The sequence below is a fragment of the Pelmatolapia mariae genome, linkage group LG16_19 (assembly GCF_036321145.2).
Source record: "Pelmatolapia mariae isolate MD_Pm_ZW linkage group LG16_19, Pm_UMD_F_2, whole genome shotgun sequence".
Taxonomy (NCBI): domain Eukaryota; kingdom Metazoa; phylum Chordata; class Actinopteri; order Cichliformes; family Cichlidae; genus Pelmatolapia; species Pelmatolapia mariae.
This window is the reverse complement of record NC_086241.1, coordinates 2,064,783-2,136,871: the sequence shown is the minus strand read 5'-3', so window position 1 is coordinate 2,136,871 and position 72,089 is coordinate 2,064,783. Positions and strand designations below refer to the sequence as shown.

The 72,089-nt window shown below is 40.8% G+C and overlaps 2 protein-coding genes across 2 annotated transcripts in view; both read right to left on the bottom strand.

Annotated features, from left to right (window-relative positions):
* Positions 1 to 25,319: 25,319 nt before the first annotated feature.
* Positions 25,320 to 48,958, bottom strand: wnt10a (wingless-type MMTV integration site family, member 10a). The gene is made up of 4 exons (XM_063497830.1): positions 48,547 to 48,958; positions 46,669 to 46,934; positions 41,366 to 41,739; positions 25,320 to 27,320 (listed from the first exon to the last, which is right to left on the bottom strand). The coding sequence occupies exons 1-4, from the start codon at positions 48,606 to 48,608 to the stop codon at positions 26,811 to 26,813; spliced, it is 1,212 nt and encodes a 403-aa protein (XP_063353900.1). The 5' UTR covers positions 48,609 to 48,958; the 3' UTR covers positions 25,320 to 26,810.
* A 13,063-nt stretch (positions 48,959 to 62,021) lies between these two features.
* Positions 62,022 to 72,089, bottom strand: part of wnt6b (wingless-type MMTV integration site family, member 6b) — a 22,003-nt gene continuing 11,935 nt past the window's right edge. The window contains exons 3-4 of the mRNA XM_063498750.1: positions 63,650 to 63,945; positions 62,022 to 62,483 (exon numbers count right to left, since the gene is read on the bottom strand). Of these exons, the coding sequence (XP_063354820.1) occupies positions 62,022 to 62,483; positions 63,650 to 63,945 (758 nt within the window). The remainder of the gene's footprint in view (positions 62,484 to 63,649; positions 63,946 to 72,089) is intronic.

The window sequence follows — 72,089 nt, the reverse complement described above, 5'->3', positions numbered from 1 at the left end:
GAGGAAAATGTCCATATTCATACAGTGGAAGAGAAAGATATTCATAGGAAGATTGATAGTGATAGTGGTGTACCATTGGGGGTTAGCAGGCCAGCTGTTCCTAGTGTATGGAGCAAATATTCCCAGGCCGTCGTGCAGACATGCGCACCCATGCACTTACACACCGACACAGGAGGTTCCCAGACACTCCTAATGAGCGTGTGCAGCTTCATGTCCCCCTCACCATGTGTTGAAGTAGCGCGTAGTTAACCACATCAGGGTCTTTTGCCCTACCCTGCTCACCCACAGCATCAACACATGCGCAAACACAGTCGCTCACGCACAAAGACTCGCCTCAGTGTAATATAAATGAACACAAATATGCAAGAACAACATACACTGACACCACTTTTATCTACGAGTTTCCTGTGTAAACGTGCACAGACCACACACTCACGCACGCTCGACCTGACCATAGACATATGGAACCATGCAGGGGTTCAAACCAGTAATGTGTTTTTTCCAACTAAGACATTTCTCTGGCTGAATCTGGTTGATATTACTGTGGTTTTGGTTGGTTTTGGAAATCTTTGGAAATCTAAAAAAATATGCTGTGGGAAAGTAATGCAGCAAGAATTTGAACTATATCTGCCATTTTTTAAATGTTTAATGGATGTTTTGTGCTTTCTGCAGTGTTTGGCGCTACTTTCACTTCTAAGTTAATAATTCACTAAACAAAGCATTATGTTCCTGAATATTTCAATATGATGTTCTTATAATGTCACTGTTTATTGGGCTAGTGACTTAAAGAGTGAAAAAATGTGATTTTATTCTTAAGAGATTGGTCTTCAGTTACTAATATGTGCATATTACTCTCTTATTACAGTAAGATTTATGAAATGCGCAGACAGCTGATTTTGTTTGTTTACCTCCAGGTGAAGCCTGTCGTTGCATATGGCTGATCCTCCCTGAGTCTGATTCACCGGGAGGTTTCTTCCTGTTAAAAGGAAGGTTTTCCTTCCCACTTTTGCCAAGTGCTTGCTCCTAGTGCGTCATCCGGCTGATGGACCAAGTTGAGCACAAGGAAGAGTATATTCGCATATTTTTGGCACTTCTCTCATCTAATAACAGTTGCTCTCTGCAGGTAGACTGGCAGTCCAAGGCTGCCCACGGACTGTCTGCATGCTGCCACCACTGAACCATAATTTCCCCAAAAGGCAAGAAAGGAGGAAAAGGTCTGACTGAAGAAACGGAACCATTGCGACCAAAGGGGAAGCCAGAAAAAGCACATCTTTCCAAAGTGTTTCCACTTGAGTGACGACAGTTAAAAAAAAAATAAAAAAGTGAGACTGTTGGTGAAATAACAGTTTCCCCTTTTCCACACTCACCGTGGCTCAAGTAAAAAAAAAAATAAATGTTTGCAGTCAAAGTTGACATAAAAAGAAAAAGATGAGAACCTCAGTGAACAACAATGAGAAGAAAACTCCAGATTGTCCTGCATCCGTGGGGTAGCACTAAGAATCAGAATGTAAGGGATGACAAGATACAATCCATTTTTAATGAAGGTTAACAAAAGTATGCTGGATGTTCACATTAAAAGGTTACACCATACTTTATTTTCTTTACATGCAATTCATTTTGTATTTGCTTTTGAACATTTTCTGGTCTTTTGGAAAGCTTTTATTTGACAGCATTGCAGAAATATGCTTCTTGTGTTAGTGTTACTGCTTCTAGCAATGATGTGTACTTGTATGCATTTGTTTAATGGGCTGCAGCTAATTTTTTGATTGCAAAACTATAATCCCGTGTATATTAGAGCACAGTTTCTGGCACCGTTGTATTTTTCACTCTGTTGTATATAGCATTTGTATTCTATTTTTATCCTATTGTATATTTTATTCTATTTTATTCTACTGTATATAGTATTCTATTTTTATTCTATTCTGTACAGTTGTGTACTGTATTTATTCTTATTTTATTTTATTCTAATTGTCCTTCATAACCTTTGCACTGTCCACTTCCTGCTGTGACAAAACAAATTTCCCACGTGTGGGACTAATAAAGGTTATCTTATCTTATCTTAGTTTCTTTTCCTAACATGTACATTCACATTCTTGGAGGGAGTTCAAGTGATTTTTCTGTTGCTTTTCTCCATGTAATTTTTCTAAATATGCTCACATAGAAAAGTATACTCCGACAGTCTCACCAACATGTAGCCACACATCTGAAAGCATATTGATTTTCTCTCCTGATATTTAGACTGTAGTATTTTAACCTTTGCTTGTAAGTACCTCAAATTCAAAAGTCAAACCAGTGCAGATTCCCAGGTCTGAACCTCTTTGAGTGATGGTGAGCCTCTTTGACCCTGCGGAGGACCTGCCGGGGTCATACCTATTAGAATGGTTTTGAGTGCTTTCTGTTATTTGCTCTGTCTGTAATTAAAGCTATAAATTACCTGGTAATGGTGGCAGGGTGTTAACAGTGGCTTTACAGGCTCTGTAACATACAGGTGCTGCCTTTAGGCGCGCAATATCATCAGACATTTGTTTACAAAATCTCAAATAAATAAATATCAGGGGTTTTTTCCCATTATTTAAAATTGTAATCATAATTTTCATTGTGGGAGAAAATGTTAATTGTGGTCCTTCTGCAGTCAACACTAATGTAGAGTGGCATCGAAATTTATAAACTATAAAAAGTCAAAAAAAACTCCGCAGATAAAGATGAATTTAAACTGTAACAGTTAAAGTGATAAAGATATTGACTAATGTTTGCAATACTTCTGCAGTGTGTAGCATGTTTGTGCTGCATGCAGTGTGGGCTCTTTAGATCCTGATGTGAGGTGTTTCTGTCTGTTAGCTGGCAGCACTCCAGGAACAAAGCCACGCTACACTGATGGCAGCAAAATGTAAGGCCAGTGTGAAGAGAAGGAACGGCTGACTTCATGGAAATGTTGACCATGTTGTCAACGTCTCACCCCACAGTCTGGACTTGTAGTTCACTCGATAAAAACCTTCCCATGATACCATGTGTGCACACATGCACACAAAACCATGATCGCATTTTCATCAGCGTCTGTGTCTTGCATGGTTACTATGGCTATGAATAGCCTCGATTTCAACCGTAACCAACCATACCAGAGATCCAAGATCCAAAAAAACATCATGATAACCAGTGACTGTATATTTTAGAGACTCGGCTTTGTTCTTTCCTCCAGTGCTGTGATTTAAAGTTCAAAATAACACATGAAAATGAGAAAAGATGGAAATTACACTAGATGGTTGGCTCACGGCTGGTATGTTTTACTCCAAGTCAGCGCAAAATGTTTGTGAGAGAAGGCCTAACTGAGACGTACGGTTGTTTGAGTGTCGCTGATTGGAATTACGTTGAGGGAACTGGCTCCAAATCTGAAACAGAAACTGGTAGGTTTGTTCTTTATTCATGGAAGGATTACAGGTCTACATTATGGATTAGATGGGCCACACTCAGTTTTCTTTGTTGTGTTTAAAGATTGCATTTTGGACACCAGAACAGCTTTGGTTTAAACTGATATTACAAACAGACCGTTTAGGGCTAGGTTCTGCTATTACCTAAAAGCATAAAAACCTTCATGTTATGAAACATATTGTAACTGAGTATAAATTAAGGTCTAAAACTGCAACGCTATTGTAATGGTCCTCGCTGGATACTCAGATGTAGTAGCACTACTTTATTGTGTTTGGTCGGTGGATAATGAAAGCACCACCTCATAATCACTGTTATCTCAATCAGAGGCTTTAACTCCATTTGTCAGGCCTCTGTGTGTGTTTGGGTGAGACAGAGCAAGTAAACATGTTCCTGTGAGAGAAGACTTTAAAGAGATCCTCCCCTCCATCACAATCATCTGGATACAATTGTGTCATTATAGCGTACTCCTGTGTGCGAATGAGAGGACGTTAAACACGATAAGGCTTCTAAATGAAGCCTTTGCTTTCAGTCACTGCCCTGCTTGGCTCTCGGGAGCCACACAAGAGGCTGCAGGAAATAAGGCTGTGCCAAGCAGAACCTGATTTGACCTTTGACCCCACTTTGCGACTGGTTTCAGAACGATGACTCAACTCACACACAAAAACACTTACTGTGACTCAAGACTAGTTCCCGTAAGATTTTACAGCACACAAATGTTCAGAGACATTTCTTGAAACCATTCGCCTTTTTTTCTCACAGCAGTGACCAGAAATCACAAATTTATCACAGGAGCTCCCACCGCGTACTGAAAACACTGTGTGAGTGTGCTGATCATACATACAGCCAATAAAAACAACACTACTGACCATTATTACACACTGCATCAACAAATGGAAAAACACAGTGTTCAGCTGCTTGTAGGTCATATATTTCCATCCCCAAATATACATGTGGTGAAAAAAATGTCACCCTACACTCCTCTCACAGTCTGATTAGTGGGATTGTTTAGCAATTTATCACCAAAAAAGCTAAAGTAGAAAGACTGACAGAGTGGGAGAAGCAGAAAAAAATGACCTGAGAATTTCCTTTTCAACCTGCCGGTGATTTCACAGTTAATGCACTCATATTTTTTTTTTTTTTATCACGAAATTGTAGGAAAATCTGTCTTTTTTCAAACAAAAAATTTCCCCAAATTTACGGATGAACACTTTTTGATCTGAAGCAATTTGAATGAGCGGAGTGCCGTCTAACTGCTCAGTAAACTCGCATAATAATTTGATCACAGTTTTCTGGAGAGAAGCAGAAACAACCTCTTTTTCCCATTCGTGTGATCACATTTTTAACACAAAGAACACAAAATGGAGACATTTTGTCCGTTAATCAGTCACACGGAATGCTATTACCATGGTAACTGCTCCTCAGTGGTCACAGGTGAAAGAAAATTATTCTTTATCAGGAAGTCAGAGACCAAGTCCAGTCATAGCAACAATCCCACCTCAGACAGTACATAGTTAATATTACACGGTATTATTGACAGACTCATGTACTGCAACTATTTCAGATGCACAGATGTGACAAATAAACATGTCCAAAGCTTTGTGTGTATTATTTGTACCCTATTTGTCTGTATTTTTGTCATGTAACATGAAATGAGATTGGAAATGAGATTTTTAATCTCAATGAGATTTTTTACCTGGATAAATAAAGGACTAATAATAATAATAAGAAGAATTAAGTATGAATTACCAGAAAATAAAATTGTACGATACAAATGTGAGAGGGGAAACTTTCTGGAGTACATCAGTGACAAACGTGAAAGTCTCTTATCTTATCTAATCCACGAACTCTGAATACGATAAACTTTGTGAACATTTCAGAAACTACTGTGAGACTGCGTTGCATCTTTCCTAGAGAGTAGTCCTATAATACGTCGTGCATCTTAAAGGAGAAAAAACAGTTTACAGAAACCAGCCTCTATAAACACCTGTAATTTTCTCCTTACTGAAAGAGCGTGGGTGTTATCTATTCCTACCAAACTAGTAATCTCCACAGGAAAAATGACTCAGTTAACATAACTATAGAGATTTCTCTAGTTTTCCTTCAGCTTGCTATGACTGCGGATGTAATTGTGGATTTTATGTAAATGTATATGCCTGGGGCGTGAATGTGACTGTAATATACCTTCATGTATGTGACCCACACTCGTGGGTCATTTAACAAATAAATTCCCCTGATCCTCAAAAGTGACAACCACTCATTCACCTGATCTGGGAGTTAACTTCACCCTTTAATTTAGGTACAGCAACAGGCTGGTCCCCTCATCACAGGCCAGTACCTCTTCATTTAATGGCTCTCTCATTTTTCGGGCTCGTCAATCTTTGTCCCATATGTAGAGCAATTTGTCACCGGAGATGTCTCCATCGCCAGATGCTGGATAAACATGCAGTGGTTGATTTTACTCAGGAGAGCAGTAGTGATCAACAGGGTCAAGATTTGTTTGTTAAATGGTTGCTTAAAATCTTATTTATTTATGTAAAGTGTATTGAACAAATTTTAGATACAATTACTAATTAAAATCTATTTGTTCTTTTTATTCAGCAAATTTTGGATTATGGATCAGTTACAGTTTAATTTGATCTTGTTAGAATTAGAGAATTTTTATATTCAAATCTGAATATTTGCTTACATTCTTACAGCTAATACAGGACTTCAAAGATAAAGGTAAAAGCAACTGAACAGCCTTGGTAACCAAAGCAAACACTGAACTTTGGACACACTTGATCTGTTTGAGCAAAGTTACAAAATATATCTGCTGAATAGTTTTGTAGCAAAGTTTCTCATCCTCTAATATTTATTCTACTCTACTATTTTATTTAACGCTGCCCTTAAGTACCCAAGTAAAAGAGGATTCAATTAAGCAGCCACTTAAACATCCCATGAACAGAACATAGCTCCACTTTACCTCTACTTTACCCTCCCCTGCAGCTCTCTGCTGCTGATTAACAACATCCTGAATCCTGTGTGTGTGTGATCAGTTCTGGTGTGGGGTGACATGATGGCTGCTTTGATCTCACCATCACCTCCTATGAACAGACGCAGCTGGCTAGGTGTGGGTGTGTGCACGCTGCACGTGTGTTGTTTTTAAAGTATAATAGAAATGTGTGATTTTGAATTTAAATTATTTTTACGAGGATGTAAACCTTCCGTTATTATAGATATTTCCACCCTGAAAGAGTGAGCAACTTTACTTTTCACCGCGTCTGCTATAGTTGGTTCTTCAAGTGGAACCAGTCCACCACCAAAAGCACCTGCAGGGGGTATATGAGCACTATGCCTGGGCCATCCAGCAATGGAAGAAGGTGGCCTAGTCTACTGGCATTTTTTTGCAAGCTGTGAAGGATGGTGTGCTGTACTAGACTTCTTCTTATTGAAGAATTATATCATAATCCTGACAAATAGCTAAAGTTGATGATTTAGCCTTCAAAATTCCCAAATCTGAATTTGATTGAGGATTTGTGGGATGTGCTAGAAAAAACAAGTCATGGAATTTCCGCCTTGCAAGTCACAAGACTTGAAAGGATCTGTCACTAACTGCCTCGGTGCTTAATACCACAAGACACATTCCTGTAACTAATAATTTATGTACTGTAAATAACCATCAGTTCTCCCACGTTGGTCATAATGAGAATTTATGCCTCTGTTATACAGATGTTGCTGATAGTTCTAGCCGATGGCAATATGAAACAATATTATCCTGCTCTCTATATAAACCTAAGCCTGACTATACTTGCTCAGAGCTTTCCACATCACCCGGACAAGCAGGTGAAGGGAGAGAACTGCATAAGAAAAGAGCGAGGCAATTAAGAAACTACAAACATGTCAAAGTTGTTGAAGCTGTTGTTGAAGACGGCAGCTGGGAAGATAACCGAAGGAGAGATCAGAGAAGGGAAGAGAGGTAGATGTAGGGAGACTGGATCTAAGGTCTGGAGAGGAGGAAACCACAGAGAAAACCTCTGTGGTCAAAGCATCCATCATCCTCATATTACTGCGATGGGAAGAGATTGTTGACCTCACCAGCAGATGTGCAGTCTGCTGGGATGGGCTTGCCAGGGTTGGGCATGCAGGGAATAGTTATATTCTTGAGTTAATACAAATATTCCCATTTAAGTTCCCGAATAGTCGATTTGCTTGAAGGCTTATTGCACTTATGAATTAAAGATCATTTAGACATTTGCACTACCGCATGACTGAGTGCTAAATAGTTTCTTCATTAAGTTAGCAGAAGATCACTAATGTGCAGGATGTGGTAAAAGCAAAGTTAGCTGAAGCTAAGAAACTTTAGAAAAGACAGAAAAATCCAGAAGGTCTTGGTTTAGATCAGAGAAGGAAGGGGAAGACTAAAGGGGCACTGCCTTTTGAATTTGGGATGTGTAATCCAGGACGATCCTTTCATAGTAAGACCCACCTAAGAAAACTTTTACCTTTGACTATCATTCCTGGTACGTTCAGCCAGTTGATACATAGTTGAGTAATGCCACCATTCTTTCCTTCTCAGTGCTTCTGAATTTTCCCCCAACTTTTAATCTTTTTCTGTTTTTTCTTACACAACCATACCTTCTCATCTTCTGCTCTTCCCACTCACCTCTCTTCTGGAAAGTCCCCTGAGTTTGGAAGTAGTACCAGGAGCTGCAGCAGCACTGTTTGCGTCTGGTGAGGGGAAGGCACGCCACTGGCAGCTGGCCTACCACATTAGAGGACTTTGGTGTATGTATGTGTGTATATGCATGTGTATGTGTTCTTGCATGTGTGTGAGTGCATGCATGTCTGTACAATAATAAGAGCCCTGCAGTCTGTCAGCCACAAGGCAGCAGCTGCTCAGGCCCACAGATTAGAGACTTGCACTGCACTGGATGCCCTTAGTGAGTGGTTAGATGGATGGATGAATGAACGGATAAATGGACGGATGGATGGTGGTGAGATGTTGGGAATTGAATCCCTTCCTCTCTTAGAAACAATTTCTACACCTGCCAAGCTACACAGCAAAAAAATACACTCATTTATTTTTTCAATTAAGTGCCTTTGTCTCTGTTTCTCCTCAAACCATTTATCCTGCCACTGGTGTCAGAACAGCAGAGGTTTCTACCTAGAGTGGTGTTCATTCAAAAGCTATTGTTACATGTAACTTATTCTTAATGAAGTACAAAAAATGATACAGACGTGATGCTGTAATTCTTTGTTTTATCTCATGGTGCCAGTATTGTCTCATTTTCACGTTACCTAAAACCAGACACAGATAAAGAAGTGTTTCTTCCAGGTGTGCAGTGTGACATGATGGCTCTGAGGCTGAGTTAGAGGTTTGGCACAGAGTAGCACTTTATTAATGTTATTTATATTTTATCAAAAATCTCAACCAAAGAAGTCTTTTGCTTGTTTTAATTGTTCAGCTTTTCTCAAGTAAAGTCAGTTAAACTCTAAATATAGTTTTTATTGTTTTGTTTACTTGCACTTACATGGTTTCCCCTAGTTTCACTTCTGGGCTAACTGACTACAAAAGTTATGTCTCTGAGACCCGAGGAGCACCGAGCAGACTCATGAACAAGGGAGGTATAAACAGGAAACGCATCCATGGATGATGAATCTGGAGCTTTGGCAAGTATAGAGACTCTGATATGTATCCAAACAGACTCACATCTACAAATGAACTCTCCAAAATAAATTAATAAATTAACCATTGAAATGTACATCAAGATACATTATAAGGAAGGGAAAAGAGGAAAAAACAAGCAAACCATACAAAACATGTGAGACTGACCACATGAACTTTTTTCTTTTAAATTTGTGCTACAATTTACTACACATTCATTTCACAGTGTGACACAACTGAAAATGATTTTTCCAAGAAAAATCCACATTTTTCTTTTAAACCATAATGACAGAACAAAGAAAAAGCAAGAAGAAAACTACCATCACAAAAAGAAAGCAAACAACAATTGTCTCCTCGTATTTAACAAAGGTAAAAGTGCAAACACAAAACAACTGGAGAAAGAAAATATGCATAATAAGAAAGGGCTAAAAAAAAGATATTTTTTGGACTTCTGGAAAAAAATTAATAGAATTTTAAAAATCAGTCTTTCCCATATTAGGGTACATGAGATGAGTGGTCATCACACATAAACTGCTTCACTATAGTATCTTTGTCATGCATTCAAAGTGAATTCACTGCTATAAAAGATTAGATGTTTGCTATATTACCCACCTGTGCATAAAATCTGTTTTACGGTGGAATTCCCCTTTAGGCGGGAGTGATCATTCATATACCAATGAGGCATCCCGCTGCCCCCCATATGCCTTGTTGTGGTTTGTCTAGGTGAGATGAAGGCTATTGCTGTGACACTGGGAGGTAGGCACACTCTTAAATACTCCCTCTTTGTGTCTGATCCATCTCTGATCTCTTTGTTCCCTTCACTCTGGAACGCGCGTGTACATGATTGCAAAGTACATTAACACTAGTGAGTGAATGCAAGTGTCTGCAAGCACGCACAGACCCACAAACATACGCACACTCCTGCTGTTTGTCGATCCCTGTAACAGTATACTCCTAATGTCATAACCCCAGCAAAAGCACAGCCCTCCAGATGTCTGGTGCGTGTGGGTATCAAGTATTCGACTGATCGCATAAAGTGACTGCTCACTCACTCACTACATCAGACATAATGTTCAGTTACCTCACGCACACGTCATCCAGCCAAAAGGTGTGATTGTGTCAGTGGTACAGAGGTGGTTACTCACAGCAGTGGCTGCCTCATACAAAGAGGAATGCTGTTCACAAGACATTTGGCGCAGGTGAGGATGGGCCAAATATGATGTCATCATGTTCAGGTGCTGGAGATGAGGAAAGGGAACGTTTTGTGCACATACTTTTTTATACTCAACACGAATGAAATAAACATGTCGAACAATGACATACTGTGCTAGCGTACTGCAGCCAGTCAAATATTTAGGGTCATTTTCTTTCATGGCAGGAAATCAGCTTCAGAATTACAAAATTACATTGCAAACATTATTCTGCGCATTTTTGGAAAAACAGTCAGTACCAGAACTAAACAGTTGAAGAATATTTTTAACGTAGTCAGCCATACCTTTCTGAGTATGTAAACACAAATGCACTGGAATTTGATTGAAAACCATTAACCCTTCTAAGCCCACGGGAGAGCACGCGATCTCCCGGTACAATTGCAACCAAATAAGCTAGAGCAATTAACATGTCCCAGGTCGCACTTTTCTTCCACTAATGGCTTTGCCAAAATCAGGTAAAAACCGCACGCAACAACAAAAACATATAGTTCAGGAACAGGCTTTGTTGATCTCATCAGCTGTTCATAGCACTTCCTACGTTGGAATAAACGTAATCCAGCAGGAACTATTGCTATCCTTTTTCAGGGTCGCAGGAGCCTATCCTAGCTGTCTTAGGGCAGGGTACACCCTGGACAGGTCACCAGTCTGTCACAGGGTTAACACATAGACAACCATTCGCACTCACATTCACACCTATGGGCAATTTAGTGTTTCCAATTAACCTATCCCCACTAACTGCATGTCTTTGGACTGTGGGAGGAAGCCGGAGTACCCAGAGAGATCATGCAAACTCCACACAGAAAGACCCCGGCCTGATGGTGGAACTGAATTGAGGAACATCTTGCTGTGAGGTGCTACAGTGCTAAACGCTGTGCAGCCCCACCACCGTGCCACCGTGCTGCCCCTATTGCTATTGAAAGTTTGACTTTGTACCTTCTGTATAGTTCCTAGAACAAGTTGGAAATAGTTTATTTTGATGCTGTTTTCTTTTCTTTCTTTTGTTTTTGCAAAACATGCAAACATTTTGAAGACATTCAAAAAAATATCCTGTAGTTGGAAACTATTTCATGCAATTTTTTTGCATTTACACATTTTAGGAATATACCTCTGTTTTCAATTTCTTTGTAGTTTATTGCACCTTTTAGCCATTTATGTAGTTACCATGGACTTTATGCATACATATTAATAATATTTGGCATATAACCCTGCCTCTCACCCCATGATGGCTGGGATAGACTCCAGCTCCCCTGTGACCCTGACAAGGATAAGCAGAAGAGAATGGATGATATAACAGTTGTATTGCTCCAAAAATGGCACCACAGTATATAAAAATGTAAAGATACGCTGTGGCAGCCTTGTTCTATGGTGGGCTTAATTAGACTAGGTAACAGGTGTTTTATTGAATAAGATACTTTTATCGCTTACCTCATACAAAAAGCAGTTTTTGTAGCTTTATTTTAATATTATTGTAGCCACAGTGGAGTTACTATGATACTGATCTTATAATTTGGTGATTTTGTCTTCTTCAATGTTGTCACGGATCTTCATTACGTTACTGACATGTGCACATTACCACCATATTGTATTTACCGGCTGGTTGTCAGAGGTTCCTGGAGGTTGCTGAGTGAAACTGGTTGTAAAAAAGGTGCTACAACAAAACCCGGTAGCGATTGTTTTGGTTGCTAGCAGATTGCCATGGTTACCTGTAGTTTTTCATGTCGGTCTGTAAACACTCGCTAACTGCTAGCCAAGCTGCAGTAAAACTTTACTTCAAAGTAAAATTTGCGGCTCAGTGTCACAGTCAACTTGTTTCAAAAGGTGCAACTTTTACTTTGAAGGCAAATGTGTGACTGGGGCTGTAGCAATCATTTTCCCAGTGACTTCCATCAACCTCCAGAAATTTCTCACATCCAGTCAGAGAATGCTGTTTTGTTTGCTGGTGGTAGCCAGATGGTCACTGACTGGGCTGTTTCACTTGATCCTACATTGTTACCATGATTGTCACACATCCACAGTGGTAGACAAGCTAACGTCATGGTAAGACTAGTGATCATGAAATACGTGAGGTAGCAATTGACTGACCATCTTTATTGAGATGATAAATTAAGTCTGAAGTGGGGTAATTCTCTCATACACGTCTATACACTCTTTTGCATCCTGTAGACCTGAAGGTCCACTTTGGTTTATCTGATGTTTGAAATACGTAATATATATAATTTTTATAATATATATAAATTTAAAAATATATATTATCTGTTATACGGTTTTGAGCATTGAGTCATGTAAATTCTTGTAACATTCTAAAAAAAAATGTATGAACGCGTAAAAAAATATAATCTTACCTGCGGACATTTCAGTTCAGTTCAGTTCAGTTCATTTTTATTTCAAACATGTGCCTTCACAATCATTTCCAAATATCATTTCATTATTTGTTTGAAAAGGAGTAGGCAGAAGTAATTACTTATTTGTCCCTACCCCCTCAAGTTTTACCTCTCATTCTTTTAATTTTCTTTTAGTCTTAAATTAAACAAACAACATATGAAACAAAAGTACAGCAAAACAAAACAAAACATACATAAATAAAAAAAAAGAAATTAGCAAGCCCCACCACAGTATAGTTTCTTTTATATGAAAAATACAGAATGTGTATATTTGCATATTCATAAGTTATGGAAAAACAAACAAACCAAAAAAAACAACAACCAAGAACCACAATACCATTACCAGCCACATTACCGTCCTGGGTTAACCCCGTTTTCTTCATTCTTATACTTATTTAAAATTTGTTTTTTATATTTTACTTTAAACTGGCTTACGTTTTTACTTTCTTTTATTTCTTCTGTTAGACTGTTCCATAATTTAACTCCTGCAATTGAGAGAGACATAGTTCTTAAAGTTGTTCTAGCACTTTGTATTTTTAAATTCCATTTCCCTCTTAAGTTATACCCACCTTCTCTTTCTATGAATACCTGCGGACATTAGTCATCATCATTAGTTAATATCCTAGTGAAGACAAAGACTTGTGTTTAAAAGTCTGCTTGTAGGTCTGTGAGGTCTCTGGACCGTAGAGGTACATACTGTATGTGCGCGTACATATGCAACCACACACACACATAGCATGGAGCAGGTTTCAACACTGTGGTAGCAACGCAGCCTTGGCACTCCCCTCCTGACATGTTCTAATCTGTCCTCATCACTGATTCTCCTCTTAATCTGTACCTGATCACCTCACTCTGTCACACTTGAAAGAAAGGGAGGAGCGGCATAGAGAAATTATACTTTATCTGTGTTCCTTCATATATACTGACATGATTTTAATGATGCTGCATTTTGAGTGAAACTGGAAAACCAGAGAAATGACAGATCAGTTATTAACTCCAGTCACCTGCATGAAACTGAAGGTGAAAGTTTTAGACACTCTTCCCTTTACTTTAACAATAGACTTCATGCTGCATATGTATGAGTAAAAAGCAATGTGAGTGTGTGCATGCTAGACTCAAAAGGCTTGGACACATAATCAAAAATAATATCAGTTTCTGTTGCCAAAAAGTTTATTTGACTTTGAAAAGTTGTAGAAGCATGTACTTAAGTGGGCAATAGTTAGTTTCATAGTCACGTATGGAAAGTAAAAAAGTGGATGGTACAATAGGATAAATATAGTTTAGGTAGTATAAGTAAAGCCAGAGTGTAAAGTATGTGTGAGCAGACAACTAAAGAGTATAAACCCACAATAAGTGGAAAAAAAGGCCAAGTGTTCCAGTCATGTTGTGCCACAGTCTGCAGGCAGGGTTGCCCTGCGGGATCATAGGAGAGAGAAATGAGGGATGGACAGGAGGGAACGGAGGACGGAAGAATGTGAGGAATGAAGGCTGAGCTCAGCCTGGCAGGTCTGTGCAGAAACAGCATGCACAGTGAACTTTAGGTAAGGTAGTAGAAATGGCCTAGGGACATGTCTTTGTCTCTGCTTTTTTACCAATAGATTGCTACTGATTATCCTACATCTAATCAACTCTTTCACCCGTTTTAGACCACGCCTCTGTTTGCAGCTCACTGAAAAGGAGTGAACGGTACAGAGAAAAACTGGGCAAGCGTGACATCTGTCTGACTCAATAGCACTTAATTAATGAAATGAAAGTGCTGAATAGGAGAGAATGTAGGAGAAATGTATGGTGTGGTTCTCACAGTAACTTACAGAAACTTTTAACATCACCATGTGCCAGCAGCAGCACCTTCAGCACTCACACACAGTGCAGGATAGCTTCAGGAAAAGGCTTAAGAGTGTGTCACTCTCATTTTGGCAGCTGTACAAGTCAAACACACACTTGATGTATTTATGCATGTAAAATGGACTATGTGGTAATTCATCATGCACACCAAAGTCTTTCATTGTTCCAATCACTAATGTATTCTTGTATTAGTCACTGTAATGATTATCCAATGGACCGACAAAGAATAAAAAAAATCTTAGAAATGAATTTATGATATGTGACAAGTAAAAGACATCACTAGTTATCAGTCCTGACAGGATTTTCATGTAAGCGTGTAACAAAAGCTGCATAACTGTAGCTGTTCTGTCGTGTATAGTGTAATATGTATGAGTATTGGATAGTGAAGTCCCGTCTTGAAGCCTTGAGCAGACCCTTTTGGTCTTCGCTGTTTTAGTAATTTGACACCAGACAAGACACTCATATGCTTTATTGTTCTTTCTGACTGTGAATTATGGAGATTATAATTTTTTTAAAAAAATGTAACATCAAGCTGAGAATAAAAACTCATCAGTAAAGGTGTTGAGGCCACAGATTAAGGGAGCAGTGTTGTAGTTTTCCCATAAACTTCTAAAAAAACCTGCAGTCCCGCATACAGCCACTTGAAGCCAAAGAGAGTCAATCCAGAGACCCGTCTGTTAAAACGGGTCCCCGTCATTTTTTAGTCTTGTATTAAAAGTGGTTTGGATTTCTGTACCGTATCTCTTTCTTTATAGTAACTGTACAGGAGCTGTGCTTCTTTTATAAACTTTATTAAAGCTCAAAGTTAGGGTGTGGCTGCTATGACTGTCAGGTGGATGCCAAAACAAAATGATGCCAACACTAATTATCTGTGTCTGTGATACACCCAGTCCTTTCTTATCAACATTTCTAGCCTTACTTGATCAGCAATGCAGGGGTGTACAAACGTGGTGAGGCATCCTCCAAAACCTCCGACGTAGCAGAAATACAAAAGCAGAGCTTCACAAACCACTGTGGTGGTTGCGTTTATCTTTTTCTTGCAATCCATGCTTGCAACCACAAGAGTCTGCCCCTGCTGGCCATTAGAAAGAATGCAGAATTAAGGCAGGTTTGCACTAGCTTCTCTTTTTACACCTTAAATCTATTTATTCTATAGTCTATGATACATGATATGGTGGCTATCAATCATAAACAGCCAGAGAAACTAGAGCTTATTATCACAAACACACTGATGCATTACTGACAGCAGCCACTAGTTTACCTCTTGCTTCTCACTGATGTGCATCAGCTAGTTTTAGTGCTTTAAATGTTGACCACTTGGAGGGGATCCAAACGGTGACCGTTTTTCTGACATGCCGATTAATTAGAAGTGTTTTTGATGAGTGGAGCTCAATATTTAGATTATAAGAAGAAAAAAAGGTTTCTCTCAGATTCCCATCAAAGCTATGTGCTCACTACAGCTGAGAACAGTTTTCTTAATGACCATGACTGAGATCAGTGCCATGAAGTTGATGATAACGATTTTGAACTTCCCAGCAAAAGATAAGTGGAATTCCTCCACTGCATTGAATCTCCATTAAAACCGGAATAATAGTTATATGACGTTGTTCTGCGAATGCCCAGGTTTTATTACAGTGCCTTTTTTAAAAACTATAGATGTATCATGAAGCATTGCATAATGCAAGTCACGCATGAGTACAAGCAGCTTGAGCTGAAAAGTACATGACAAGTCCATAATAAAGCATGCAATTTTGTTAGACTGGGCAGACAATCCGAGTGGACCACCAGCTCTGCAGACACAGTGCCGCTCAGTTACTTGAACTCCTCTACTAATCCTCAGTGTCCATTATAATGTTTTGATGCACTGCAGGTTGCAGTAGAATTTAACAAGGAATTACAGAGCTACAAATGAGAAATTACTGACAAAGTTGTTTGGCTCACCACTTGTGTTCTGATCTGTCTGCAGAGCCATACACACCCTTTCTTTGAGGTTAAGCGTCTGGTCTGGTTAAAAGCTGTGGGCTGCAGTCTATCATGGGTCAGTAGAAAGAAGAAGGTAGGAAGCGGAAAGGAGAAAGGACATAAAACAGCCCTCTGAACAGTTTAAGATTAAAGGGTACCACTGCTTGTTCCTCACAGTGTTACTAATGCTCAAATTACTAATTATAATGTCTCAGATGTTTGAAGGTCTAGTTGATGATGCAGCAGTTTGACTGGTTTGAGGAAGACAACTCATCCCCGCCTGGAAGCAGAGAAAAGAAATCAAATTTCACCTTGGAAAATTTGTCTGATTTACATTAAATGTTGTTTCTTTGTCAACTTTGTAGGACTGTTGAAGGCGCTTTTCCACTCACGCATACTTGATGATGGTCAATCCATTAATATTTCTTATTACAGCTTTGTTGTAGAGTCATGAAATACGGTAGATAGAAAAATGTCTTTGATGATGGACGTGTTACTTTCACCTCATGTGGTGACGGGCATGGCGGGTAGCACAAGGTTTTCCAGCAACTCGGGAGAATGTGTGACAGATGAGGAAGGAATGCAGAGATAAAAGAACAAATAATGGCACATTAAAGCCATTCCTTTGTTTGGGGGAAACAATCAAGATATCAGCCATCTCAGATGAGACTAGACCGCCGAAGGTAAAGCCATACTTTTAAGGAACAAGAGGTCATTTGATGCCTTGCTGGGAAAATTGATCCCATTCTTGTCTTTTTCCAAAACAAGAAAATCTGCCAACTGGTACATTCAAAGTTTATTTCTATAGTCTACGGGAAAAACAATACTGACAAATGCAGAGCTTTGGTGCTATTTCTTTTCTTTGGGAGCCGTGACAACAGTGCATTAAAGGCACTTTTTAATACCTCAAGCATTCATGTTTGTTTGCTATTGCTCAAACGAATAGGCAGTGGCTTGACAGGCGTTTCTCAATCTTTTGTTTGTACTTTTGTTCTTACAGACTTGTGAAATAATCATGAGTCATTTCCCAACCACTGTCCTAATTTGAAGTCAGCATTTTAGCTTAGCCCGACCCAAATTTTGCTGTCTTATACTTTGTCGAGCTCTAAGTGCAATATTTCAGCTGGATCACGGTGCGTCACTAAAGCTAAAGGATCTTCCTCGGGAATACCAGTGGACCAGAGGGGCTAGCCCTTTTCCATAAATAGCCCCTCTTGTGAGGCGATGCTTGACCCTCGCTGATCAATATTTTAGAAAATTGCTCCTTGTGTCACTCCCCATCTCCCAAGCTGACAAGGATGAGATTGTACTACGTGTATTTGTGTGTAAGTGTGTGCCTGTGAGGCTGAGCGAAAGTGATTTCGTCAGCAGGCCCATAATGTTTCTCTACACCATCTCATTCCCTCTCAGGCTTCAAGAAAGTGGAACTCGGATCCAGCAAGTGTCAGCTTAGGTCGAGCGGAACATGTTCCAAATGGTGTTAAAAGCATGTACTTGTTGGCCTCTGCTTTCAATTATTGATGAGAAAAGGAACGCTAAAAATGATCCCTGTTTCCTTTTCGATCCGTCCCTGGTGGAAGAGCGCATGAATTAATAACACAGATCAAACTGCAGCGTTAGCGCAGATCAAGTATTTGTAAAGAAGCTGAAAGGACTGTATACAGGAGAGGCCTATGATATAATGTGGCTTTACCTTGAATGTTCTCTGTTGCTGTCACATCCCATTTAATTTTGGAAAGCAATTCCTCGAGGTGTAGGAATGATGAATTAGTAATCGCAACATGAGGCTTGGGAAGAAATGTCCTGCAAAAAGTTTGAACCGAAATCTTTGCTGCAAGAATTGGCAAAGAAAGTGTTGCGATCCATCATGTGGAGAATATATTTTAGCATAGTACTTTCCAGGTTACCATATCAGTGTATACCAGCCGGTATCGAGCAAATCATCAAGTATTTAAAGATACAAGCTGACACACAAGATACATTTATTCATAAGGACAACTATTTCAGTTGGAGAAAAAGTAAAAGTACATACGAGCTTTGGCTGATGTTTCAGCAGAGTAATCGGGTGGGTATGTTCTCCGTTATACTTGCATTTCTCTTTATTTGAAGGTATCTCATGACTGATACATCTCTGTGTTACAGTTCTCAGTGCCCAGTTCTCCCTACGGCAGTCTACATTTGCTTTGGTGAGTGGTGCAATGGAGAACTCCACTGGGTAGTGAGGAAAACAAGATCTCTCTACTTCCATCAGAGGACGCATGTAGTAGTCTCTTACTATCAAACATGGCACTCCATGTTCCCGCTGGACACAGAGACTCAACAGAGACAGACAAGGACCGAAAAGGAACTCAAACAGAAAGAAAATTGGCAATAAATTCAGTCGGGAGATTGCGAGATTAAACTAGTTGAATCTGAGAGCTCATGTTTCCATCCTAACTAGCCTCCAAACACATTTTCAGCCACCCTTGCTTGTGCCAGACAATTCACAGCGACTAATGCAGTGTGGGGAGGTTTGATATAATGGCTGACATCTTTACTGTATCAACTTTTCAATTAGTTATATTTCACTGCTTTTATTGCGGCTAAAGATGAACCCAATCATTTGACATGATGTCAGTTGGATTACCTCCATTTTCCTGGCTGTCACATTACTAACCGCTGAAGAGGTAGAGATACAGAATCATCCCTTCCATTAAAACACAGAAATCTGGGTTTTTTCATCATCTGTCTGTCTTTTCAGAGAAATCAGCATTTGTGGGGCAGCTTGTGATGATTATAGTTGACTAATAAGTTGTCATCAGCTCTGGTCATTATCTTCTCCTCACCCACAGACAAGGGTAGGATAGAATAGACTAGAGCAGGGGTGGGGGAACTCCAGGCCTTGAGGGCCGGTGTCCTGCAGGTTTTAGATGTGTCCTTGATCCAACGCAGCTGATTTAAATGGCTAAATGACCTACTCAACATGTCTTGAAGTTCTCCAGAGGCCTGGTAATGAACTAATCATTTGATTCAGGTGTGCTGACTCAGGGTGAGATCTAAAACCTGCAGGACACCGGTCCTCGAGACCCGGAGTTCCCCACCCTTGGACTAGAGGCTGAGGGACTGTAGTCCCAGTGGTGTACTGGTGATTCGTAGCGCACTTTGATCAACGCTGTGGTATCACTTTAAGTCAGTGAACTCTTTTCACAGCACATAGCTTGGAAATACTTTAACCCTGAAGGGCTGGTCTGCTTCAGTTGATGTGATTAAATTTGCCACTTGTGTGGCCTTCTCTGATCTGCAGAGTATCTATGATGTTGTTCTTCTAAAATGACATTCAAGAACTTCCAAACTTTATTGAAACATGCATTTTATGTAGTCCCTTCAGAGTTTGGTCTGATTACTCATAGCAAATTATTAGGAGTAAGCCATGAAAAGAAGACATACTGGCTAAATGACTACAAACTTGTTCTTGACTAAATGGTACTGTGGGCAGCACAGCATGAGGGCTGGAAGCCTTAATTGCATGGAACTTTGCATATGCGTGGTAGAAGTGTAATCAGTGAGGGAAAACAAACTTTTGAAACCTTATTTTTAAGGGAAGAAAATACTTTTCAAGTAGTTTTTATCCAATTTAGATTATGACTATAAATCATGCATTGACTCCCATGCAGTTGTCTGCCTGCTCTGAGAACATTCTGAATTTCCGCATACTTGGTAGGATGCTAATGTTGCCCAAAGGTGTTTTTCTTCCCAGGTCACACTGGAAACACTGCTTTTTTCCAGCTTTATAATGTGAAATAAAATCACAAACACTGGCGTTAGTGACTTCAGAATTCATATTAGAAGTGTCTTCATGGTTAAATTTTTAGCTCTGTATTTTTTTGTCATTTTGGCACGATGCATTTGGCTACATAACCTTGATGTAGTGACTTAATGAGGAAATAAATGCACTGAATAATGACTAGAAGTTCTTGAGTTATTTATCTTTATATATTACTGTTCGTTGGCTGAATAAAGCCGGTTTTACAGCTTCACCATCTGCCAGCACTGAACTACAGACAACCAAACTGCACTTTTATGTCTCTAATTCTATTTGATTGAAATAGAATTACCATCATACCACTGTGCAAAAAAGTGGTGTAATGGTAAGCACTGCAGCCTCACAGCAAGAACATCCAGGATTTGAGTCCACCAGCTGGCTGGGGTCTCAGTCTCCATGTTTTCCCACACGGGCCAAAAGACATTCCCGTTGCTCATAGGTGTGAAAGGTTGTCTCTCTCTGTGTGCGCTAGCTTTGCTAAACTGGCAACATGTTCAGGGTGTACCTGCCTCTCACTCCATGATAGCTGGGACCGGCTCCAGCAACCATCAAAGTGGAAGAAAATGAATGGATGTTGCACAAAGTGGATAAAAATCCTGTTGCAACTAAGATAGTACAGAGCTTCAATGACCACTGTTGTAGTGCATCACTTGTGCTAATATATGATACTTTTGGCCATACTACTGATCCATTTTACTCAACTTGCTGTTTTCTGCTTGTGGCATGCATTACTGTTATAATGTTCAGTGAGTTTTCTTGTAGAGACTGGTCCCTCACATTTGTTCTTTTCCCTCAACCCTTGAGGGAAAAAGCAAAAAAAAAGGAAAAGAAACATTTATTCCTCATCCAGCAATGAGCTGTCTGTCTCCTTGTGTCTGACCTCCTCTTTCACGACTTTCTTTAAATATTGTTTCTTGATCTATCTCTATGTCTTTATTTGAAATGATTATTTTTACTAGGAAGACCCGTGGCTCGATTCATGATAATGCATCTACTTTCGGTTGCCTACTCAAAACAACCCAGCATGACAGTGGCTGAGGATACAGCTATGGTTGGGAACAGGAACAGACAATAGAGACTAGATTTGTTGTGGATTGCAAAATTTTGCTACAAAAAGGCCCGCACACTGAAATGAATACAAGCATACCCTAAAATGAAGAGAAAGAGAAACACTAGAAACACTTACATGCACAAATGCTCATGCACAAAAATATAAGGTGCTAGAAAGGCAAGACTGGACTCGCTATCGTTGTCGTTATCTCCTGTGTGCATACACATCCACAGCAGTTACAAAAACATTAGTTATAATTGTGACCTTGTTGCTCGAAGTAGAATGCAAAATTTTATTACAGTAGTTTGTTTACATTACGAGGCATCTGATCGAACAACGTCAATTAAGCAATTAGATTTGAAGTTGATGAATGTGTTTGCTCACAGTTTGATATGCAGAACATAACCAATCAGTCTTCTCGAAATGCATTATCCCCAGAAGTGGCAGAAAAACCTGTGCATTTCCCAACCAATGTTACGTAGGAAACGCAATATTTTCATTCACAGATGTTGATTTACAAGATTAAGCCCTGGTTTTGCCCAGTGAAGACAGATGTCACTTCCTGTTATTTATATGCATGGTGAGTATCTAGTTAGGCTTCATTGCAAAAGAACCTGACCTTTTTCTTGAAAACATAAGAGAATGTTTAAGAAGTGACATGCCAGTTCATGTCAAGGGATAATAACATAATAAATCTCATTCACCAGCATGATGTTGTTTCAGCTCAAATCTGCAGTCACTTTGGAACCTGCTCTCTATCAAAATAACAGCCACTGTTCAAATAAACTCAGCACACAAGCCCGGGCCTGGTGTTTCTGACGTTCACAAGCTCGAGCTATTCTCATGAAGATTAATGTTTTTCTCTCTCTCTCTTTTAGGTAATCTAATATCAAGCACGTGTTTACCAAGGATAATGATATATGTTCATGATATATCAAATACGATAAGGTTCTTACATGTCCATTTTGCCACGCGTTTCTTTCCAAGTAACCTGAAACCATTAAAGCAAGAAGTAAGCATTTTGAATGTCTGTGTAATACTTCTCAGATACAATAGAGAGGATCAGCTGAACTTTGACTTGGCTGCAACTAAAGCCTGCCGCAGCAGTTGGAGTTGGTTACTCAACCGTGGCTTTAGGTTGTTGTGAACACATAATACTAGCGTGCATACACCCACCCTGCCACTTGTCACGCATGCAAAAAGAAACACACATGCTTCCATAAACAAACACTCATGTGGCGTTCACACACAGTGTCACTGCAAGCACACCTTCTCACATAAACTATTTATTGTGCAGCTTTTTTACCAGGCAGCACAATGTAAAAGGCACTATGCATGCTACACGTGCAGTTGGTGCTCCGGATAGCGAGAAGAGTTGTATGTTTGGTTAAGAATAGAATCGCATGACTCTGAAACAGCACCGTTTTACTGCACATCTGTTTACTTTGAAAGTGTATCTCTTGCATTCTTACACTTGAGTTGGTGACTTCATCACTTCCCTTAGGGCGCAGAATATATAAGTGAGTCAGGACACTCAACAGGATTTCTCTCTGCACGCAAGCAGCAACTGGTAAGGGAGGGTCTACACTTGACCACAGACATGTGGTCTTATCTGTTCTGGGTATATGTCAAGGTTCCGGATAAAACGTCTAGTGCAGTATTAATGTAATTGTTGTAATTACGATTATGGTTTCAAATAAGGGTATTTTTTCTAGTGTTTATAAATAATGTAGAAAGAATTTAAATTTCTATGCACTCGCTCACAAAGCACTTGCTTTCTTTTCACAGAAACACATATTCATAGATTACATATAACATAATGTTGAGTCAAATTAAAGGTATGTTTCTAGCCCTCTTTTGTCACTCAGATTTTGTTTACTTATGTTGCCAATGCTAGGTCGCAACAATCAATGGACTTATATCAACAACTGAATAGTGGCTACCAAAGATGAATTAAACTTAATAATATTTCTGATACAGAGGAAAGCCTGTATCAGTGTAAAGTGGTGGATGGATGAGTTGGCAAATATAGAACATCATGTGCATCCTAAAAGTAAATGTAGATAACGCAGAAGAAAGAACCAAATGGGGTTTGAGGTGGTGCAAGCATTGTTACAGGACCAGAGTGAAGATGGAGCAGGTGTGGAGACCAGGAAGGCTTAGAGAGGCAGAATTTTAATCACCTGGGCAGAACACTAGCCACGTGTTCTGCGTTTCAAGCTATTTCTTGAATCTTTGTGAGAGGTCCTGGGTTCAAATCCCGGATGAGCCCCCAATTGTTTCAACTAGCTCCAAGGTCACAACAAAGAACAGAGACATGCTACCCATTGAATAGGGATTACAAAAGCTTTTTTTTTCTTTAAAAAATGTAATAGTTACCATTATGTCCTTATTAGTGGGTAAAGCAGTGCATAGATGAGTTGTCAAGTCTATAGGATATGATGTACAAATGAGGCCCAGAGACTGCTGCAGGACCAGAATGAAGATGCAGCAGAAGTGGACACCAGGAAGGCCTAGAGAGATTTTAAATACCAGGGCAGGGCTCTAGCCAGGTGTTCTGCATTTTTAACCATCTCCTGAATCTCCACCCAGGAAACTCCTGCAACACAAAAACACATGTGCACATTGCAAACCTGCACAAAGGCCTGGGGCTGCAACAAACTAAGTTATTTAAAAGAGAACTCAGCAGATTTTCTTTTCCCTGGCTCTGATCTTCACAAAAATCACTGGAAAAAAAATATCGTTCGAAATGATTTATGACCCCCCCCCCCCCCCCCCCACACACACACACACACACACACACCAGCACCAGCCATTACCAGAGGCTTCGTGTTGTCTGCTTGTCTAGCTGTACATCTGTATGTGTCATTCTTGTGAATGCAGTATCTTAGGAATGCCTTGAAAGAATTTCTTTAAGGCTCCCACAAGTTTTAACTTTTACATACTAGACCCCTCTTAGAAATGCTGCTCTGTAACTTAACATGGTTTTCCACATTGTGGTTGAGTTGCTTCCACTTTGATAACACCACTTACAGTTGATCGTGGAAGTAGGGAAGAAATTTTACGAATGTGTAATCGGAGCACCGACCGATTACAATAGCACTGATTGATTGAGATCTTCAGAATGACCCATTTTTTCACAAATAACTACGTGTTTGATTTTTTCTGTCCTGTCTCTCTTCTCTAATTCGCAATCAGTCGACGCAGATGGCCCCGCCCCTCCCTGAGCCTGGTTCTGCTGGAGGTTTTTTCCTGTTAAATGGAAGTTTTTCATTCCCGCTGTCGCCAAAGTGCTTGCTCATAGGGGGTAATTTGATTGTTGGAGTTTTCTCTGTAGTATTGTAGGGTCTTGACCTTACAGTGTAAAGAAAGATCTGATGATCAGGGGGATTATCGACTTTTCATGGAGCTGAAACTGAAGAAATAAAAATCCCTGATGCCTAATATACTGTAGCACTGAGTAAGCAAAGAATTCATCATCTTCAGCATGGTTCATGAAATAATAAACATTACATGTTTCTTTTCCCAAAATCCACTGTTTTCAGGTTCTTTATTATTCATCACATTAAAGCTTCTTTCATTATTATGGTCTGTCTTTATTGTCTTACAAATATTAAGTTATCCACAAAAATAAAATAACTTAGATAATAACCATATTAAAACATACAAATAAACACATACATACATTTATGACATGAAAAAAAATGCATATTGCTGATATCTTCCCAGAGTTTTCCTGGACACAGTTAAGTATGTGCAAACTACTTATCAGAATCAAAATAAACTGTTACACTGGAAATATAATCCCAGATTTTTTCTCTGCTTTCAACACAGAAATATATTTACTCAAAATAAATTACACTGTCTGATAAGGAGCCTTACTCATACAGGTTTCATGAAACCAAATATGATCTTATAAATGTGTATAGGCAGAAATCCATATCAATGTTCTTTTTTTCTTATATATAGTTAGAAGTTGACATCAGAATATCCCTGTAGTACACATCAAAGAAGTGTGAAGTAGGTGAGTGTAGATATATTACACAAAGCTTACAGTGTTGCACACATTACATTGCATCACAAAACAGGAAACATTTGATTGATGACAGTTTTGGATGTTTATAGTGTGAGGAACTGGAGCGTGTTTGTGCGCACTCAGTTTCCTGAGGCACTTTAAAAATTATTGATGGTATTCGGTGCAGCATTATTCATTTTTATTTACAGTGCTGTTCAGATCATGTTGACGATGAAAACCGTTCTCGGTCCTCTTACATTACGTACCACACACAACATGGACCACACATTTTGGATGACATAAATCTGGAGCTGTGCGACATTTTCAAGGATTTCTGAATACACCGGTACACGTTTGTGCCTCAAGCGGTTTTCGAACAGGGACTATGAAATGAATCTTATAGTGTATAGACCTGGTTTTTGGTCTGTCTGAAGCTTATTAGTGGAAACATTTACAGTATCTAGACAGCCACCATGAGAGAAAAGGAAGTGTTTTTTTGATATTTGGAGTCAGCGCCAACAATCCGGGTTTCAGATCACACTTTTGATCTTTAGACTTCAGCCACTCAAATTCATCGTTGCTGTTTCTAAAGAGGTCATTGTCGTGTTCTGCTCATAAATGCAGCACTGCAAATCAAATCAGTTCTACCTCTTTTAACACAATGTGTGACTACATTTTTAACATTATTATTAGTGTTGGCAGGGGTAGTAACACTGACTTTCAGTTGAGCCAGACAATCATTCAATGTATTCCATGTGCAACATGATAGCTGCTATAAATAAATATGGAAAATTCTGAACTGTCCTTAAACAAGGTATAAAATCCTTCAGTGCCCCAGATATGTAAGTGCTTTGTCAAACTGTGTGCACTATGAGTCCTGACGTTTTGCCTCTACATGTAGCAGATAGGAGACAAGGTATATAATAACCATGGCTGGATTTATGCTATGCTATAAGTGATGGTACTTGCAATTGAGGATCGAGGGACAACCTTTTGGTGTACGATCTGTTTCAGAAATATACTTGAGTTTAAGTTTTATGCAGATCTTATGTTCACCTGCAAACTTTCTCTCTACTACTTACTTTAAACTTCCTCTTTGCTCACTTGACTCTCATGCAGCTCTGTGCCAGTCACAATATATTGAATTTATTTCAGATTTGTATCTTTAAATTACTATGTTCCTTGACCTCGTGATGAAGGCAGTATACATCCAAGGTCTTTGAGTTGTGGCACCTTTTCACATATGCTGCATGTGCACATTCTTTACCAACATACACTTCTATCTTTCTGCTGGCTCAACTGCTTCCCACTCTGTCCTTGCACATCTTTTCTGCAAAGAAAAACTGCAGTCCACCGCAAAAAAGAACGGGGCACACAACTTATGGTTATGTCCCCATTTCAAAGTAATATTCTGGCTTAAAAAATGTCTCTTTCTCTCCGTTTTGTTTGTTTAGCCTTTTGGTGTGTGTTTCTTCATTTACAGACGCTGACCCACTCTGTTATCCGGCACTCTTCACAGACCACGTAGCAGCACCAGTGAAACTTGCAGTTGCAGCGTTCGCTTCGCGTCTGCTGCAGAATGTTGTGGCCCCTGCCGCAGCACAGACTCTCACAGTTGTCCATGCCCGGGCTGGTCTTGTTGCAGATCCGGCCCTGTGTGCCCGCTGAATCCGACCCCAGGTCTCGCTCGCAAAAATCTGGTGACTTTTCAAAGTAGACTAGTTCGTTGATGCTGGGTCGCCGCCGATGGTGATGGTGATTGTGATTGTGCTGATGATGGTGATGATGGTTGTTGTGATGGGAGTGGTCCAGCTGTCCAGTGTTCCGGTTGTGAGCCTTGATAAGCGTGGCGATGTGGAAGCGTTCTTTGAGGATTGAACCCACCACCCGGAACTCTGGAGTGACCTGCCAGCAGGTTTTCAGCTGGCAGCTCCCCGAGGTCCCATGGCACTTGCATTTCCTTCTCATGTGGTCGAGCACCACCTGGGAAAAACACAGAGAAAAGGAGAGAGAGTGGGATGGAGTGAGGAAGGAAGCAGAGGCGAGGAAAAGAGCAGAGAGAAGAAAAAAAGAAGATTAACACCTGTCTCGATTACTGGTTTTATTTTAAGGTTAACATATACAGATAAAGCGTGTTGCTGTACTGACTTTATTTCACCATGCAAGCCACTGTCCTAGCATGTAATGAAATGCTTGAAGAAACATTGGCTCCATACTGAAGAATCCAGGTGGTCTGACTCTCAGTATGTTGTTAAATATGCTGCTATCAAATAACACACATGGATGCAGGTATCACCCAAACAGATAGCGCTGTCATTATTCATCTTTTGGCATCAGGTAGAGACTCTGAGCATAACCCACATGTAGCTGCACATTAGGCATCAGAGCATAACACTATTTACATATTTTCACTTTAATAGTTTAAGGCTGTCCAATGGAACTGCACGGACATCAGCAGCTAGATCTGCTCATTGAGCTACTTACTGCAGGCCCTGATACAGTATACGAAAACACTGCACTACTACACTGCACACAATTTAATTCTTACATTAAGCCTCAAAGAATGTTTATGGAGTCTACAATCCAAATCTGCACACATAAACAAACACAAAATATCCCGTTATAGCGAACGGTGCAGGATCTGCGTACACATATATCTCTCATGGCAAACCCTCGGTGCATCTCAGTGTGTGTGTGTGTGTGTGTGTGTGTGTGTGCACGTGAATGTTTATCAGTCATCACCAGCCCTAAACTTTAAGATCCAATTACCAACAGGAACACCAGGCCACCCAGAGTACTGACAGATGATACTGCTGCCACCCCTATCAACACACTGGACACTTGCACAATTAAAGACATGCTACACATGTGCTAGCAATAAGGGTGATTATTCTCTCATACACATGAAAAAAAGAAGAACTTCACCCACACTTGTTCACTTTAGGTGGAATCACACAAGAATCAATACATGGCTTCAGAAAAGGTGTTTGTGGGTATTTGTCTATATTCACATTTTTATGTATGTGGTAAAAAGCCTGAGCTGTTCCTCTGCTTTTATATTGTTAAGCTCTGTTTTTTTGTGTTTGTAAATTTTATGGCAAAACCATCTACCATCTAATCTTTTAAAGAGGAAAAATAGAAAGTACAGAAAAAACATGAGGGATAAATCTTGTTACCTACCAAAATTGGGCCAATTAGGATGGAAGCCAAAAATCAAATACCCAGTCGTCTCTGTTTTATGCAGAGGTAGCAGGACCAATTTGTAAATGTCGTAATGTTTTGAGGGGTTTTTGTGTGTGTGCAGCACACTGTTTCATGCTGTGCTTTGTGGGTTTTCGACTTGAGCTAACATTGCCAAGTAAAGGCGTGAGTCATCTGTACATGACAAACATGTGAAATGCACATGAAAAGAAAACCCTCGTGTTTGCCACCGAGGCAAAGTTCAAAGGTGACCAGTAATATTAAAAACATGAAAAGAAAAAGAAGGAAAAAAGAAAACAGAGTAACGGCACAAACACATCAGCTCTGGCCAATGGGATGTGATGCATCCGTTTAAAGCTGCAAAATCCTACATATAGTGTTTGAAAATACATGTTTATGTTTTGAGATATGTTTTTCTGCCATCACTCAAGCTTGCCAGTAATGAGCCTTTTAAGTGGAGAAAATTAAACGTTGGAGGCACCGATACTACACTTTAAAGCCATTTAGATGTTATATTATAACAATCGTGCAAAAGAATGCAAAATATTTTAACCTTGCCCATCACTGTATGTTCATAATGTGCTACAATAACAGAAAGTGACTTAGAAGTGTGCTTTTTGGATAAACATGGTTACACTGTCATTGGGAGTGTTGAAAGGAAAGTTTCAAGACGCTGTGATCAGTGGCGAGGAGACGCTGTACTAGACGCTGTACGGCTTTATGGTAAACAACACTATAATTGCTCAAGCGGCACTTGCACTGAGTTCACATTGTAACTTCTGGCTCAGTTTTTACATGAGACCAGAGGCAACCCCAGAATCACAAACGTGCTGGCCTTAAACACACAGCGAAGTCTGTAATCATGAAACGCTCCAACCCACTTAAACCTTAAAGAGACAAACTGACCTAGGAGTCATAATTGCATCCACATTGCTACTGTTTGATGGTATATTCGCAGCAGGACAGAGCTTTCAAAGAACAGTAAAACAACAAAACAACCAGCTTAAAGAGAAAGTTTCTTTCTCAATATGAGATATTGTTGCCGGAGAAGAACAGCAGCATCCCTAAAAACATCTTTCATGTTTATCAGAGTGGAGAAATTCACATAAAAGAAAATATTTTCTTGATATGCACAGTGCATATGGAGATAAGTGTGCTGTGCATAATCAGTCAGTTGCACAGCACGACTGGCTTCCATATCTAAATTTCAAAGTGCAACAAAGCAAATCCACACAGAGACCTGCAGAAGTGAAATCAGCACAGCACGCTCCTCCTCAGGAGAAGGCTATGAACGCTCAAAGAGTCAGAAGAGTGAGGAACTCTGCAGAAATGGGCCACAGATTTCTAGGCTTCTGTGAATGAATTCTGATGCATCACTAAAGACAGCATCAACGTTTGCTTTTCACATCCATGAGCAGCATGCATTCGACCCATCGCTGCACAGTCACAATCATACCCTAACTTTTAGAACTAAAGGGCATCTTGCAAAGGTTTCGTATCAGCCATGTGCCCATGATTTCCTCGATGACACCTGTTGCCAAACTTTCATTTTGATCTCAACAGTCACCGGATCACAGTCATGGTTGAGATGACTGTTAAACATAAATAAAACAGAACTGAACAGATATGTGAACACCGAGGCTGGCACATGGACAGTTCCTGTAACGACAACACTGTGAGCATCTCTAAGACAACATTTTGAACCTTGCTCTCACGTTGGTTAAAAGGCAAGTAGGTGTTTCAAGTCTTTCACTCGCTTTTTTCCAAACTACAAATACTTTGATCGATAACTCAGATCGATGCAGCAATATTAACTTTGCAGTGTTTGTCTTGCTTTTGGTTTCTGATATAAAGTGAGAAAGCAGCCAAACAGATTTGCAAGACATTTCAATACTTTGTGTCCAAATTTTTGCTGCATTTCTGCTGCATCTTGCAACATTTGGCTAGATTCACAGGGAAGCGTCTTTCTTTCCATTTAAATTTTAAGACATCTGTCAAAGCAGCATCAAAGGAATAATGTTTGAGTTCTTGTTCAGGGTGTATTTATTCTTTAAACATGAGGCATGGTGCACACCCTGTCGTCTGACTGGGTAAAGTTTGAAAAAGAAATTGCAAGCTCCTAAAACCTCAACAAAAGAAAATAACTGCTGGTGAAAAGTGATTGATGTGTGTGGGAGATGTAAGATATTCTTTTGACGTGCAGATGAAAGACACGTACAAGGTAACATGAAATCAGTGTGACATGCTGCGCTGGTTCATCTGATCATCAGAGGAGCACTGGTAAAGGACATTTTATGCAAGTAGAAATAAAGACATTACCTTTAATAATACGATATCTTTTTCACATTTATTAATTGCTGTGGTTTCACTGAGCGCTAACTCCTCTTTTTCACGAAGGATGAAATGACAGATGACAAACAGAATAAAAAGTCAACAACATTCACTTGTTGACTTCATCTATTTATAGATGAAGCCGGTCTAAAATGAGGTTTTGTGTTGGTAACCTAACATAATGAGCTCCCCCTGTCCCTCTTCATTTATCAACATATTAAGTGTACTTTTCCAGATCTAGATGGCTTCAAGAATGAGACTGTTTTGATTAATGACCAGATGAAAGGTTGTTAGTTTTTCCTTTTGGTTTCTTACAGTTGCTCCTACTTGTCTGTCCCTTGGGGCAATTACACTGTGCAACAAAGGAGACACAGACAAGTAACACAGAAAAATGTAAGAATATATATCAGTATATATAGTTAGATGATGCCCGCTACATTTTCATTTGAAAAGGACGAACTTTTGTTGACACCACTCTGGCCGTGTGATAGTTTGGAAACGATGATGCACACACTCGTGTTCACAGCCTGAGTCGGTCTTACCGGTTACCGTTTGTCCTTCCCTGGTTTGTCACGCTAATCGCTTAACCCTTCTCTGAAAGAAAACAAAGTTACCGGCATTGGCCAACAGCTGTTTATTTAACATGAATACCAAATATGTTGCTGACCTTGTTGCTTCTGCACACAGCTCTACACTACCTGTGCAGGAAACATGCACAGCAGACATAAGTGGTCATGTGCAGTAATATTGTGTTTTCACTGTGTACCGAGATTACATTTGAAATGTTGATTAAATTATGTTTTTTAAATGTGTCATTGTAGATGTAAAAACAAGAAAGAAATCTGATCTTTGATCCTGAAAATGAACCCCGAGGGCATTTAGGGCCTGTGGAGGAAGGAATGTGAGGTAAATTCAGAGGTGAAGGGTGGGGAGAGGAAAAGAGGCTGACAGAAGGAGGAGATGAGCCAAAGGATTAGATACATTGTTTGATACACAAAGGCTGTTTGAGAGAGAGAGAAGTGTGTGTGGGTGTTATCACAAATCGCCTGTCTATCAGCCGTATAGATTAGATTGTGGTCAGCAGTATCAAACCTGTCAGCAGGGAGTATCTTGGCAACGAGAGATGGACATACACACAGCTTGAGTAACACTTACTTCTGTTAGTGTGCTCAGGTACTACAGCCAGAGTTTGGGAAGAATAAAAAAGGACAATGTGGTAAACAAATAAAACAGCTGCCGGCTTTTAGAGAAAACAAGAAATCTTAATTTGCGGCTCACTGCATTCTTGGGTCTTAAATCCTTGTAACGCATTTGATGAAGAATAGTTATCTGCATTAAACATTATCCTTTCAAAGCACTGGAGTGAGAATTTATTAATAAATGCCATTTTATGACTAATGCTTTGGTTTACCCAGCACATACACTACAGACTTCTTCAAAGTGGACCACAGTTAGGGACAAACATCTGGTAAGTTTTAATTGGCTAGAGAGACAGGCATCTATAAAACAACCCCAGACAGAGATCAAATACAGCATGTTGGTGGCAGACCAGGACTGTAGGCTACATAATACAGTAGACTGGGGAAAAGTACAAGCAGACTACTGTGCAACGAGCACGGGTGGATGAAGTAAAGTAGAGATCAAAGAGCGCCCGAGTATGGGTCAGAGTGCATTAATTAATAGAACGAGTATTTTAGGCACTTTATGCATTTAACTGGAGAAAAAAAAGAGAAAAGAGCAAAAAACAAAAAAAGGGCACTAACAGGCAGTGATGGCTGCCATTCATATACATGAATATGGTGTGGGAGTGGGTGAGGGTGAGGGATGGGGGTTTCTCTTCTAGCTATCACAGGGAGATGGTAGGGTCCACCGTGGACAACTTACCAGTCTGTTACTATTAATATTATTAGTATTATTACACGTTTGCTTATTTAATGACTCGTGTTTTGTTACAAAAAAAAAAGAAGTACATCATGTGTCAAGTGAATTTTTACCTGTGTGCTTAACAAACCTCTGTATGTAATTGGAGGTTTTTTTTCACAGAACACACAAACTTAATGAGGCACATTTCTTGCGTGCACTTGCCCTTGGCAGCTCTCTCATAACACACACTGTGATCTAGGATCGCAGTATGCTAAAGGTAAAAGTATTACCACACTCCTTTTAGCCTAATGTTACAGCAGGATTGTCATCCTTAGTCAATACTGACTCATCTGTAATAAAACAATTGGTGAATAGCTCAGGGAAAGTCCTGCAGCTCGACACAAAGTAACATTGTCTTAGTTTGTCTGTGAGTATAAGTTCCGTCTTCCGTTGTTCTGGGAATCCATCCTACCTGACAAACCATCCTACCCGTTGTTTCTGCGCATGCGCACAACACCAAATTAAGTGGCGAATGTGAATGTGAATGTGACCTACAAGCATACTAACAGATAAAATTTAGTGGCAAACCGTCCTACCTTTGTGAATATGAGCTAGAAGCATACTTTAATGGCTAAAATTAAGTGCCAAATCATCCTACCTTTGTTTATAAGAGCTAGAAACATACTCTGATGGGTAAAATGACGTGCCAAACCATGCTACCTTTGTGAATGTTACCTACAAGCATACTTCCACGGGTAAAATGAAGTGCCAAACCGTCCTGGCTTTATAATTATGACTACAAGCATACTCTGATGGGCAAAGTTAAGTGGCAAACCGTCATACCTACTTAAATTTGTGCTGGAATTACTCTGTGACAACAGAAATGTGCATAAACTACTTACGGTAGGACGTTTTGCCAAAGTAGGATGGTTTATCAGAACACCGTCTTCATCTACTTTAAAAAACAATTTCTGCAATATTCTAATAACACAACTCAGTCATAAAAATGATATTCCCTGTTTCGTTGGGTGCTTTGAATTTAATCAGTGGCCGATCCTCGTGTCATCACCACCGACTGTATTTGGGAAAATCCTAATCTAACGTCTGCGTGTCCCACCGTCGACCCAGTTAAGTGGATAAACAGCAGACTAGTCTGCATGCTGCCTTGTGTTTGTCAGTTCAAAGAAAACCTACTAAAGGACTTTTAAAGCCAAGCAGCAAGCCGGAGCGATATCAAAGCACACAAACAAATCCCACAGCAACACATTAAACCCAGACATCACTTTAAACAAATCAAACGCCTCGCTTCAAAAGAACAGTTAAGCGTATGCAGACAAACACACACGCAACCATGCAGACGCAGTGACATGCTTTTCCTGAGCAAACGCGCTACATATCTGCGCTACACAGAACGCGTGTGAATTTGCAGCTGTATGTATAGCATTTACTCTCTGTTAGCTGCAGACGCTGTCCACAGCTACTTATTTAGAGACTCTAATAAAATGTTATTACCAGCATAAGCACTTCCACCTGTTGAACTATGAAGCGTTTGCCTCCTTGTGCACTTTTGTGTGTATCTGTGTGTATGCATGCTTATGCATACATGCCACAGAGTGTGTGTTAGGTCGACTGTACTGTCAGGACTCAGGAATGCCCCGCCTTCCTCTGATGATATGGCGTCTGAGGATTGCAGGGCTAATCTTTCTATTTTTGATCACACACACACACACACGCATACACGCACCAGTTTCGTGTGGTTTCAGAGTCCATTAACACAACTGGCTTCCAAAGAACAGATCATCATCGCTCCAGGGTTATATTAGCCGTGAAGAGATGTAAGAGTCCCACTTTTGCTGGTTGAGATGACTCTCGAAGGGTTGCTGCTCAGATTCATAATGACTTAATTATGACTTTGATAAATCTTACAGGAGCTTCGGTGCCCCGCTGAAGGAGCGTCATGCCTTGAAATTCACAAAGTAAGTCTTTAATTGCCCGGAAACATCAACACTACAAAATAATACTGAATACTGGCTTATTGAATCTAATTACATGCAGTTTTCTTTGCCAGAGTGTTACTTAACAATACAATGCACTTCTCTGTGTCCTCCTACTCTTGGGCTAACGGTGTGGGTAGATGCCAAAACTCCCCATCTCTTCAGTATATTGCACCATCTTTGCTAAGCCATTTCCAATTTTTGAGCAATCCCATTAGATCTGAAGGATTTGACTTAAGTCCCTCTTACAAACATACCTATTTATCCCGTCATAACCTGACATGCTCGCAAATACGGGTGATGAAGGGTACCTGCAATTTTATTCTTACTTCAAAGCCAAAACTGCAGTGTTGCACCCTGTCACGTAGCGCTGCACTTGCTGCAAGCTCACCTGCGTCCATGAAATACCAGAGACACAAGTGCTATCATGAACACAACTTTATTATGATTTAGTCATGGCAAGCGTTCAAATGTTTACCAATGTTTAAGTGCGAGTTGCCAGTTGCACATGCTTGAAAAGGGGTTGAAGAGGAGTTGAAACGTATAGTTTACTCCCGGCAAAGCAACACACCATCTCGTCTTACTCCCCTGAAGTCAGGCCCTGATGGTAAATTGTAATTACGAAGAAGATGTTTGCCAGTAACTCAGCAGACTGTTACATAGCCAGCATTGTCACCACCTGCCTAATGAACAGGCAGGATTCAACAGCACCTCGAAATGGCTCTAAGCTCTGCAACACGAACACAAGAACGTGTGCCAAGCATTTGTTTTGAGGTGTGCTGTTTAAATGATTGATAAGAACGCTGTGACTCTGCCAAGAAATTTACTTTGGGATGATGAGTTTCCATGTCATAAACTCTTAAAACATGTCGCCGGCCTTTTAAAAGCGCTCTTATAACGGCTGAACGGGAGTTTGTTTGTTTAACTGGAGAAAGCCAGAGGAACAAACAAAGGGAGGGACTGTGCTTGAGGGGCTGGAGAGGCTGGTTCTGTAATAATTGTTATATAGTATTTATTTATTTAAATCTCTTATTTTAATTAAATTGAAGCTTGTGCGCATATGTAAAGTGTACAGTGATATTTCTGCAGCAAGGCCTGTTGCAAAGAGGTTGGAGGAGGCAGCGCGGGAGAGGGGGAAGAGGGGAGGGAAGGAAGGGCGAATCTCTTTCTACTTTCCGCCCTGGTGTTTGAAGTCTAAAATCTTTTGCAGGGTTTTAAACATCTGTTTCCAAACTGCCAGCAGCCACTAATTAGGGCTAAAAACAAGACGGGACGTCGTGAGAACCTTGGGGTGGGCATGAGGCGACATGCACACCCCGCTAAAAACCACCGCATTCCTCTGCTAACAGACTGCCGCTCTGAAAGAGGGGAGTCGGGCAGGGGGTGGAAGGAGGTGAAGTGGTGATGGCGGGTAGGTGGGAGCAAAAGACACACAGAGAAGGGTGGCCATTATTTTGAGGAGGCCCCACCTGTCAGTGCTTTCTGTTTGATTCTAGGAGCTGTGTGTGTGTGTGTTGCGAGGGTTTTATTGCACCTATCAGTATTTCACAGTACCACCTCTGTGATGACTCATAAATTTGTCCTCTGTTACTCCCTGTCTTTTTTCCTAACCTTACCCTCTGCTCCACCTCCTCTCTTGGTTTCCCTTTCTCTCTGATCTTTGCCTTTTTTCCAGCACAGGACGGCCTCTGTGTCTCATACTCACTTAAGCACTTATTGCAACCCAACAAGTTGGTGAGACCCTTTGAGAAGCCCCTGTAGTTGGGGTGGGTTTGATATTTGAAGACTAGTTTTAAGAATATTTACCATAAAAGTATCCACTGAGCAAGTTTTGCAATGTCAAAATCCTCCCACTCCAGTCCAACTAATAGTTTTTGTTTTCAGTTTTGGATAACCAGATGTACCAGATTAGCCAACAGTAAAAGATTTTTACTCTACCGAGGTCATGTGACAAAAAGGAAACCAATAAACAGAATTTCAAAATACCCTCCTTTAAACACTAAACTGTAAAGGAAATTAAAGTGTATGTTGCCAGTTATAGGTTGTTTTTCTTTGAGCTACTGTTGCTGTTCTCACCTGCAAGATGGAAGTGTGGCTGATAAACTTGTTTTTAATCTTTTTGTTTGTTTCTTTAAAAAAAAACAGAACCAAAATACAAGTTCGACCACGACTCTCAGCGAGCTAAAGTGATTTTCGCCTGTTGTTGTCACTTATTTGCCAACTGACGTCTCTGGTAATGAGATCTTTTTTCACGTCCACAGTGTAATTAAGGTTACGCCAAATGTATAATAAAGAAGCGCTGTAATATAAGGCTAATGAAGTAATTGGTATCTGTGTCAATCATCACGTCAGTCAAAGGAGATTACCTAGAGTAAACAGTTGGTGACAATGATATCTGATATCTGATATATCATCACGTGTCATTGTAAAAAAATGATAAAGTTGATTGACTTATTCGCACCAACAAACAAAGGAAAAAGGAAATTACGTCTTTCTACTGCATGCAATCGCTTCAATATCTTTTACTAAAAAAATATTTATTTTTCAAAACAGTTACACAATGGCTTAATGTTTTCACTTGTCCTACCTGAAATGAAATCTTTATTATTGAAACGGTTATCTATTATTATGTTTCCTAGCAACAAATGTTGGAAACAAGTTATGCAAAGCTAGCAAATGGAAAATGCTCTGTATGGGACGTTCGCTAGTTACTGAATTATCTCTGCTAGTTAGCTAACAGCCTGTGTAACAAATATATTGTTACACATTATATATTTGTTACACTTTCATGTTTTAGATTTAAAAAAAAATCCTAATATTAGTCACAGATCATCCAAATAAACACAAAATGCACTTTTTAAATGATGATTTCCTTTATTAATGCAAAAGTATGAAAAAGTAACTGCACCGCTTGTTAAATCATGAATTAACTGTGATTAACCACATTTTTAGAAAGCAAAGTTCAATTTAAGTGCCACACCCAGACCCAATTACTGCCAGACCTGCTGAATCAAGAAATCATTTAAACCACTAGAACCTGTCTGACAAAGTAAAGTAGGCTCAAAGTTACAGAGCCATTTGTAAAGCTTTGGGACTGCAGTGAACCATGGTGAGAGCCATCATCCACATATGGAGAAGACTTGGAAGAGTGCTAAACCTTCACAGGAGTGACCGGCCTACCAAATATACTCCAAGAGCACAGCGACGACTCATCCAGTGCATCACAAAGAACCCAGAACAACATCTAAAAAACTGCAGGCCTCACTTGGCTCAGTTAAGGTCAGAGGTCATGATTAAACAATAGGAAAGGCATCCATGGGAGAGTTTCAGATGTTTAACGCTAACATCAGAAAAGTGATTTAAGTGATTGTTGCTGCTGCTGGATGGGCTGGTCTGAGGATTTCAGAATCTGGTGATCTACTGGGATTTTCCCACAAAACCATGACAAGGATGCCTTGTTGATGCCAGCGGTTAGAGAAGAATGCCCAGTCTGCTTTGAGCTGATAGCAGATAAATAACTGCTTGCTACAATTAAGAAGAGCATCAGAAGTTCACACGGATGCTACTCATGTCAGCTAAGAACAGGCTACAATTTGCACGGCCTCACCAAAAATGATACCAGAAGGCGAGAAAAACATTAACTACTCTGAGAGCCTCGATTTCTGCTGTGAGATTTACATGGTAGGGTCAAAATCTGGTGTAAAAAACATGATCCATCTCACACTGTATCAACAGTTCAGGCTGCTGGTGATGGTGCGATCACATGGCGCATAACTTCTTGTCACGCTTTGGGCGCCTTCCTGCCACATGAGCATAGTTTCAATTCCAAACCTACCTGAGTGTTGTTGCTGACCATGTCCATCCCAGTATGACCACGGTGCACCCATCTTCTGATGGCTACTTCAAGCCAGAAAACGCAACACGTCACAAAGATTCAATCGTATCAAACTGCTTCACTGTACTCAAAGTCACCAGATCCCAGTCCAACAGAGCACATTTGGGATGTGGTGAAAAGAAGAGTCCCATCATGGATGTGCAGCACAGAAATCTGACGCTATCTTCTTAATATCCACTAAAATCTCAGGGGAATATTTCTAGCACCTTGTTCCATCTGTGCCTCAAAGAACTCAGGCAGATCTGAAGGCAAAAGAGGGCCTGACTCAGCACTAACACGTTGCCAGTGAGTTTACTGTATGTGCTATAAATACAACTTTTTAAAGCCCATTAGTTTGCTTTCGTTAGCACATATAAGAACTCCAAACCACAGCTCACAGGAACAGATTTTCCTGAATGAAATAATGAATACACAGCAAATGATTGACAGAAAAGAAAGACAACCTGGAACGTGCTGCAATAACACTGTGCATGATTCAGTTTTCTACCTCAAAATAATTAAAAGCAACATGCACGCGATGAATCCAACTACAAAAGAAAAATGAATCACTGTTTCATTACTCATTTCACTTCAGCCCCCGCTTCTGTTTACTCACATTTCCACCGTACTGACTGGAGGTTATGTCACCTTATCACTCTTTCTACTACAGGGAGGCCAGCTGTTGTTCAGTTCGGCTTACGCACTCCACATTTGTGTTTTGTCTGCATAATCAAGGAAACCAGAAGTAAACTGATAAAAAGATACAGGCCCAAATTACTCTGGAGGAAATGGGGAACAATGAGCAATTTACGCCCGCTTCTCGTCTCTGCTGCCCTCGCAGTACTGGACGTTGCCGCTGCTTATCACGGTCATTTACATCTTTCTATTCCATCGTTTGAAACCCAATCAACTAAAAAATGCTCGAAATTTTCAAAGTTTTGAAAATACAGATGCTTTTCATTTAGTGTATTGTGCTATGTCCTAAATACCCCAAATACCCCGAACCCTGTACTGTAAACCACACAGTCAGTGACGTGCTGTGTTTTGGATGATTCCTGCTTTGGATGACATCCTGACTGATCTGACACTAATTAAAATGACCAGCAGGATATGACGACCATTTTAACAAAGCAGTTCATCTGGGCTGACAACGCGCCCTCTCTCTTAGAAGACGACCGGCTTGATGGTGAAGTTGTTTTTTCTCTGAAGAGACAATTCTTCAGTCAAGTTGTCCTACTGAACCGTTTAGACACTGTGTTTCAAGTAATGTGCTAATAATTAGAACAAATATGTCAAAACCATTCAAGCTCGTGCTACTTTTACCCTTAATAACAAAATAACACAGTTATTTTCATCACTTTCACAATACGCCATAAATTTAAGTTTCAGTTAAGCTTACACTAAACCTTACAAACGTGTGTTAAGCATAAAAGTAGAATTCCTAAAGTGCGCTTCAAAAGTTGCTTCTGAATTCTAACATCAAACACTGAGAGTCACTTTTTGTTAGACAAGCTTAGTGTGGGACAAAGCCAATAAACTTTAAAAGTAGTTGTCTTGATGCGCGCTCAATCATCCAGGTAAGTAAATCCCAAAAGGTTGATTCTGTTCATCTGGATGTTTTCGGTGGGAGAAACGATTCGTCGCTCATCCAAGTGACCATAAAAGGTCAGTTAGTCCCATAACATGACTATTGAGACCATTCTCATTCCCAACGCGTAACATACCGAGGGTTTGTCATGTCCTGAGGCATCCCATAGGAACACAAAAGGTAACCTTCCGCGTCCCTATGATACGATTGTGAATGGAATCCAATGGAATGATGCTCCTGGTCGTAACACACGTTCCATCCGTGTATTCCAACCCTAACCATAACCTTATCCCTAACCCTAACCACAATCTTAATTGTATTAGCTGGTGTTTTCCAAAGTGATTAATGATGAGAAAGTAAAACAAATGTACATGTGTAGATTCATTCCAAACGGTTCTCATGTTTCCGAAAGCATAACATCCCGACAATTTGTCACATGGCGTCGTATGTTACGTTTTGGGATGAGAACTTGTTGGACTATTTGCATATTAATAACTGACCTCACAGCTCATTGTTCCTTCAGTGGTGCTAGTTTCAGTCATTGTGCAAATGTCATGTTTATAAGGCTGGAAACCTGCAGTCAGCTGAGACTGAAGACGTCACCTGATGATGATGAAACATTTCTCCCACTGAAAACGTCCAGATGAACAGAATCAACCTTCTGAGATTTAAAAGTAGTTTTTATGAGATTCTACTGGTTCTACTGCTTAGTTTAGCATCATCCATGCTTTTGAGTTGACGTCCCCTGTGACCATATAATCTAATATAACTATGTTAAAGCTTGAGGACAGGGGCTTCAAAATAACTGTTTACTTTTACTCTTATCCCTTATTTTACCAGCTCTCTAAATCTTTAGACGTTATTGAGGAAGGACTCAATCGCAATGACCACATGAACCTAAACCTCACATAACGCAGAATGAAACACTTCTGAAAGACAACCCCTGACCCTCTAAAACTTTCATAACAGCTGAAAACACTGTAATTTTTGATAAACTGATACAGGACAGAAGCGGATGAGTAGTATCTACGATCGGCCCTTTGAGCTTATTTTTTTTCATTTGTTTTGTGGTAAATTGTGAGTCTGATGTTAAAATCTTTTAATGTAGTACAACAAAATAGCAGCAGTTATGCAAACGTGGGGAAAAAAGACCCACAAACACACACTTTTCACTCACCTGTCTCCCAACTTTATTATTATGCAGCCTCATACGAGCGTGGATGTCTTTGTAGGTCTCACGGGCATCCAGGAAATCCCGTGAGAACTTCTCTCCGAATTCCACGTCAGGGCTGCAGCCGCCCCACTCCCACGAGTCTTGGGGCCCTGGCAGGTCAGCCGGGAAGTGCTCCATAACACCGTGCACCATACCCTTCCCTCGGTGGATGGCCTCAAGTTGCAAGCGGTGGAGTTTGATACGGAAAGCCTCCTCGTCCCCTCGTCGCTTCTCGTCACAGCCACATGCTTTCAGTTTGCCCATGGAGCAGGCATTGGCCACCGCGTGCACCACTCCCGCTGCTGCAATGGCATACGCAAAGGCACTCTCTCGAAAACCTGCAGGTAGAGGGGCAGCATAGTCATGTTGTTTTAAGCTAATGTGAAAGTAAAATATAATAAGAAGTGTCAGAACCAGGAAACACTTTGGAAGTGGAAAGATGTTTTCATTTAAAATGCCAGTCACCCGGAGGATGATGGACTGTATGCTCTCAAATGGTGCTCAGTGTTTTACTGCTGTGTGTGAAGTAACATAAGAATCATCAGTTCTTACAAAGATTAACCGGAGGACCATGTCAGTGGCTATAGAGGCAAATGTTTCACTTTGAGACAGAGTTGACAAACTTTGAGAATTTCTAATAACTCTTAAGCAGAATACACCATCATATATGTGAAACCAAAGTGAACTGCTGGCTAAAAGAACAATAGAGAAGTGAAATTTGCAGTGACTGATCATTTATATGACTAAGATACCAATTCAAAGTTTTACTTGTTGTACATTTTTGATTTTTACAGAAAACAGCACTATAAATACCACACAGTTGTGTTTCAGTTACAGTGTTACACGACATTTACATGCTCAAAGTTTGAGCATGTAAATGTGAGAGCACATTTGCATTTTGCTTTCTTTATTTTATGCATCATAAATAACACGCAGAACTTTTTCTTTTCACATGCACACGCGCACAGGCCAAGACTCAGAACAGAGGAAACATCTGGGACAATAACAATTCAGTGTTCCAAACTTCGTAGGCTCCACCACTCCCATCAGAGGACTCACGGGGTACTCACACACTGTGACTAAATAGAGCTGTGACTCCTTCCTGTGACAACCTCCACAACCACACACACACACCCACACACACACACACACACCAACTGTAGCTAAAATCTTGCTTTTGTTAAGGATAGTTTGACTCCATGGATTAGCTCCACAGAAAATTACAGATCTTTTACCTCCAGGTCCGTGAGGTCATTCCAACAACTTCTCTCACCTACAAACTCGAGGCGACTGGGCCTTTACGGTTATTGTCCCTGGGCTCTGGAATAATCTGCCTTCCACATAAGAACCTGTTCAGCAACTGATCATTTTTCCAAAGACATATTTTCATTTGCTTTTAGTCAACTCTGAGGTCCCTCATGGTTTGGTCAAGCTCCCTGTCAGTGTTTCATACTGCTCCCTTACTGGATTATTTTTAGCCATTGTTCTTAACCATGGTTAGACTATTTTTTCAGTTATTGTCTTTATTATGCTTTGTAACCGGGTTCTTTTTAAAATGTGCAATATAAGTAAAATTGACTTGACTTATTAACTGTTAATCCGGCTGTTACTAGTCTTTGACTTTGGGCTGATTGCTGGCTGTACTTTGATCTTTGCTTTTGTCGTTTCCTCTATTTGGATGACAACTCACCACCAAATGAGCTGTACATGTGTTTAACTTAGAGAGGCTCATTACCGCAGCTTTCACCTTGTAATCATTTTAAATTGACTCAAAAGGAGCTACTCCATGTAAAGGAGGCAGATGAATGACTGTGTGTGTGTAATATCCACGTATGACATGTGACTCCTTTTGCTTTTAGAGTTAAATGCATCCCTTTTTTTCTTCATGACGTAACTTGCATGCAGCACATGTAAGAGTGTATCTGAGGACGACTGACCTGTAAATCATAAGACTGCTGTTATAGCAGACTCTCCTTACACTTACACACACACGTGCACTGGACGTACGCTAAAAAAAAAAAGAAAGAAATCCATATCTAATTGTGGAATCCGTGAATACCGAAGGATAAAGTGTGACAGAGTCATTTGCACTCCTGCCCTCAACAGTGTTTATTGTTAGATCTCAGCTTACTGCCTGTCAAGGTACCCTCAGGTTGTATAAAAGCAGCCCCACTGGCGGTCTGTTTCAGAAAAGCTACGGTTATAATGGAAACTTGTAAAGAAAACATGAAAAGAAACCACTTAGGGGTTTATAGCACTGAGCTCGAAGGGGAAATGATTCAGGCTGCTTGTTGGAGTCAAATAAAAAAAGCTTTTAACTGGATCTGCCCCTTTAAGCAGGGTTTGAAGTTACTTCCTTATTAATAAATTTGAAAATAAAACCCTGATTATTTTTGTTTTAGTGAGATATAGTGTAAGAGTTTACACTTTTGTTGCTGTATGCATAGAAATATTTGCCTTTGCACGATAAATGCTGTTCTCATAATAGTCAGAGGGAGTCCAGTAACAATGTTTCTAAAAGTTAAAAGGACGTTTTCAGGATATTGTCATATTCTGAATGATGACTGTGCTTCCAACTACAGTAGATGTTCACATGGCTCTTCTAACTGAAATAACGTCTCCACCGGTGGTAACATCCTCCACAATAGCTCAGTGAGCTGAGGCTGGCTGACTTTTAGAGAGCAAAGAAGCTGATAGTCATCATCCTTACAAGCTGCCAACTGGAGGCAGTAAAAACAAGCTATAAACACCTTGTGAGCAAACTGCTGATATTGGGCAATCTTCATTTTTCACATGGCCGATATCCTTTAATCTCTGTTTTCACTCTGCTTTGACTCTTAAGAGGAAATGCATGCGATCCACTGATATCATACAGTAATACATGATAGCTTCCTTAATATTTAACATGTAAATAGGAGCAATTGTATTTTTGAATACACCCCAGAAATAAATGCACACACTCTAAAATTGTACCGTCTATAAATAATTTGACTCACTGACTCACAATCAGAGCCCCCAACCTTCCTCCACCCCCACCCAACCACCTTGACCTACACTGAGCAGGAGAGGAGCGCAGCATGGCACTTAAGCACATCCTCATACTTAGAAAGCCCGTTTTAGCTCTTGACCTGCTCCGAGCTGGGCACTGCAATGCGAGCACCCGGAAGACCGGGAACAAATCAATCTAACAAATAATTCACCGGCTGTGGCACGCCCGGCTGAACTGATGGCAGAGGAAGTGGCAAAATGAATTAAAGATTCAAAGGAAACTGTCACTTTGTGTTACAGAAACCGACTAAACAGGTTTGTGCTTTTGCCTCGGAGAGTTGGGAAAGTGCTGAGAGCAAATTCACAAGCACTTGCACTGGCAAGGGAAGAAAAAGCATTAGGAGTAGCCCAGCCAGGGAACACAGAGACATGGCGACAGAGAACGAGATGGCGAAAGAAATACAGAAAGACACAGAAAGAGAGGGAACAATTCTCCTATTTCTGTCCGTCTCCGTCCTGCTGGGGCCTCCCTTTAGCCTAGTTTTTAATGCGGGCTAAATGGGAATGAACATAGACCCGTAAAAGTTATCGAGAAACCATCAGCAGAGAGGATTTGAGCACCATCCGATGCAGTGACACCAGAATAAATATTAAAATGTAGAGCACCTGATAATCTATTCAAAAACCTGTTTAGAACGTCACATGTAGGATTTGAGAAAGCCCTGCAAGCGTAGCCGAGTAAGCGAGTTTTCCGGTTGGAAGTACTTTCTTCAATTCTGAGCTTTTAACACCACAGATAAACTTGTTGCTGCAGTACATGATGCGGGAAGAAAATACCAGTTTGGTATACACGAGCCTCATGTGAGAGCGTATTTTAGTTTTTTCAGGAGGAGCTGCACTGAATACATGCACTCACCTCCACAATTCTGTATAATCCACCTCTGAAAACGTCCCTTATTCAAAGCATTCATGCTTACTGTAACGGCACGCAATGATGGCTGCAGCGTGTCAACTTGTATCCATTTTTTAGCTTGTGTGGAGAGGATCGTATCAACATGTAACAGATGAATCACACGATTTAAAGAGGTTGTTTATGTCAGTGGTTTGGAGTTTCTGCACCCGAGGCAAACCAGGGATGCCAGACAACGAGCAACTGCCTCTGCTAATAATGACAAACAGCTTTTCAATGAGTCAGTTAGGAGTGAAAGTAAGACCAGAGGTGAGAAAGCATTTACTGCAGCTAAAATTATTATATATTTTTGTTATTTCATGGCAGTGATAAGATATAGTCCTCAGTGAGGGTTACAAACCATGGTTTTTCTTGCAGAGATGGTAGGATTTTTTTTATGATAGGTAAGGTCATCATTAGTGTCTTCGAGAAACGCTCTTTGGGAAATTTTAAAAAAGCCAATTTTCCACACTTTTCTTGAAAAACTTTCACTAAAAACTCACAAAGCTAAGCCAAAGCAATACACGTGAGCATCTCAACCAATTTTCTGCAACTCCTAAGATGAAAGTAAAATCGAAAGCCAGCTAAACTCAAGACTCAAACTACCAACCGCATTGTGTGTTGTATCTATCCAGGTGCTCAGGCTACTAAGAAATTGATGCCTTTTCCAGTCAATAACCTGCGATGACACCATCTGAAGGCTTCCCAACTCTAAAGCTCCTCTTTCATCCTTTGTGGCTGACTTGCAAAGCTCCAAGCCCTACAAAGCGTCAAGGAAAAATGATATGCATGAGGCTTGGTAATCTGAAGGTGACTAACTGCTTTTGAAGTTGCCTGCTCTTTTGAATGGGTTATTGAGAAGCTTCAGCAAGGTGGTTAGAAAGCAGATACCAGTCTGCTAGTGACTACAGATAACTAGAGATAACGAGAGACAACTAGAGATAACCTGTTCATTTGGAGGACTTATTTCCGAGTTAACATTGATGAATTAGAACTACGTGGAAAATAATCTCTTTTTATAATCTTGTTTGAGGAAATATATTAACTTTTGTTTGGGAGCTTTTGTATCTCTGTGGCAGCTAATCTTTCTAAACCTATCCTTTCAAGGTACTTCATTGAAGTGCAGTTGAGGAGGAAACCACAGTCTGATTCAAGAGCAAACTCATACCTGGTAACCTGTGGTGACATTTCACCTTCATAGTTCACTAAAAGAAGCTTTTAAACTCATTCACCCGCTTTAGACAACACTGTGTGGTAAATTTTGTGTAATTCATATATTGGGACTTTTAAAAGTTTTTTTTTTAAGTAGAAAAATTAGGTTAAAACTGGCCTCTTTTGAAGACTATGCTGTCGTAGGGTATTTTGTTTCTGGTCTCCAGGCTGGAGCAGTTCCAGCGGTGCCCTCTGAACTGGTGCTGGCACTCATGGATGGCAATCTGGATTCCCTGGATTGCTGAAGCCGTTACGTCTGGGTTACGCATGCACACCTCCAGCTGGCGCCTTGTCAAACCTGGCAGTGTCAGACACACCGTGTTGGCATTCAGGATTGGGTCGATGTTGGGGAGCTTCAGGCCCAAGATTTCATTGGAGTCTACCCTGCACGGAGCAAGTATAGATCAGGTTACTGACAAGATAAATGTGCAAGTCAAATCTTCTGTCTTTTCTGTGTACTGGTGTTAGTCTCCGAAGGTTTGTTACAGTGGGACTCGTAAGTTTTCTTTTAATGTTCCTCTGGTGTCACCTCGACACCCACTTTCCACTGCACCCTGCCATGACTTGTTGGTCCCTGGTTTAACCGATTCCTGTAAAACCCCCAAAATACACAAATGTGTGTGCTATGTGGTAGCGCTGATAAAAACATCTCCAGATGCTGGCGGTTTCGGAGGGGAACTGTACTCTTTAATCTGTTAGTATGTTCTACTTTTCAGATTGATTCAGTTTATGATTGTGCATCTGTTTTGCCATTGGTTTAAATAAAAGTAATATTTAAGAAAATGATTAAGCCTTTAAAGTCTTTAAAAATATGCATACTTAACTCAGGATGTTTTTATAGCAGCACAATGAATTAAGGCAAAAAAAAAAAAAAACCCTACATACCTGCCACATAAAATAACCAGAGGAAATACTTTAGCACATAAATTGTTATTAGCAGTAAGGTGTGTCTCTGCACTCAACTGTCTCAGCTTCTGTTTCAGGTCAATCGTGTGAACAGCAATAATTCAGCTGACAGCCTCTAAAGCGCGTTTGTGCTCCACAGACGAAGAGTAACAGCAGTAATAAGAAAAACACACGATGCGCTCCTGATGACTGAAGGCTGTCCTGCTTTTCTTTTCATTATCTTTACAGGCAAAACACAGGTTTGTGTGTGCCGCACATGCAGCCAGCCAACACACGGATACAGCCACGCACACTCCCAGATGCACACGCAAATACAGGTGTGGGGAAGAGATAGCATTTACACACACACTCTGCTTATAGTCTCGTAAACACGTGGGACCTGCGAGAGTGTCTTCTGCAAAACTTCTCCACGAAGCAAAGAGAAGAAAAAGTCGTCAGTGTTGGAACACACACACACACACACACACACACACACACAGACACACACACACACACACACACACACACACACACACACACACACACACACACACACACAGTGTGCCGATTATCTAAGCAACAGTAGCTTTGGAGCGATTAAAAAAAATCAATCAATCAATAAAACAACTTGCCACTGCATGTTATTCATTTGCATGTTACACTTTCAGTGTGGGATTGCTTTTTGTGGCTTTGCAATTCCAGTTTGACTTCTGTTGGTACCTGTTGTGTTTCCGGCTCTGAGAGTAAAGAGCAGCACAAGTTCAAAAGCTGCCTTTCCAAATTTTACAGCTGGAACCAGCATGTGGGCAAAAGTGTTCAAGATAATAAAGAATAAAAAGAAAAAAAAAAGAAAGCACACAACTGTTTACACTTCATTATATTTATATTTTAGGCGCAGACAACCCTCAAAACTGTCAGTGAAACATTTAGCTGAATGAATGAAATACAAATTTTACGTGGATAAATCTGACATCTCCTCACAACATCCTGTTAACAGATTTTTAAGTTCAAATAAGAAGGCTCAATGAAAGATGTTCTTTAATTGCTTTAAAACAGCAGCTTGACTTAAAGTTTTAGTAGAATTACTGCATTCCGTATTAATTTCACTCACCTTTTATCCAAGAGACAGATAGCCACCAGGACGCATGTCATTCTCAGGACCGAGCTTTCCATTTTTGCGTCTTGCAATAAAAAATGTTCACAAAAAGTTGTCAAAATTAAGAGTTTGGTTTAAACTAATTCCAATATTTCGGCACAAAGTTTAAAAACGGGGTAAAAGGCTCCGGCTGAAGAATTGAACTCTGGACTTGACAGCTCCGACTAACCTGAATCCAGATGCGCCAGCCAGCGGCGGGAGACTCATTCAAGAAAAGTTTCATCAACCTCCCAACTTAATGAATGAAGCGGGGGGTTGTTACAAGTCTGAGGAAAAGTCCGCGTTTAGCCTCTCGAACGCATCCGTTCTCATGCCGGTATCTCCGCCAACAAGGCTCTGGTGTAACATCCGAGAGAGACGACTGAACCTATATAGGCGCTCCAAATGAAGTCTGCTGGAGTAGCGCACAGATAGTCCTCTAAACTGCTGCACTTAGCGCTTCGCCAGCCCACTTTTTTTGCGTCACTCGGGGAGTAGGAGAGCGCCGAGGGAGGTCAAGTGCCTCGTTAAAACAGGATAGAGATCCTTCTAGATAAGAAAACCGAAACACTTAGCCCGCGCCCTCTGAGGAGCGGTGCTGAGGATGAGGATGGGGGAGGAAGAGGAAAGTCGCGCAAAACCGAAACTTTCTTTTGCGTTTGATTTAGTGGATTGCTTAGATGATTGTGAGAGACGATGATGAATATGATTATGAAGTGGACAAAGAGGAAAAAAGAATGTTAAAGCTGAAGGTGTTTATGAGCTCTAAGGGAATATGCAAACTGCATGAATTATTATTATTTTTATTTATTTATTTATTTTTAAAAAACATTATTTATAATGAGATTTATAATCAGTCCCTTAACTTACCACTGACCCATTATTTAAAAAAATCAGTCCATGACTTCTATAACTACATACCGGTGCTGACTCTTCATTTCAGACTTTCAGACTCGTGGTTTAAGGGCTGCTCCACTGAGTCCACGTCCGTGAAATTACGCAGACATATTGAGAAAACAGTCCAACATCAAGGCAATAGTACCTGAGATATATTTCCATGTATAAGCCCTGTGGGTAAAGCCCCACAAAGCCTACTGCACTTCCTATAATGCAACCAGCAGCATAATTGTTTCTAGCTATAAACTGAATGCACTTTGCTCCATATACAGGATGGAGGTGGCCTTCAGATCGAAAAGATTGAAGCAAAGCGCCTTAAATCTGCATTTTTCTGTTGACCAACAGGGGGCACCTCTTCTAGTTGCAAAAGGAAGTCGGATTTCTTAAAAGCCTATGGAAAAACCACCCAGCTGTTCCCCTGATGTGTGGAACAGTTACCTGATAGATTTTAGGGTGTGGTGATGGTGATAGTCAGTGTCACTGTTTAGAACGGGTAGAATCTCGAGGTCAGTTCTTCAAACAAGTCATAACCACTCCTGCTGACATCATCAGGGCGGACAGTTTTCTCAGAACCAAGGAAGGAGTTTTTTCACGGACCATCTCAAGCATCCACGTGAAAACAGTCCAAGATGTAAGCTGGATGTTGGTTTGCAAAGTTTGGTAAATCTGAAGGTCCTCATGCGCTGTAAAAGCATGAAGAACTGAGGCGTTGTTAAAATTGCTGGCTCCCATTGCTGTCCAAACCTTGCCTGTGTGTCATGGACTTTAATCGTTCTGTTTAAACGACTATAAAGTTTAAGAAAAAGCTCCCTGGTTGATGAACACCACATGATATCGCTCATCTCAGTGCTTTATGAGCAGGCTAGAGTAAAGAATTAGAAACCGCAAATAAAAAGGTTTTCCCCACCAGTGCAGTGAAGCAAGCATTCTGCCAGCATGGAGTAACCAAAGTAGTAAAACACTACACAAGTTTAGCGTTCAGACGCAATTAAGTTGCGATACACAAATTTAGAAGATCAGGGAAACAATCCCACATCAAGTTTTCTTCCAGTGGGATTTATCACAGCACCCTGATCTGCAAGGTTTGGCGGGGACGGCAACTTTGTGACTAATTATTTCAAGGCATCTGAGGAAAGCTGGATTGCTAATAGACTTGGTGGTTTTGGGTCTCTGACTTCAGTTCTGCAGCAGGATGTGTCGCATGCTGTCATCTGGAGCCCTTTGTCTCTCTGGCTCTCGTCATGACTGATAATAAAATTACTTTCTGAATCACAGTTCTTTATAAACATGACTGATACTTTACCCCCCTCTTTCCACTTGGAGAATCAAAAACAGCAGCACAGAGGGCCTCTTTTGTAACGCAGCGAGGCCGTCCTGTACACCAACCTGCAAAAAGGTGTTAAAAAGGGTTTTTCTGTGCTGTAAAACACAAACAGGAAAACAAACAAAAAGAGGAGAACAGAGGGAAAAAAGATCACATGACATGACGAAATTAATAAGACAAGAAACCAAAAGACATTAAATCAAAAATTAAATTCGTCAAGTAAATTTTTACTTCTGACTGACTAGAAAAATTGAGCTCATTTAAGCTTAATCTCATACTCATGTTCAAACTGAATCTCACTGAAGAAGGACAAACTTTACCATAAATCTCTTTATTTAAAGCTACAGTGCAGAACATTGGCCATTACGTTCTAGCCTTTGCCAAACATTCTCACACAGTGAGACAGAGTCTGTCGACAGTGTGCAAAGTTTGTGTTATATGTGGTGACAGGAAGAAGAGTAGCCCCACGGAGGGAGAGTAAGCCACAGCTGCTGAGTTTCTGAAAGAGCCAATCGAAATGTTTTTGATGCTCCAGCAACTTGGAGTTAATGTCATCATCATGAATGGGGCAGGCAAACACCTTTAGTGTGAGGAGGGGCTAAACACACACATGCATGATGCTTTTCTGCTCGTGGACATGGATATTACACGTACTCTACATCAGTGTTGGACAAATGGAAGTGTGTTATTTAGTAACTCATTCAAAAATGATTGTGTAATTATTCCCATTGTCAGAAGGCGGAGACAAAAACTTCCCACAGCAAATTTCAGCAGTAGTCTTTGTGAAATACGTCGGAGATGATACGTTGGAGGCTTGTTTTTCAAAATATGGATATGGGTCCCAGCAGGAAACGGCACTTTGACACACACATTGCATATTCATTTTGAAAAGGAGACGTGTGCACAAGTCACACGTATGTAAAAACGTACTTCAGACAGCATGCACATGCAGACTGGGCCTGTGCACACACACACACACAGACATGCACACACCTCTGTTTCCCATTCCTCACCACTGTGAGTGTGTTTCTGCTTGCATTTATTAAAAATAATGTGGGAAACATTACAGAGCTCCTCTCACATTCTCTGACTCTTGTGTCTAGAGACCTAAAGACTTTATTTTTGTCAAGTCCACATGCCAGCTTCCTAATTTTGTTTCTCAAGGCTTTTGTTTTAACACGATTTTCCCGTTACCCTTATTATTTTTATCTTGCACTGTTCACCCTAACTTGCTAGGCGACATGAAATACAAAACCACTGAACGTTTAATTCAATAATAAACTAAAACACTGAGTTTTCCCAATAGCGCCTGTGTTCTTGTTGAGCTGCAGTGTCTGGTGCTGTTGACCTTTACTGTCCTGCAGGGAGAGAAATGACTGAGCTAAGTTTTCACAGTCTAGCAGCGAGTGCCGTGTAAACACATAACGTCATATAGCGCGTATGAATATGTAGTTTATGGTCTTGTGCAATCAAAAGCATTCATTTAGTTTCTGTATATTGAAATATACAGAAACATGAGATTCTTCACACAGTTTAAAACTCAATTTGATGTGTGCCTGTCATTGCACGCTCAACAGAAAGTATTTCCCTTCCAGCAGAGGTCAGTTCTTCTCTGATTTTTATTTGTAATAAATGTTACAGTTTTAAATTTACCCCAGTTGTGAAATAAGACATCCCAAACCGTTTTTCATATTCTGAAACATGTGTGATGGACACAAAGGTTTAGATGGCAGATTTACATTTAAAATGATGATTGTTAGATAAGCTGATGATTTGTCTCATTAGGGTTTGCTTTAGATTATATAATCATAATTAAGCTAATATCACACACAGAAGTGTCAACAACACTCGTCATTATAACATAACTGACTTTAGAGGTTGAAAGTGCAATTTAAATATGATTAGCAGGAAGGAAATGATCTGGGTTTTATATGCATTTAACTACTGAAAGTGTTTAAAAACCTCTTCATACTATTATTATTCATATTAACAAATATTCTGTATGCTTTATTCTTTTAGAGACCAAACTTATACCAGAAGAATCTGCTCAGATCTCAAACAGGTCCAAGTTGCACAACATGCTGATTTACTTTAGTTATTTTGCTTTTTATGGCAACGTTTCACTCCTTATAACTGGATTTTACAAAATGATGCAAAACATTGAAGTGCATTTAAATGACACAAAATGTGCTAAAAGCAGCAAACTACTGATATGCACTTGCCTGATAATCACACAGGCAGGTTTTCTGCTGATTAATCAAACCAGTAGTGGCGCTGCTGACAGTTTTTCATGGATAAAGGTGAGCTCTGAAACTGTATCAGGTGGGAGCAGCGGCAATACTCTCTCTACTTTCAAGATGAGGCTTCAAACTTTGCTTTTTGCTAAAGCATATAGTTAGGGCTGGACCAGGTGACCCTGAATCCTCCCTTAGTTATGCTGCAATAGATGTAGGCTGCCGGGGATTCCCATGATGCATCGAGTTTTTCCTTTCCAGTCACCTTTCTCACTCATTATGTGTTAACAGACCGCTCTGCATCGAATCATATCTGTTATTAATCTCTGTCTCTCTTCCACAGCAGGTCTTTATCCTGTTTTCCTTCTCTCACCCCAACCAATCACAGCAGATGGCCCCTTTTCTCTGTATTTAATATTGTGCTATCTACTGTACAATATAAAGCGCCTTGAGGCGACTTTTGTTGTGATTTGGCGCTATATAAATAAAATTGAATTGAATTGAATTGAATTGAATACTCTCACTTAACGCTGGGCAAGAAAGCAAGCAATGAAAAAAGTGTTGAAGTTGCTGTTTATGTGGATAAAAATTTCTTTCCTGTTATCTGCAAAGTTCGTCTGCACCGCTCCCCTCGTGCTTGGTTGAAAACCTCGGTAACTTTGGTCTGATTACGTCTCTGACACTTGTAAAGTCAAAGGTTGAAGCGTTGTGTCTTTACCTCAGAGCCTATCACACGGTGCAGTGATGGACTTTCCTTAGTTTGAGCTCCCCCGGTGGTTTTTTTTTACTGCAGTGAACTTTTGAAGATGAACTTCACCATTGCAGACATCGCAGAGTGGATGTCCTGGTTACCTTCACTTAGTCAAAAGTCACACACGTGACACCAATAAAATAAAAGGTAGTTTAGCCTGATCTGATTTATGATAGAAGGTCAGGTATAATTACAACATTCAGTAATTTAAGGATAGCTCGTGGCTGTTTTGCAAAATCCCTCATCATCTCTCTGCCTCTTGGCTTTTCTGTACCTCACTCTTTACCTCAGCACATGGGGTAATAACACTCTGACTGCACACTGTGCATGTGCAGTTTATTAACCAACATAAGTTATGTTTGTCACACCCTCGCTCTCAGTGTCTCTCCGAGAAGGGAGTTCAGGCAAAGTTCACATTTCTTTGAGAGTTTTGGACCGAACTGACGAAAATGAGCAAAGCAGAGGAGAGCGGCGGAGCAGAGGTTAGTCAATTACAAGGCTCAGCTCTAGTAACAAACTTCTAACAAGCAAATTCTTGGCTCTGCGCTCATGTGTGTGTTTTTGGGTTTTTGTGTTTTTGAAGACGTGCAGGAAACAGAATGAGAGGAGAAAAATAGCGTGGGTACTTGCGAGACTGTCAATAACCAAGAGTTTGTATGTTTTTGCATGAAGGCAGGATTCGACGAATACTGCGAAGAAAGCAGCAACTGTGCAATTACATCAAGCTAGGACAAATGACAGGGCTTCCAATTAAACCATCTGTGTTTGAGATCAATAGCATATGATTCGAGGCATGTTTTGAAAAACAAAAAGCTAAAAATAAGAGAAGTGAAAAAGTACGTGTATGCAAGCTTTACTGTGTCCCACTCACGTCTCTTTATTTTTCCTGTATCCCAAACGCCTCGCGCAGTCACAATCACGACTTTCCTACAAAACAAGCAAACGTTATCTTATGGTCTCTGTACCTGAGGCCAGCTTCAGCAGTCGGGATTGGACCACTCCTGTGGTGGGTGGATCCAAGTTTCTTGTCTGGACTGAGCTGCCGTGGGCTCTACCACCTGTTCCCCCAGGTAGTACCCCGGTATTCCTGCCTCAGGTAAGGTTGCTGCACATAGATTTTGGTCTTTTTGAGGCTCATTAGTGTCAAACTTGATCCAGCCTCTTTTGCAGGAGACGTTGTCTCCAACAACAAATGCATATGCAAACCCTTCCTCCAAGATGGTGATCCATGGAGGGGGACAAGGTAGAGAGATTGTGCCTCTTAGAAGGCTTCGGCTGACCTCAGTATCCCCCCTGACTGGGAAGGGGGACTGTTCCTCCCACCACCCTGATGAGCAGTAGAAAATAGATGTATGGATGGATTATGTTTGCTTTTTCACATCATCAGAGCTGAAACAAATGTGTTTTTATTACTGTAAGGTACTGTAGCTGTGTTGCAATCACATGCTGAGGCCACAGTGTGATTCCAATCAATAAATCCTTCTTTTCGGAGAACAAAAATATCCTCAGGTAGTGAGAACTGCCGTTATTTTGGATGACCCTAACGACTCGCAGAATGTACAGGGAACACATGCTGCAGAAGAGATAAGTCTTCACTTAGGCTCCTTTAACAAAACAGGCACCAGAGTGAGAGGTTAAACTTGACTTTTTCCCCCCGGTGAAGGAAAAAGAAAATATTTTGGGGGTGTATTTTTTGGGAAATGGAGAGAATGAAAGAGTCATGTTTTCCTTAACCCTTAACACACACTCTTCCCCTTTTGTTTCCACCTTTAAAGCTTTGAGGTTATTCTCAGCTCGACAGTGAAGATTTTTACAAACCTTCATTAAATCTGCATAAAATGTACGTAAAGGAAACTATTTAAGGTTTAAACCTTTTTTCATCATTTGATATTGTTGCTGTTTCATGTCCTTGCATTTTATCATACCCTTTCTCCGGCCAGCATGCAAACACCGTCTTTTCTTCCATCCTTTTTACGTCTGTTTTATATCTTTGGACTACAATTTAAAACTTGGTAACTCTGAATAAAGTTTCTGGTTAGAATTATCTTGCTCTGTAAATACACTGATCGTTTTCTGGAAATTTTGTAAGAATTTTCAGGAAAGAAAAAAGTAACAAAAATAATGACAGTGTTAGAAAAATGTACACTTTAAACAGCAGCGGGTATTTTAAAGTTTTCACTGTTTATCTGTGTTTTGGGAACCAGGATTTAGTGTTCCGTTCAAAACACATTTAACCCTTTAATGGCTGGGTTATTGATACGTGAGGTTTTGTGGGTTTTTGAGAGGATGCATTGCACAATACATACTGCAAACAAAATGCCAGATGTGTTAAATATGATACAAATTAAAAAAACATATATGCAAATGAAGGTCAGAAGGTTCAAAAACACTGAAAAAACAAACAAAAGGATTTTGCTAGCAATAATTTCATGATTCAGGCTTTGAAGGGTTAAATTCTCCAGTGGTCACAATGATGGGTTTGAAACCAGTCCACAATCTCTCTAAAACCTCATTCCTCTTTAACTTTCTCTTTCTTCATCGCAAACAACCCAGTGATGTTCAGAAAGGATGCTTTCATGGAATTTTAGCGACTATCTGAAGCTGAAATCGCTAGCTCTGCAAACCCCTCGAAAAGAACACCCAACAAGAATTTGCCATCATAAAATACAATTTTAAAATCTGCTTTAGCCAAAGAAAGAACATGTTTTGTTTCTTAATATGAAACCAAGGAGCTGAGCATGGACAGCAGAGGCAACATTCCTCCAAATGCTGCAGAGGACATACGCACACAGTCTCACACACTTACCAAATCTTTTGTGCTCAGAGAAATCAGACGTGCTTGTTTTGTTTTACTGCCTCATTTACCCCTGGGTATCCCTAATTTGGGATGATTACAACACGTTTGCATGCCATTGTTGTCTCACGATGTTTTTGTCTCTGTGTGTGTAAGTGTGTCTGTGCTCATGTATGTGCTTTAGTGTGAGTGTATGCAAAGTAGCAGTTGCAACGGGTCCAACAGTATATGCACAAGTTTCAGAGCTCCAGAGCAAAAATGCAGTATAACTACACCGAGCTGTCTTCGCTTTTTCACACAATCCAAAACATTCTTTCAAACACTACAAATGACCACACTGGGAGAAATAAGGGGCTGATTGATCCAAACGTGGATGGATCTATGAGTTACAACTTATGGCCATTTATTGTTTAAACCTTTGCTTTAAATTTGGTGAATCTACGTTGTGCTTGATTATAGTTCCATTTTCACTGTTTTAATTTACTCTATTTTTTTTAAATTATTATTATCATTATCATTGCCATCAGTGCTCTGAGTGAAGTCTGTCAAGACAGACGAGATGGAGTGAGAAAGAGGACCAACTTTCCAACGAATCAACTTTCTGCTCCAAGTGCGCCATCTAGTGTTCAAACACCAAAATGAATAAATCCGTTCAGAGTGTTTAGTTTTCCTGATTTCCTCAGTCCTGCTATGCTGCATTACAGACACACTAAACCTTAGTAAAACTGCACGATGCTGCACAAACACTAAGCTGGAGACGGGGGATGTCTCGGGACATTGTTGCTTGTTCATCTCCCTCATTAGACAAATGGAAAGGATTCTGTGTATACTGATCACAATATGCCAATATACATGTCTGAGCACATTGCTAACCTGCTTCCCATCAAGGCATTTCATGACTTTTGTTGTACAAACAGCCGTGTTTATTATCTCTGTCCTGGGAGAAAGCGTCCTGCCTGGTCTTCACACAGGAACCGACTCTGAGCCAAAGCAGTCGGAACAGACACCAGGCCCCTTCTGTCTCCCACCAACTTCTGGCAGCCATGTTTTCACAACCCAAGATAACAGAGAAGAAGGAGAAGACACGGGGCAGAGAGACGGTAACAGAGTTTGATAAATGGCACACATGCAAGCAGGAGAGTGAGTGTGTGAGAGATGAAGAGCGAGAGAGACGGAGAGAGGAAGCAACAGAGATGCGGGACAGATGTAGGGAGATTTAGGGGAGTGGGTGGTGAAGGAGCGAGATGAGCAAAAGATACATCGCGAGGTCATCTTAATGTTTATCCACCCACTACAATGATGTGGGTCAATGAGTGTTTCTCAAGAAAGAAAGTGTTGTTTTAGGGTGTTGCAATGATAGCAGGTTCCTTGAGAAAAGCACACATAATTTCTCATATAGTATATTTTTCAAGGAGTATAGAGTCATTTTGCCAAAATACTTTTTTTTAAAGAGCGAGAGAGAAACCACTCTAGCAGAGCTTTATCTGCAAAGCAATTTATTTTTAACATAGCACTCCAGTCACTTCATGTTCAGGAACAACCCTGAGCAAGATTACTCACGTCACGCGCTCTCGATGTGTTTAACTGTACGGTAAATGCTGTTGAGGAATCCCCAGGCGAGCTTTACCTAAAAGGTGAGTAAGTGATGTGCACAAAATGGACTATTAAATCTCTGAGCACTGGCAGCCTAGTTGGGTGGGCTGTGGGACTTAGGCATCACCTCCAGGGCCTGCATTAACTCATAAAGATCACTGTCTCTCCCAAACACACTGAGACTGTGTGTGCAGATTTGTGCATTTTGAAAGCACGATGAATGCTGTGCGTATACATACAGGTTTCGTGAGTTCAGTTTGCTTTAAGTCTGTTTCTCTGCGTTTCTCCCACTCCTGTAATTATGGTCGTTGGTATCAGATGAAACCCCACACAGAGCCGATCTCTGGATGTGCCCTTTGCATAAGCAACATTTCGCTGCTAGATTGATGGAGGACCGGAGGAGAGTTCACACAAATGGAGGAGAATTATAGTGTCGAGTTACCTCCAAGTTCTTTTTCTGTGTTGCTTTCTTACTTTTGTTATCTTGTTTCAGTCTCTCCTTTCCCTTCTTTTTTTCCTCTGTTCATTAATTTTCCCTCGCTCATCGCTCATTTCTCTACAGTGGCCCATTCATTTTGCATTTCTATGTAATCTCATGCCTCCAAATATCTGTTTTACTGCAAGTAAACACTCATTTTGTGTGCTAAATGTACGGCAAATAAGAGCAGCAGACCACCAAGACTCCATTGTAGCAGATAAGCAACGACAGGACACTATTTATCTGAGTGATGTATGGGAATGACTGTCTGCAGAGTAACACTGTCAATCCATTAACAGTGGCAACCCTTCATTAATGTTTTGTGTGTGTCTGTAAGCACTTAGCATCAACAAAACTCGTTCCCGTGAGGGACGATGTTGCAATCTGAAGCCACTGTTTCATTCAAAGGGTCACATGGAAAAATACACCCGTTCTAACCTGGCTACGCACCCGTGCAGACGCGCGCAAATGGACACACGCGCTGACGAAGACAGACGCATGCAGCCACATGCGCACAGATGTCGACAGGCAACTTTATTTATACCAATGCTCCAATAAATCTATCTGCTCATCTGTCTATTTTCTCTGGCTTTGGCTGCGCTGCTCTGAGCGCCAGCGCAGGTTTAATACAGGAGGACGAGAGGGCAGAGCAGTGTGTAGGGGGACAGGAGGAGAGACGAGCGCCCCGTGGCATTTTCTTCCTCTTGGCTTACCTTTCCATTTCTTAAACGCAACTTCTGGCGCGAGTTTTTTGCACCACCAAATTCCTGGAAAATATGAACTTGTGTCAACTTGTACAGCTCAAACTAATACAGGCCCACTTTTCTTTCTTTCTTTTTTTGGCCTCCTTGTCATCTAATTTCTACAGAATAAATGCCCCCAAATGATATATACCTCCTCTTTATGAGCACCACAGAGAATCCAATACAAAGGGTCAGGTTTAGTGAATCACTGAGGTTAAAACCTAACTTGAACTCATGCTGATGTAAAAACAGAGCTTGTAAAAGTCTGATAAACAAGGTGACAGACACCCAAAGCAGTGACATTAGTGAGTATAAATCCCAGGTTTGTGCTGCTCCTCACAAAATCTAGTGTTCAGAGTGAGAGACTGGGTCCAAATAACACACTTACATCACTGTAGAAGTAAAACATCAGTAAAATCTATTTTATTGCGTGGAAATACTGAAACTAAAAAGTATCATCATAGTTTAAATAACGAATTTGTCCAACTACATACAAAGTAACTTAATTATCAAAAGGAATGATAATATATCTGGTTTTGAACGGTGTCTTCAATATCAGTCACGAGCCACTTGAATCTCTTTAGGCATTTATGTTTAATGAAGCTGCAGCGTAACATCCAAGTATGCAACCATTTCTCCTGAATACAAAGATGAGGAGCAGATGGAAATAAAAAGCAATATCGGACAAAACTCATTTAAATAAATGACCAATGAACGAGTCCGGTAAACTTTGCTGGTTAAAGATGGGTCAAATTATGTTACCGTGACGTCGCTGAAATGTTTTTAAAGATTTACGTTCCCACCAAACCTGATTGGAAAAGTGTTAAAAAACTGAAAAAGGGGGAAATTCTCAAACCAACACCACTAGTGATAAGATGCAGCCTCTTCATTACTGCTGTGCTCTGGCTCCGTTCACACAAAAACACGAAGGACTACTGTGACAGCTGTTATCATGACCTTAAGTGGTTAACATTAACTACAAAATGGACTTACAGAATAACCATCAGTTAAGTTATAAAAGTCTGTCACACAGCAGACGATAAAAGTGACGAGGAAGCATCCAGATGTGAGCCATGGTGCACCGCTAAAACCAGCTGACTCTAAATTATTAATGGTGAGATAAGATCCTGCGTACATGAAACCTCGCTCAAACACAAAAACCTTAACAGAACAAACAGAAGCAATGTTGTGTTATAGTTCAGTATACTTGCTGTGCGCTGCCAGATAATAAAAAAGTGTAAATTAGATGATACAATAAGTTTATGGGAAACGTATTTCTGCTGAAGAGGAACAAAACAACAAAAAAAGACCTCGTCTGTGTCGCTCAGAGACAGAGTGTCCAGGAGTGGTGTGCTTTCAGTAACCAGCATACTGCAGTTTAACATCAGACAGCAACTTATAGATATATACACTGAAGGATATGGTGATAACTGGCCAACCTACACAAACACAATAATGCACACCTTCTCTCACACACACACGCACGCACACACACACACTTACAGTATCAAATAAAAGCTAACATCCAAAGTGCATTATTCTTATTATTATTAGCCCTGTATATCATAATATATAAACAAAATGCATCATATACATTTTTTTAATAACAAAAAAGTATCATGAAAAAAAAAGGTTTCTGTTTTGGTTCAGGAGAAACAGCCGACCACTGCAGGTTTTATTGCCAAGCTGATGAGGAAGTCCGTGGCAGCTGCTGTATCCAAAGTGCTTCTGAGAGACAGACGGAAGCAAGTAGTCATCATATCTTTATATAAATAAGAGTCTCTGCTGGCAAGCCAAGTCCGCACCTGTAAAGCATGGTGTTAACAGCATCTTTGCAACTATAACAACGGTTTACAATTTCCCTTTTTTGCATTTTTCATGTAGTAGCAGAACAACAGGTCAAGACCAGCATCGTTTTGTTTTCTCACTATGTTGATTCGCTGCAGTTACAATAACTGAGACACAGTTTTTGGTAAATGCAAACTCAAGAATATGATTACACTTGTTAAGACGGAATATATATGAAAGATGGGTGTAGCCACCAAAACATTCCCCATTGGCATGTTCATATGGGGGTGACTTGTCACTCGCAAAGGGACCATGTCCTGCTTTACTGTCAGTTTTACCTGAAATGAGCCCATCGTTTACAAACTGATTGAAGAAGACTTGAAAACAGCAACCGAGGCTATAAAGTCATTACATATAGGGGAGTTGCTCCCTGCTGGGTTTTGGAATTAAAGCAGGTTTAAGGCACTTTTGCATTTACTTCACTCTTTAGATCCGGAGGCTACGTCCATCTTTTATGTCAAGTCTATGAGCATTACACCGTTAGCTAACAGTAAGTCTATGAGCACTGGAATGGAATATGGGCCATAGTGAGGTCCTTAATCTTCTTACTACCCTACAGAATATCGTAGAATAAAAGCAGCGTCTCCTATTAAGCAATGTTGTTGAACTGCAGGTGGAAGGAGGATATGGCATTGTTTCCATTGTTTCAACTTCTGACTGAGCTTGATAACCATGAAACTCGAGATCCTCTGCATCTTTCACGCTATCCAAACTAAAGCAAGAACTTCAAAAAGTAACAAAAGTAGTTGTAATTAACAAAGTAATTTGACTACTTTAAACTTTAGTTCATCAGTTACAGAGACTAAGCTCTTTTCGAACCATGCACTTTTTGCACTGGACAACACAACACCAGTGGAAACGGCATAAGCAGTTCTCCTCAAACATCACCGTCTCCTCCCGGAAGCCTCGCTCGCAGCACAACAAATCACAGCCGCTAATGTCCATGGCCGTGCTGTTGCATATACGCCCCTTTGTTCCCAGTGAACCTGTTTTTCGATTTGCGAGGCAGAAATCCGGAGACTCGTCCGAGTAGATCAGATCCTGCTTGTCCGGAGGTTTGATATTCTGGCCCACAGGGATCAGGGTCTTCCCGTCATTGCCGCCCATCACCTTCGAGGCGCCGTTGAATCGCTCCAGCAGGCGGTCGCCCACTTCACGGAAATGCGGCATCTTTTTCCAGCACGTGCGCAGCGTGCACGAGCCTGACAGTCCGTGGCATTTGCACTCAGTCCTCATGTAGAGCTTTACTGCCTAACGGGAGAAAAAGGGAGGAGGGTGTGGGTTTATGGTTTTGGGTGGTGCAGGGAAAAGAGAGGTGAAAGAGGGCAGACAGGTGAAAAAAAGAGAGAAGAGGAGAGGGTTTATCAAGCAGAAAGAAGGACAAAAACAGTTAACTTGTACCCTGAAGTGAAGCCGAGCTGCTTATGACAAATGACTAATTCGCCAAAGAAGAATTTATTATTGTGTTTTCATGATATATGACAGACAAAGGCCCTGGATCACACACACACACACACATGCAGACACACACACACACTGATAGATAGGTAAGATAAAAGCAGACGCTATTCAGAAGGAATTTAACTCCCCAGCCCCCCTCTCCCTCCACGTTGCCTCTGGCCTTCCTACATCTAACAAGCCTTGACAACAGATCATTCACTTATAATGCACATAATTAACCCATCACACACACACACACACACACACACACACACACACACACACACACACACACACACACACACACACACAAATGTGCATAAAAGTAGACATGCATTCATGCACATAAACAGACATTTGGGCGCATCGCAGCACGCTTATTTCTCAACCTCTGGGAATTTGTGTGCAAGTTTCTTCCTATGTTCAAACAGTTTGTTCACTAATGCTACAATTGGACTGCATCCCAAAAACCCTCCTCTCTTCCTCTCTACCTGCCGCTGACCCCAACTAAAGTGAACTTTATAATTCGGTGTTGCTTGTGCATCTTTTAACAATTCTGCAACGAACTCAAACAGCGACAACGCTGCACAAGGAAATGTGATCTGGAAGATTTGCCAGCGTTCTTCTTATAAACGAACACCAAACTAAACTTGCTCTTTCATCTTCCAGTAGCGCGTTAAGACCGTCATGGTCGTAATTCACAACACAGAGGAACTTTTAACTTCTACAACGGCAGTAGAAAGGCTGCCTCCGAGGCTCGAAAACAAAGCGTGTGGCACGTTCTTGTTTTTTGTTTCAGAAACCCGATTCTTGTTAGAATATCAGCTTACGGCACGACACAAATATGGCTGGAGGCGGCGGCTTTCTCTTTTCGCATGTTAGTGGAATGGAAAGAAGCATTCCAATGGACAACCGACACCTTTGTCGAACTTTATCAGCAGGTGAACAGAATACAGAAACTTGGTGAAACTGCTTACCAGTCTGCCAGCTTCGTTATTGTGCAGGTCGACGAGCGTCCTGATGTCACTCTTGCCTTTCCTCCTCTTGGCATCCATAAACTGCTTTGACTTTTCATAACCAAACTCCACATCATCTCCGCAGCCCCCCCACTCCCACTTGACCCCGTCCCCAGAGGAGGACGGCTTCGGAGGCGGTCTGTTCCTGGTGGCCTCACAGCCGCACTGCAGGAGGTCTCCCATACTGCAGGCCTGCGTCACAGAGTGGGTCACACCAGCGGCTGTGATGGCATAAACAAAAGCTGTCTCCCGGATATCTACAGTAACAGGTACAAGCAAAAGAGGGGGTTCGGTTACTGAGTCTGCATGCAGCATTACAAAAATGCTAACAAAGAGTAATTCCACAGATATCTGATGACATGTGATGATTTTTACCAAAGTTTGAAGGAATTTATAATAATGACAACTTATACAGCCCCACTGCAAACATGTAAAATACAGGATTGTATAAATATACGCCATACACATTTTCTATTCTAAATCTTCTGGATGTGAGTTTTAGATTTAATACAGGTGACATCGATGTCCTTATAGTACGTTGGCATCAAGCATTACAGCTCCTGGCTGATCATTTTCTACTGCAATGGGACAGTTCTCCTCATCTCCGGTCCCCCTTTCGCGAGATCTTCCCCAGGGGACAATTCTCTGTGCCGTTTCGATCTCATACACACTATACTGCCAAAAGTATTCTCTCGTCTGCCTTCACACGCATATGAAGCCGAGTGACATCCCATTCTTAATCCACAGGGTTTAATGTGATGTCGGCCCACCCTTTGCAGCTATAACAGCGTCAACTTTTCTGGGAAGGCTTTCCACAATTTGTGTTAATGGGAATTTTTGACCGTTCTTCCAGAAATGCATTCATGTCTTTATGGACTTTGCTTTGTGCACTGGTGTTCCCACAAAGTTGGGAACACAAAATTGCCCAAAAAGTCTGGTATGGTGAAGCATTAAGAGTTCTTTTCCCTGATACTTAGAGGTCAAGCCCAACTACTGAAAAACTATCCCACACAATAATCCCCCGTCCACAGTGCAGTCAGACAAGTACTGTTCTCCTGGCAATCACCAAACCCACACTCTGCCAGATGGTGATTTGTCACTCAGAGAACATGTCTCTGCTGCTCTAGAGTCCAGTGGTGGCGTGCTTTCCACCACAGCATATGACGCTTTGCATTGTGCTTGGTGATGTAAGGTTTGGATGAAGCTTGGAAGCCCATTCCACGAAGCTTCACTGTTCTCGAGTTAATCTGAAGGCCACGCGAAGTTTGGAGGTCTGTAGCGACTGACTCTGCTGAAAGTTGGTGACCTCTGAATACCGACGGCAGCAAGTGTTCATATATGGGTGATGCTCCGTAAATACAGAGCTGATTTTGCTGATAGGTAGTAACAAAATCTCAAATCTTATGTCTCTCATGTAAAATGCTGGATGTCATAAAACTTCATTTGGCTCCACAAACCTGACCGGAAACACTTTGGAAACCTGGTGTCCAACTTCTTTGATTCTGATGGTTGCTCAAACCTCAGCTGACAGACTTGCAACAACATCGCACCTGATACAGAGACTTTAAAAGCCTTACATACATGTAAAATATGTGCATGAGTTTAGTTTTTAAGTCCAACTGTCCAAAGTTGGGATTCACAACAGCATTTACCTTTTTCATCAACTCCACTTTCAGGAAGTCATCCTAACAGTGGAAATGTATTCACAGATACACATTTGGACACATATTTTTCATTAAGTGGTCAGTATCGCTCCACAGTCAGCTGCAGGACAATAAAACAACAAGCATCCCTCCAGACATCTGTCTCTGCATCCCATCAGTCGATATCTCAGCCCCATGGAACAGGATAAGAGCGCTTCTCTCTCAGTCCTGCTCTATTACTACAACTGAAGTGTCACCGGCTTTGTGGTGCTGAGAGGACGGCTATTTCTCTCTCGGGCCAACATAATCGTACACACAAGCTCTCCCACACGCCACAGCTGCTGGTTTATTTCGAGTGCGCGGCTTAACACTGCTGGTTAAAGCCGTGCCCAACTACAACTGCAAATTGATCGTCTGTCTCCCCGCGGGTGCTTCAGCATTTCTGCCACCCACAGATCAGTGTGTCTTTATCCGGGGTTAGAGCAGCTATTGTTCATCACCTGACAGAAAAAGAGCAGCTATAAAAAAATGCTGTGAGCTAATGCACGTGAACACTGCTCTTATTCTTACTTTAAACTGAATGTTTGTTGCAGAACAAACTGGAATAAAAAGATTCGTGTGTTTGCCTTTTTTTTTTTATGGCTAGCAATAACAACACACTGATGCTGCTACCATGTACTGTGCAGCCAAAGCCCATACAGCTCACTGCCCTATGAGACAGACCCAAAGAATACTGCATGTAACGCTGCTGAACAGACACGTTCCTCCGTTACTCTGAATATGAGCACTCTAATTACTTTTATGCAACCTTACTGCTTTTCTTTTTTCATTTGTACTAGGAGCGAGTCGTCTTTAGTGCCACATGAATGATTGGCCTTCTGAATGTCGATCTTCAGGATAGAAGAACAAAACCAAACATTACAGTTTAACACGTTAGCAGGACGGCAAGGTAATATTATCATAAGTTAATAACGACACGCGTCTGTATGTGATATTTACTATTTTAGTATGTTAACAAATGCTAGCTGATGGGGACTAACAAAACCACAACTGAGCACCTGCTGCTTGAGTAGAGAGGTTTATTTAGACCTCATGAGCTGCATCGCCAAAAACAACAGTGCTGCCCTCTGACCTGAACATAAGTATGAGAAGCACAAGAATAATAAGAAACTTTCTTCAGGTTTAGAATAAGACAGACAAAAATTCAAAAGACACTGCTGTAGTGTGAAAACATCAAAGCTTTCACTCTGTGCAGTCGTGCATGACTCAGTAAGTTGTGGAACCACATTTGTCTGACTTTATTAGTCTCTTTCAGCTGTTTGCAGACATTTGTTTATGCACAGCTCTCTGAAGGATTTCATCACAGCATTTCCATCAGGTTGAGGTCCCGAGTACCAGTGTGCCCAGTGTGCCCAGTGCCTGAGCACCTTGCAAATACTGAGTATGAGGTGTTTGTGCTGATATGTTGTGCTTGTTTGTTGCCAGATATGGTGCTGTGCATTATCTGGCGAAGTCTTGTAGTTTGTTCAGATGCAGTTTTGCAATCCTACACCGTGCTGCCATGTTCATTTTAGAGAGAAGACGCTTTCTTCTGACAATCCTCCCATGCAAGCCATACTTTTTCATTTTTTCTAATAGTGCTGTCATGAACTTTAACATTAAACATACTAAATAAAGCCTGTAGAACCTCTCAGCTGTAGCTCTTGGTTTTCTGCAGTTCTGTGACAGACTGTGAGATTGTTGGGACACACACACGAATGCTCCAGATTTACAGAGGTGGCCACACTTGCTGATCATCAAGAGTTAATCAAATTTACATTTAATTAGAAGCACCTGGCTGTACTTACCTTCTCAATTCTTATAGAGGCAGTAAGGTGTTCTTAGTTTATCACAGGCCTGCATACATGTGTGTGAGGTTGTTAAGTGTGCAGGGATAAAAAATATGATAACATTTTGTAGGAAGATGTGTTTTAAATAGTGTAAGGCTTGCTGAGGATAAACTAAATGAAAAATCATCTAAAAATAACCTCTGAAGAGAATAAAACACAACAGTTTCACAGGTTTGAGGGAAAAATCATATTTTAACCACTGTATGCTGAGTTCACATGAAGCAAAAGCATTTTTATTTCTAGGAGCTGGAAGGCAACGGCTGTGCAGTCACCACTATCAACACTGCCAACTCTATATCGCATGATTCACTGAATGGGATTCATTAGGAATGGTAACACACACACACACACACACATAAACAGACTGGGTGGCGTGCGACAAAACCTGCACACCCCAGCGAGCCTTGATATCAATACCAGCTGTAAGAGATGTCTCCAGTGCAGGCACACTCGTAAAAGTTTGTGTGTGAAAAATATTGTTTTATGCAGTTTGAAGCATTAACATTTCACAATAGTCTGCTCGTCTTCTGTTTTGTGAAGAGCTGCTGTGGAAAATGTTGGAACCAGCTCAGTGAATCTGAGAATTAGATATGTGAGGCGGGACATGCAGCATTTGTACCAGTGTGTGTGTGTGTGTGTGTGTGTGTGTGTGTGTGTGTGTGTGTGCGCGCTACAGGCCCCTGTTACAACTTAAGCAGACCACACCTTTTTGTTCCTACCATTCGGCAGAAGGTTATAACTGCAAACGTACTCAAATTAAAATGTGTCATCTCTAAAGCATCCCTCCAACTATTTAGAAACACATGTGTGAAACAGCAGCACTTAAATCATTAGTACAATATGGTGATAGCAACACGTGCTGTGTCCAAACAAGCCGAGAGGCCATCCAGATGTCATCAACTGTGCTTGCAAAGCACGACGCTGAGCAGAGGACATCTCCACGGCAAAAACTGAACATGAAAAGTGTCGTTTGACAAGTTTTTCACACATTTCAGTTTTGAGGGCATCAACTAGCACAAGGCAAAATATCCTCTCTGTAAAAATGGGCAGACAGCATACGTGAGGGGGAAAAGCAGAAGGCTTTAAGAAGAGGGAGAAAACGAAGGGAGAGGAGGAAAAGAAGCTATCAAAAATTTGATGATTTGAGGCACCCCGTTTCACATTTTCCTCGCAGACATGAATTCCAAACAAATTCCCTGCCACGGTGGATGTCTGGGCCTGTCTACGTCTGCTTCGATTTCAAAAAAGTCCTTCTGCAGGATCTACAACATATTATTTTAATCACTTTTTCATCTTTTAGAGGTCATCATATAAACGTGATCAGGGACGTCAAGCAAAGCTTAAAAAGGATTACGGCACAGAGGATTCACGCTATAGGAAAACGTTGTTTAGGTGAATTGTGGTCATGTCGAGTGAGTTTCAAAATGGTAGATCAAAACTTGCTCATAAAAGAAAATCTCTGTCAGAATTTACCCATGAAGTGATTCATACTTTTTAAAAACAAGGAACACCCAGACGGGACAGTTTGAGGAGAGGTGGGGAACTCCTGATATGATCACATATGGTGTGTGGAAATTAACAGTATCTATAAATCCAAACACATATCAGAAGAGACGAGTTGTATGTTGGGGCTGGACTTCAGCAGTTCTCACTCTCACAGGAGGTCGGAAGGCTACATGCTCGTTTCAGGCCCCTCTTCTGTGGAACCAGCTCCCATTCTGGATTCAGGAGACAGACACTGTCTCTAATTTTAAGGCTTCAAACTTTCCCTTTTGCTAAAGCATATAGTTAGGGTTGGATCAGGTGACCCTGAATCCTCCCTTAGCTACACTGCAATAGGTGTAGGCTGCTGGGGGATTCCCATGATGCACTGGGTGTTTCTTGTTCACTCACCTCTCTGCATTGAATCATTAGTTATTATTAATCTCTGGCTCTCTTCCACAGCGTGTCTTTGTCCTGTCTTCCTCCTCTGACAGATGGCCCCGCCCCTCCCTGAGCCTGCTTCTGCTGAAGGTTTCTTCCTGTTAAAGGGGAGTTTTTCCTCCACCTGTCGCCAAATGCTTACTTGTTGGGGTTCTGTCTGTGTCTTTAAAGGGTTTTTACCTTACAATATAAAGTGCTTTGGTGTGACAGTTATTGTTTAGTGATATATAAATAAAACTGAATGGAGTTTAACAGGTGTAAACGAATACATTCACAGCTACTGTGCAGCGTAATTACCTGTGCACTAACTTCACTTTGACTGTGAAAGGTTTCTTTTCCTACTTCCAGAACTTGCATGTCAGACAGAAAGACAGTAACGTGCCAAAATATGTCGAGTGGATCTGAGCACAACCCTAGGTTTCCCTTTTGTCCTGCATGTCAAATCCAAGAAGGGCTTGATTTGGGAGATAGTGTCCTTAATATCCACGTCCATGCACGCAGTGTCAGTGTAAAGGCTCATTAATGTTAAAAACACTAACAGGAAAATAAAACATCCTGAAACCCGTGTATTCATTTCAATCAGTCAGCACAGCACAGAATCTGAATCATATCTGTGAGTCAGCCTGAGAGCATCATTAATGAGAAGGTCTGAACATTTTTGACATGATTGACGATCGGCTTAATTAACGTGCAGCCCCAAAGCAAGAGGCCTTGGTTCGTTCCACAGGACAGAATTTCACACACAACTTTGCACACACAATTTGGAATATCTCTTATGTGATTACCAGCATCAGTGTATGGGGGCTGGCTCGCACTGGGAGCCATGCTGGCCCCATTGTCTGTATGTTTTCGAACACAGCGGAGATAAAGGAAGAGAGGATAATAAAGACTGATGTCAAGAAAGCAGATGTCTTTGTTTGGGAGATAAGTGTATGTAAAATGTTTATGGCCCAAGAAGAAAACAATCTGATGCACATGCAAAATGAGCCACTGGGACACATCCACACTGTCAACTATCACATGCTCAAATTTGGCAACGACTCTCATTTTAACACATTTTAGAGCCAATTCCTACCATTGCTCAGTACTGCTCCAGAATCCCTTTTTTCCCACAGACAGTGTTTGTTGTGCTTCCTTTGTCTGTATTCTGTACAAACCCTGTGAAGCTGAGCGTTATCAGCAGTCTCAGGTGAAAACAGTTCCACAGCATGCAGTTCATGTCCATACTGTGGGGAAATGCAGAGCGATTCCCCACAATTACAGGAGCCGATACCTCACAATTTCTATAAAAATAACTCAAACTAAATCCAGTTTAATCTACAAGCCTTAAAATGGGCAAAGATCTAGACGCAACTTGTGAACCAGTCTGTGGTACTTTCCCAGTTTGTTTGTTGTTGGCAGGGTTTACCTCATGCACCCACAAGTTTCTCAAAGCCCATGTCAAGAACTGCTGACAATGCCAGGACACAATTTCTTTCCGTCTTTTTTAAGACAACGTGCCTCTTGTTGTGCTAAAAGATGGTTTTTGTACCCTAGCAGCAAACAAACATTTACCTGTGGACACATTCACTAATGACCGATGTAAGGAGGGAGGTGAGGTAGTAAATGTTGTGTTCACTTGTCTTCCAAACCAGAAAACAGGCCCGTCTTCTAGTCCTGTCTAAATTTAGACACTAAAAGCCTTCTGGTTAGGTTTTGCAACAGGTGTTCCGAGTTAAAATTCAGCGTTTCACAGCATTAACAGCATGCTGCAAGGCAACCTTTTCCCATCTGCAAAAAGCTTTTCCTTCACAGGGACCTGGGACCCTGCAGAGCACATCTGCCCGTGATTGTATGATGCAGATTTCCCATGTTGACTGACTTGTAATGAAATTAATCAGAGCGCCCTGCACGTGATACAAAAAAGGTGGCCAATTTGTTAAAATACGGTGTATACACTTCTTGACCGAGCTTCAGTCTGTGATGAGACGGGAGTGAGGACAGGTTGGCCCTTGTGTCAACGTGTTCACTCATTCAGACGTCTCGCACTGAAGTTTTGAAATGGCAGTGTTTCAGTAATGTTGTGAAATCAGCTATTATATAAACACACACACACACACACACACACACACACACACACACACACATCAGTGTCTCTCTTCCATCTGCTGGCTTGACGTAAATCAAAAACTAAACATTTGCACCATGGATCCTTAGTATATGCGTTGTTTTCTGTCCATACACCCAGACGTACCGAGTAATAGTTTTCATCATTATATGCACACACACACACACACACACATGCACGCGTGTGCTGCACAGTTATTAATACAAAATAATTCAAAGCTCTTATTCCACTGACTGCAGCTACAGTCGTTCCTTGTTTCCTCAGAGAGTCATGTTGACATACTGTCAAGATAAATCCTAAACACAGCAAGAAATACACAAATGCCATCACTCAGGTCTTTAAACTGCTGTTTAGGCTGTTTGCTAAACAGGATTCGAAGCCTGTTTAACTCAGTACAGAACAGTTAGTAAAACACCTTTCCACTGTACACGTGAAAAAGTACTCTGTTGTGGCACAGATGGATGAAACGTGATTGGTAAGAATCATTAGCATTGGGAGAAAACTCACAGTACTGAACAGTGCCCAGTGAGTCGGCTGCTGGAGTAACCATAGGTAAAACAAAAATAGCAAAAATAAGCGAATAAAGCAAATAGAGACTGAGGAAGACTACACACGATGCATGCAGTGAATCGCTGCTTTTTTAGGGGGAAGATGAGTTGGCTGCCACAAAAACAGCAGCAGAGAGTGACACAAAATGAGACATGCAATCAAAGGAGTCGAGGCAGCTTCCCTTTTCAAACCTACGCACGGCGTAGCGATGCTGCTGTTGCACGTGACCTGACAGAAATCATGCAAAACGCAGCCTTCATTTTTCTGCAAATACAAACTGTCATGAATCA

Excerpts from the sequence above, each read along its gene's own strand:
- wnt10a (XM_063497830.1), bottom strand. The coding sequence starts at position 48,608 with ATGGAAAGCTCGGTCCTGAGAATGACATGCGTCCTGGTGGCTATCTGT. Across the intron at positions 41,740-46,668 it reads CAGCATAGTCTTCAAAAGAG|GTTTTCGAGAGAGTGCCTTT; the intron begins GCCAGTTTTAAC and ends CTCTACCTGCAG. Across the intron at positions 27,321-41,365 it reads ATAATAAAGTTGGGAGACAG|GTGGTGCTCGACCACATGAG; the intron begins GTGAGTGAAAAG and ends TGTTTTTCCCAG.